The following is a 67,889-nucleotide window of genomic DNA, read 5'->3' as shown; positions in this document are numbered from 1 at the left end:
TGCATCCGCGATTAAAACCTTACGCGGACCCGCAACGGATTCATAAAAATCCTGGCTCATCTGGCCCGGATCCGTTTTGGACCCGTTTATCTAATTTTCAAAATCCCTTTTGTTCTTGCTTTAGGATAAAATAGGATAAAACTAAAACCATCACTAGGCCTAGGCTACTACAGCAATGTAGGCCTAAGCTTAAATCTGCATTGCCTTGTATTTTTAACCTAACAATATTGAAAATAGGCCTAACAGAAAAGGTTTAAGTCAAGACATCAATTTACTGTACAAAAGTAATCTCTACTCAATGGAAATATAAAATTGATATTTAAATTTATGGACAGTTATAGGTTATAGCCTATTCTGTTTTTGTTAAGTAGCCTACATTGGCGAGGCTACTCTACATTCATCAAAACCTAATTTAGTGCTTTATAGGCCTAGGTCGGTGCAAACATAAAATATTTTATCTATTAGGCTACAACTTCAATGAAATGTTGCATTATGCACAGCTAAAATATCAGAAAATGAATAACTGGTGAACGACAAGAAGTTCAATAAAAAGGTTTTTTATTGCTTATTTCTCGAATTACTCCGTTTGTGTGGATGCGTCTCCTCGAGGCGGGACACGTCTCCTCGTTGCCCGATCCGTCGCCAGGTTGACGTCAACACATCATTTGAGTAATGTGTAAATTAAAATACAGGTAAAATGCTAGTGAAAATTAATACAGAAAATTAGTAATTTCCTTGTGTGATATACGCAGTTTGCATCATGGTTACCGAAATGACGTCGACATCCATAATGTCATCACATCGTTTAACAATTTTTAGCAACAAACGGCCTGCCTTTACACAAGTTTATTTGCAACACGGCCTGCGCCGCCACCGGAGGCAGCCTCGCGCTGACTGCTACGAGAGCTGGAGGTCCGGCTACATACGGCACTGCGGCTGGAAGAACTGCGGTGAAAAGAAGAGCCGAGTGAGGTTTTGCTGCAGTGAGAACTGTGGTGCGGCCTAGGCTCGTTTGAGGCCTGCTGCTGCGACCCAAAGCTCTAGAAGAGTCGGGTCTTGTACGAGACGATGATGGGGAAGAGCGAGGCAAGATCGGGCTTTGCTTGATCTATTGGCCGCCTTTGCGCCAGGAGTGGATTTAGGAGGCTAATTTGCAGTGTAACGAATGGATCGCACGTATCCGCTTTGTTTACCCTCCATGAGAATGGTTTGTCGGATTAAATCAGTGTTTGCTTCAGGCTTAAATACGGTCCACTTCCGATCGGATGATATATTGGAATGGCCGAATGAGACGAGGATGTCGGTTGGGCGAGGTTAAGCCTCGGCATTGTGGAGAGCGTGTGGCTGGTCGAGCAGAGCACCGGCTGCGATGAAGCCTGGTGCTCGGCGGTGGTGACTGACGGAAAAGGAGTGAGCCTAGAGCTTGCAGATTGCGACGGAGGATATGAAAAATTCCCAGTCCAGGTTTTGTCGTTGTCCAGAAAAAGATGCGTATGTGATATGATAGCAAAGGAGCAAAACCAAGTGCTAGAAAACTGTCTTAGAACAGAGGTGAGTTGGCTGTATATATACACCTGATGTGCTTGTTAAGGTGATTAGCTGACGAGCTGCACCTGGGCCAGACTGATTATCTGACCGTGCTCCTCCCGAACCTTGTTAATAAAACATCATATATTGTAATGTTGAGATACATTTGATGGCAGTGACACAAAACAAAAGACGGGCAGCGTGCAAGGTAAGCAAGTCTGCTTGAGTTATATTTCCTGGCTGAATAGTTTTGTCAGAGGATTTGAGTGATTATGTCAGCCTTATTTATAACACACGTTTTACTTTGCCAACAGAATGAAAAGAAGATGTGCTGTCTTACACTGGTTAAGATGCAAGTTCTATGTGTTTCTTGTGTCATTGTTTGTTGTGCTGAAGCTGGTGTGCATCAAGATTTCAATGGACAACAGTATTTACATAGACCCCTATGGAGCTATACATAGATCACTCAGAGCTCAGCCTCTGAATGGCATTAACTGCACAGCCATTTATGAACTGGAACCGGTGGAAATTGGCAAGTCATTAGAGTTAAGACGCAAAAGCATTGTGGAAGTCAATGATGGGAGTATGGTTTCTTTCACTGCAGATTGCAAAAACTTCATCGAACAAAGGGGTTATAATGAGGTCATTGTAACAGATGAGGAATGCAGCTTTCCAATTGCATACTCTTTAGTGGTGCACAAGAACAGCGCTATGGTGGAAAGGATTCTTCGAGCCATCTACACACCTCACAATATTTACTGCATTCATTATGACCAAAAGTCCTCAAAAAAATTTATTGCAGCAATGAAGAACTTGGAAAAATGTTTTCCAAATGTCTTCATAGCCTCTAAAATTGAGTCCGTTCAGTATGCACATATTACCAGACTTAATGCAGATCTCAATTGCCTTTCAGACCTTCTAAGTTCAGAGGTCAAATGGAAGTATGTTATCAATTTGTGTGGCCAAGACTTTCCACTCAAATCCAATTATGAGCTGGTAGCTGAACTCAAGAAACTGAATGGTGCAAACATGCTCGAATCAAGCAGGCCCAGCGTAAGGAAAAAAAAGCGATTTCAGTTTCGGTATGAACTGAAAGACGTGTCATCTGAATATCATAAAATGCCAGTTAAGACAGACATTGCTAAAGACCCACCACCACATGACATTGAGATGTTTGTTGGGAGTGCTTACTTTCTCCTGACATGTGATTTCGTGTCATATATTATGAGCAATCAACTGGCAAAGGATTTTCTGCAGTGGACAGCTGACACATATTCTCCTGATGAGCACTTTTGGGCAACAATGGCCAGAGTGCCTGGAGTTCCTGGAGAGATCGGGAGATCTGAGCCTGATGTGACCGACCAGAAGAGTAGGACACGTTTGGTTAAATGGAACTATCTTGAAGGCCGTTTGTATCCACAGTGCACCGGCACACACAGACGCAGTGTCTGCATCTATGGTGCAGCGGAGCTCCGGTGGCTTCTGGAGGACGGCCACTGGTTTGCAAACAAGTTTGATCCCAAAGTTGACCCTGTCATTATTAAATGTCTTGAAGAGAAACTTGAGGAGAAGCAGCATCAACAATGCCTGAAAAAAGTGTCTTAAAAAGAAGGCCTTTCTTTTTGGGCCGTGTTTTGGTGTAAATATACATGTTCGCTCAAAGCACCAGCTAACTGAAAGGTTATATGGCTGTATTTCCAAGCCATTTAAATTTCAACATGTTGCCGTCCACTGTATGCTAGGTCCGTATGTTAAAGAGTTTGCCTTTTCGCTTCTGCTTTATAACTTGACCAAAGATGTATTCATAGGTGCTTAAGCTATGAAATATATTTAAATTTATTTAAACCAATCCTGTGAGATGCGTCTTTTTCATTCTATTTTTTACTGAATCAGTCTGTGTGGGAACTTTCTTAGGACTTCAGCTGTGAGTGTCAGCTGAAATTATAGTTTTAAATTTGTTGTTTTAAATAGTCATCTTAAAACAATGCCTGTATGGATGCCAGGGTTATGCTGTGTCATTTTAAAATGATTTATATAATAACCAACAATCTCTTTTGTACATTCAATATTGACTGTTTCAAATAAAGCTGTAGTACTTGAGTTTTTTCCTTCTCTTATTATAACAGTGAAACAGTCACAACTGCTTGCTCAAAAGTCACAATATATTTGCTGTTTGTCAGTGATTTAAGTATTAAACAATAGTTTGTGACGGTCTTCAAATTTCATTGACTGAGTGGTTGTCCATAGGTGTTGATAGAAGCTAAATTATACATTACATAAAATACTATTTATATTGCTGTAGCTTTATACAAGTTCCAGACAGACTGTCAGTGGGTTTTTAGTTGCTCTTTCTGCAGGCTTTTCTTAAGTTCAAGTAAGGTTAATTCAGGAATGAAGCAAATTGTTGAAACATTCACTCAGGGTTTGTTCAAAAATGCGGTTTCATTCAGGAATGCCACTATTGCATGCAACACAGGCGATTAATACGAGTTAATTACACTGCGGTTAGTTTTTAACTGGTTTGGTTGGTGGCCTGAAATAGGCAAAGTACCTGGAAATATTGTATTTAAAAATAGTAAGTATCTTGATATTTATTTATTGCTTATTGAACTGTTGTACAAATAGTTTCACACTTAAATGCATGCTCTTGGACTTTGTATTAAAATAAGACTCTTGTTTGTGTGATACAACAATCTTTAAATATTTATAGTTAAAGTAGGCTTATGAAATTACTTTATTTTGCACTGCTTAAGTCACTAAATTAAACTGGATATCTGCATTACTTTCAAAGCCCTCATTTAACTTTATCCCTAAAGCTATCTTTTTATTAATATTATTCTAATGTTTGCAGTGGGATTGTATTAAAATGTTCACTTTGTTGAATCCACAGTCTGTCAACTGAGATAAAGTTGGGCAAACTCATTGCAGTCTTTAAAGTGGAGATGCAAGAACAATAAGAAAGCCTTCATTTCTTGGCTCAACAAGTCGATGGCTGAACAAAAGCACCTAAACTTTCCCTGCAACAAGACACTCGAGCGTACACTCGAGCAACCTTTTTATAACTGATATGTCCCCTGAGACATTTTAAAAACAGCCATTTTTAAAGTTTGCTTGTGGAAGACAATAATTTTTTCTCGTTTGGCTCTCAGCGAAGGCGGACACTTTTTCTCTCCTCTCCTCCCCTTATCTTCCTTGCTTGCTCTCTCGTCTTGTCTATTGTCTAACACTGAGAGACTCTTTCTGCACTGCTCTCCAAACCGAAAAATCATGGATTTGATCAACTGGTCTCTCAACGCAATTGACACCATATTCTCTACAAGAGCCCTGGGTTCGGGGGAGCCCAATTGTCCGGATGGGACGTTCGCTACTGGCTACACGATGGACGCATGGGAGAGATAGCGGGTCGTGTGTCTGGCGGCTCTTTCCGTGGAGGACATTGAAGACATCTACCTATTCGGAACCATGATAACGGGTTTTCTGCTTGGATTTGGCTTTGCCCTGGGTTATCAGAGAATTCAGAAGACGGGAACAGCTGTCCAAAGCCTCACAAGGCTGCCCGTCATGATTGAAGCAGTGGGCAGAGCGGTCAGCACTGAGACTGAAACTATCAACCGCAATATGGATTCTATCACGGAGAAGCTCACGGCTGTGCTGAGAAAAATTGATGGATTTGGAGACCAGAATGGACAAAGAGAGTAGATGTGAAATTGGTATGCAGCTGCTCGCACCAAGACCAAACAACTGCAACCTTATCTTCTTTCGGCTTCCCTAAACAACCAGAACTGCCTCGGACAAGGTCATGCTGGAAACAACCCCCCCCGGAAGAGCACTGCAGTGAAGACGATCTTGCTTCCTGACCCCTCCCACAGACACCTCCCGGCCTGACAACCCCAACCTTTTCCATCCCATGGTCGGCGAGGCTTACCCGTCCGACCCCGTGAGTATTGACCTCCAGTCGGACGTTGGCGAGAGCCTCCCGACCACACAACTTTACCTTTCCGTCTTGCGTTCGGTGAGGCTTACCCATCCAACGCCGCGAGTATTGATCTCTCGTCGAATGCCGGCGAGAGCCTCCCGGTCGAGCAACCTTGCTTCTCCGGCCGACTGCCAGCTAAGCTTATCCATTCGATGCCGCGAGTATCAACCCCCCGTCGAACGCTTCATGTTGACAGAACATCAGTTCTCCACCCCCACTGTCGTCTCTCGTCTTGTCCTAATTAGTGAAGGTATGATCATGAGCTGCTGTAGTCAAACTAAGCTCGTTCGCGGGCATATCTTGAGTAATGCATTTTTCACTTTTGGCCCACTTAAGTTTTTTTTTTTTATCTTTAGAATCGGTTCAAGGCCGGTTGAATCGATCTTGGTGAGCACCACTAATTGTACTACCATTCACTGTACAGTTACAGTAGTAGCTTAACTAGTCTCTTTCTTTGAGAGAGATTTCACCTCAGATTGACCTGCAATATCGTACAGGACAGAACAGAAAGACATCTGTAACAAAACCGGTAGATTGCATTAGATCGCACATGATGAGGTCCTAATCAAATCTAAGCTTAAGCATTTCTAGGTGTATTATGTATGTGTTGAATTCTCTTTTATATTATTACAAGGAAACCCATGGCACCGTGGTTCAAAATAGACCGTGTTTTTTTTTGGACATGAAACAAATGTGCCTTCCAAGTGTAAAATAAGATAATAATAATAATTTGTTTTGCTCTATGTTTATCAGTGTTCAAGCTCGTATTATTGAGGATGAAAGTTCTTCAGAAAGGGAACACAGTGAAGGTAATCCAGTTGTGCACAGTCTGGAAAATAATCCTTTTAACTTTAAACAAGTTCCATAAGATCCACAAAAGCCTTTAGTGCCTCAACCAGATACATACAGTAGCTCTTCAAATGTTAACACCACCCTGTTTCATGGTTTTGGAGATTCAATAAGCAGTTCAGACTCCTGGGCCCGTATTCCTAAAGATTCTAAGAATCCTTTTACAGAGCTCCTAATTTAGCTTAAACATTTCTAGGAGTCTGAGGCTGCGTCTGAAACCGCCTACTTCTTTACTATATAGTAGGGGGAATGCAGTAGGTGAACGAATAAGTATGTCCGAATCCTTCAGATTCATAAAAGAGTAGGCAGGAATTACCTGGGTGACATACCAATTCATTTTACATTCAGGTCACTGCCTTCTAAAAGGAAGGAGAGTCCAAACACCAAAGAGTACAAAACACCTTTGCCTACACATGATAAACCAACATTAACCACTAAGCCTTACATTAGTCCAGGCAAGTGCTCAAACCTGACCACACAAATTAAGATTAGTGCAGTGTAGACAGATAACATTACAGCATGTGTTCTTGTTAATTTTGTACAGAATGATGAATCCATGCTAGAAATGAAACTTTCTTGATAAAAGCAGATGTGCACCTTTATGAGGTACACTTAGGTAACACAAACTCTGTTTGTTAGGTTTCAGTGGCCAAGGCATTACAGAACGAAAATCGGGGAAAGTCCTCCCACTCAAGTCCATCCAAAGACGGAATCATTTTGGAGAGACAAAGCTGCATTTAGCTTTGATATTTGACAAAGCTGCATTTAGCTATATCATAAAAAATCTAATTTTTCATTACCACCAATGCATTTTATTAGAGGACACTGCATATTTCACACTTTTATTCAAATCATCCCACAAGCCTCATATGGCACCCTAATTATAGACCGATGGTTGAAGTCAGCACACATGTCCCTCTAATGGCATTGTGGATCAACACTTCTGAACTTAAAGGTCTGTTCACTTTCAGGTTGGACTCCACTCCATGAGGAAGTGCAGAGAAACAAGTATGACATGACAGAGTTTACTTGAAGCTGGAGCCGAAGTAAACTGCAGAGGAGATAATGGAATTACACCTTTACATGATGCCATTCACTGTCATTATTACAAGGTGTGTAAATTGCATATAGTGATACTCAGATATATCTTCAATGAACACTAATTATTATTATTAAAATATGTGCATAAAAAATATGTTGAATTATAAATCATAAAAATATTATGTTGAATACTTATGGTTACAGATTATAGATCTACTTCTGAAGTATGGTGCTGATCCATTTTTAAAGAGGGACAGAGGGATGACTCCTATGGACATGACCACAGAGAGATCTATGAACATACTTGTGGAGAAATCTCTGCAAAAGACTAAAAGTGATCCAGGTCTAAACTTCTTGACATACACAAAACAAATTTAGGTCCCACTTTATATTAAGTGGCCTTAACTACTATGTACTTACATTTAAATTAATAATTTGGTACAATGCACTTATTGTGTACGTACATGTTTTTACATTGTACTTGTATCTAACAATACCTGCATGTAGTTACAGCTTTAATTAATTTCTGTAATTACATTTATAATTACACTGTTGACCCATCCCTTACACCTTAACCCACCCTTAAACCTACACATACCACCAAACCTGTCCCTAACCTTACCTGTATCCCACATCAATAGCAGCAAAAGTGTGTTGCAATACAATATGACCACAATAAGTATATTGTACTTATTTTATGATGTAAGTACATAGTACTTAAGGCCGCTTAATATAAAGTGGGACCCAAATTTAATATATAGGATTTGGACACAATAATGTGAACACCTGGGAAATAGGCAATATTTCATAATTAGGTGTTTTACCACTGTTTGCCTTGAATACAGCTTCCAAACTTAGTCTCCAGTTGAATGTTGCCTATCGGAACATCCTGCCAATTGCTCTTCCAGATGTTGGAAGAGGGAATCTTCTAATCTTCTCACCAAAAATATTCACTATAAAACTTTTAGTTTTTGGCTGCTAGTCTTTTTCGCTGATGAAGTCTTTCTATGCGTTGTGTACACAGTCATAATCATAAAGAATGTTGTACTTAAAAACAATTTGGCTGTTAAGGTAACAGATGCTCCTGTTATATGGGCTCTCATGATTTGTCCTTTTTTGGAAGTCTGACAGAGCCATTTCCCGGAGCATTTGTACTAACCACTGCTGAACACATCTTATACAACACTGATCCGCAAACTAGAGAAAATAGACAACGAAAATAACCCTATAAAAATGGGTGTTCACGTTATTTTATCCAACATGTGTATGTTTATATGTGCTCATATATATGTATCTTATCTCTTAGAATACAAAACATTAAGTATAAATAGTAAAAACTGGTTTGTTTCGCTGTATTTGGAAATAGATAAAAATACACCCAGCACCACTGATTCTGCAGTTAATCCAAGTATGAGCCAAAGAAACAACCAGAACTCCATCAAAGTAAGCCAGAATGAACCCATTCCTGGTCCAAGCAGTGGACAACTAAGCTGTGATCCTTCCATCCAGGCCTCTCTCCAAGGTTCTCCTCTACATTAGTCAAGTGTTGTGGGAACTAGATATGGCTCATGCAGTATTTAATAACAGTAAACGTGCACCCATCGACAGTCTCATAGTCACTGTAATGAACACACATTTACCCAACAGTGAAATACACATTCGTTAAAATTCAATTGATGTCGTATTGATCAAAGATATGGTCAGGTTAGCAAGTTAGCCAGCTTAAATTAGAACAAATATTGCTTTTAAGATATAAAATATAAAGTTCTTTAGAGGGTGTTAAGTGTAAAATTCATCCTCATGGAGTAACGCTAATTATTTTGAATGGGAAGGCTAATGAAATTTTTTGGTTGCAATAACATCTCATATAATGAAAAATCACATCTTATTTTAAAAGTTTATTTTGAAATAAAAGATTATTTTGATTGGTAGCTAAATCCACAATAATTTCTATCAAAACGAAAGTAGCTTTTATCAAGTGACAATATTCACCACAGCATCTCTTATATTCAGTAGGAAGTGTTAAAATGGCACATTAGCAAGTAATACAGTTATCAAATTGAGTCATGTTTTGCCCACAACTTTATTTGCTAAAATTAGTCCCTTATGTGCTTGGTCCATGTATATGAGAAAACAAAACAAATTAATAACAGCATATTCATTGTGAAGCATGCTGCACATGCAGACTATATTATTCTGTTTCTTACAGTAATTGCACTTTGCCACATCATTAACAATCTTTTTAATATAAAGTTGATGATTTTTTAGCAGTTTGGCTTTTATTAGAAAGCACGTCTAATGTTGGGCTCAGTGTGAATTGGGGTGTTGTGTGTCCTCATTTCCCAGTGGAACCATCACCTCAGACTAGCACCAATGTACTGTGGCCTGTGAGGAACCAAGAGCAGGACTTCTGTAGCCAGGGTCCCTCACTGGTTCAAGATCAGGAGAGTGAGGGATCAGACACCTCAAGCTGCCTAGACAGTGATGTTACAGTGGATTATATCGAAGATTATTCATCATCACCAGAACATTGGACTCTGTGTGCTACTCAAGATATCTCTGGTTCCTAGAGCAATAGGGATGTTTCAGCGGATTGTCAAATATCTGATAAGTTCATTCAGTTGAAGTCTGACACTTAAATTTCGGGTTATTTTATGTAACTTGGTACTCTTTTTTTTTCTATTTTCTTTTCCATTATTTGAGCTGCATACTATCTGATACAAATACAAAATATACGATGAAATGTATACATCTGGTTTATGTTCAAAATATTGTAGTTTTGCCACAATTTAAACTTGAAATTAATTACATTTGTTTGGTTATGTGAAGTAAGCAGTGTTATATTTAAATTAAATTTCATAATAGTGAATCTACTAATTTGCCTTTTTAAGGTTTTAATGCATGACACAATGTGGTTGTTCCTTTGAGTTTCCAGAATAAAGAAATTAGATTTAAACATTTGTCTCATGAAAATGATTTTCTCTGTAAACCAAATACAACCTTGAGGGTGACAAAAAAAATTTTCCTGTAGTTTTTATTCTATCTTTATTTGTTTGTATTTATTATTCTTAGGGGAGGCTGGTGAAACTCTGATGAATGATGGCAGTTCAGTAGCTGAGAAGACAAACTCACATTCTTTCCATGACCATAGCTATGCTGTGAGTGGCTTCCTTTACACCAAATAATGTCTGTCATGTGCATTGTAATCCAAACATTTTTATGCATTTTTATTTCACCGATTATTTCAGATGCCTGATAAGGGAGAGTCAATTCACAGCACAAGTGAAGATTCATATAAAGTTCCCTCAGCAAGAAAGAGGATATTGGAGAGCTGTGAACACAATTATGGGGCTGTAATTAGGGATGATAATGACTCTGCTATGGCTAAGAAAAGGCTCAAAAGAACAAAGCGTGACATTCAAAATGAAAAAGAGTTTTTGGAATACTTGCTCAACTTTGATACGAACCATGTCTTTGTTGATTCTGAGAGTAAAAAAGAAGTAGATGGCCCCTCACTTCAACAGAATGAAGATGCAAGAAAAGAACAACTGTCAGCTCTTGATGTTTACCAAAAGGTTACCTCTGAAACTGTGTGCTGTTAACCTGCAGTCCAGAGGATTCAGAAAAAGATGAACCATTAGAAGAATTAGACACAGCCAACAAACAACTGCCAGATACTAAAACATCAGAAGACCCACTTATGGCCCAGTCATTGTAGTGTGATCTTCAACAACTGCAGGGAACTTTGCCATCAACCAGACCTGCCACTGAGTCTCTCCATGTGGATAGTATCACTGGCTGTTCAGAAACCTGTATAAATACACCACATAATGACTCAACACAAATCAGCATTCAAGAATTGCAATCTCCTAAACACTGTCCCTAAAGAAGCCTCTAAATCAGGATGAAGAAACAGACATGATCACCATTCAAAACCAGCAGGAGGTGGTAGAGATAATAGAGACAGCACTGAGCACTAATCAGACAAAAATTAGTAAGAGCTACACTGAAGATGAGGGCATGGAATGTGAAAAGCTGGAATGTGACACATTGATTTTAAATGCGACAGATCTCATTGGTGGACCTGAAGCAGAACCACATTCTTCTTGCAGGGGGGTAGTTAATGAGCCAGTGAGTGACATTCTCAAAAACCATGCCAGTACATGTCCTGTTTCACCCACTTTTTTCTGTGCCCGAGTAGATGTTGAACAGCTTGAAAATTCTCATATGGCTGATTGTATTGTTGTCAAGAATCATATAGTTCAAGATTCAGCTGATTCTGACTGCACTGTTGTGAAATGGTCTAATGCTGCTGACATTCAGCATGGACTCTTTGGTTCTGAAGAAAAGCATAGTGAAAAGGAAGCAGAGAACACAGAGGGTACACCTGACACAGTGGTTTCAGGGAGTCTTTTAAGGCCGTTTTCACTTGAAAATTTGTGGACACAACCTTCACTGGATAACAATGAAGAAACAGCACATTTAAAACATGGTCCACAAATAGCTCTGGAAACCAAAAGGCTCCTAAACACTCAGAAAAAGAAAACTCTGAAAAAGAAATCGAAACAGAAGAAAAGGGCGCTTAGACAAGGACGAAATGTCGCAGATGAATTGAATACAGGTGATTCCTTGGGGTCAATCATAAATATTATCATCACTATTTAGAATATGTTAATTTATATATTGTCCTTTCTCAACAGGATCAAAGAAACTTTTGAAAATTACTCCGAAAAATCTACACAAGAGAAATAGTGTAGGCGAGACTCAGCTTCACCGGGCGTGCATCAGAGGAGACCTGCAAAGGGCCAAATTCTTGATAGAAGCTGGAAGCAATGTTAATGTATCAGATCACGCAGGTGGGGAAATCCCTGCCCTGGTATATGTACATTATTTCCTTTGATCTATTTAATGTTTTCATGATGTCTTGGGTGGACAGGATGGACCGCCCTTCATGAGGCCTGTTCCAGAGGTTTTGTAGATGTGGCAGAGCAGCTCTTGGAAGCAGGGGCCGATGTCACCAGCAGAGGGCTAAATGGATGTAACCCGCTGCATGATGCTGTTGAATCGGGCTCATATGAGGTTGCCTCTGTATTTCTGTTATGATCTGTCCCAATTTTAAATGCCAGATTCCCTCACTTGTTAGTGTACTTGTAAAAGGGCCATTAACCCTAAAAATGTTAATTTAAATAATTATTTACTCAACTACATGTCATTGCACTCAGAGGCTGTCAATCTCCAAAAAGGACAAAAAATACCATAAACGTAGCTCAAGCAACTCATGCATTATATTATTTTGATGCCAGACTACTTGTGTTATAGCCAGAATTATGTAATTGCAGCTAATGCTCTATTATTTCAATTTGAATGGAAAACAAGTGTAAGAGCAGAGTAATATTTCTATAGGTTTCAATCTGATTCCCAGCATTTCACCAGCTCATTCACACTAACACTCTGTACTTAAATGTAAATGCACTTTCAAAAGCAGTTAAAGTTCTGATCTTGATGTTGTATGCATAGATTGTGAGGCTTCTCCTTCAGTTTGGCTCCAGCCCTCATGACAAGAATATCCTGGGACGGAGTGCAGTAGACCTCGCAGTACATGAAAGCATCAAAGAGCTGCTTTTGACATTTAAAGGACCTTTTCGTAAACCTGCCCGGACAACTGACACTTACAAACAGGGATCTCAGCTTTTGGCTGCAGAGCACATGCCACCAGGTTAAAAAAAAAACAAAAAAACATCTGCATGGAAGACCTTGAAAAACAGGAAAAAATTCTCTCATCATTTACTCATTCCAAAACTGACTTTCTTTCTTTAGTACAACACAAAAAGTGTGTGTGTGCGTGTGTATGTGTTCATGGATATGTTTAATGTATGTTTATTGAGTTTATTTATTTACGGATATTCTCAACAGATCAGTGTTTTCAATCAGCAGGAACAAGGATCGATTTTAGTGGCAATAGCAAATTCAACTGCCGTATTAGAGATGGAAACATTCAACATGAGGATGATAATTTAGAAAAGACACTTAAGGTAATTTATAAATCATTTGTCAGATGCTGATCAAGACAAGTTAGCTTGCTGTTTTTCATAAGGTTTTTAAAGCTCTATTAAAATTTAGGGATGTAGCTACGAGGCCTCTCTTTTGGAAAATGGATCTATCAGTGATGCCAGTGGCAGAGTCTTCCTCCTTCCAGAACAATGTTTTGAATCAGTCCTGAAGAGTCAGTCCTCAGGTCCTGTCACCTCTGATTTTGCCTTTAAAAAGGTACAAGACAACTATGTGGAATGTTAAGATGATATCTGCTGTTAATTCTGATGCATGGCTAAAACTGTAAAGTAATCAGACAAAAATACTGACATGTAAGTTCAGTACTTTTATGGGTTTAGTAGTGACCTTGAAACCACTTTATTTTTTTTATTTTACATTCTTATCCTGGCAGGTCTTATATCAATCCAAGTCAAGTTGTTTAAATACGGAGAAAACACCTCTGGGATCAGTACATCCCCATTCCTGCACATTCAACAACAGTCCATCAAAACCTGCTACAAAAGGTTTGTCAACTTAATAACTAGATATAGGATGAACCTTACTACTCCTAGTTCCATAATGGTATGACAAATTTTATAAGGACTTAAGATCAGATTTTCAGTTTCATAAATCCCAATCTCTTGTAAAAGCAGATATGCATGACACTTAAACAGAAGGTAAACTAATGTTACAAAAACCACTATCAGCAGGATCTGTGGCATGCTTTCTGTTGTGTTGAAATCTGCTTACAATGAAAGCATGCAAGGTGTCCTTTGTACTGAAAAGAACAAATGGAAGTTATGTTGCACGGTAGACATTTTCTAAACTTGAAATAATTTTGTATCTAGTTAATACTATTTTGTTTAATAATTCATTCATGTATTCATTTTGTTCAATAGAGCCGTCCAAAAATGGCGTTTTTATGAACATCAGATCAATTCGCTTGGTCAGCGATGAGGAGTTTTTTCCAAGCCATGTGATGAACAGATACTGGGATTTCTGCTCCCAGAGTGAGGAGTGGACCTTTGAAACTTAATAAAATTGCTCATGTAGCTTAAAAGTGCCTGTTAGAGCATCAATGAAAACTGTTTCAGTGTTAAAAAGCTTTAATGTGGAAGCGTGTTATATTCTCATTGTTGGTTTGAAAGTACGAATAGCCTATATTTGAAACGTTTTTGTACAACTATTGACTACACTTGATATTAAAGTGCAAGTCAACACATGACTCGTTCCATTGATTTATTTTACCTAGCCTAAGTAATAACCGTATGGATCCCAGCCGTTATCAGCGCGTTTCTGGATGAGTTTGTGTGTTTGAACACTCGCTTGTGATGCTAGGAAACGATAGAAACAAAGTTAACGAGGTTTTAATTCAAAGCTCGGGTAGAGTGGGCGTTCACGCCTCATACAGCTGCTCTTGAGTCAGACTCCACAAAGTGAAGTCATCAGTCTACTTCCCCATCTTGAGCGGGCTGACGGGACGACTCCACGCAATCTTACAAGAAGTATCTTGAACTCGGTAGATTATTTAGAGATAGGCAAGACATTAATTAGTATCTCCATCGCATGTTTGTTACAGAGAGCTCAAATCAGTTGTCCAGTTACTCTTTTCTTAATTCTATACTACGTTGTTCATACATTATTTGAATAGAGTTTCGAACATATAACCAAAGTGTTTTCTTGGGTTTCGGCGTTCGGCGTTTCGGAGTTTTTCTAGTACTGTGCGCACATCTTTGTTTAATCTCCGTGGCTCTCCGGTCTTCAAACTGTGCGGCAACTTCAGCAATATTAGCTAATTACTTCCTTTCGGAACCGAAGGTCTGTTATTCTTCATCTGTCGCAAAGACATAATGTTGAGATACATTTGATGGTAGTGACACAAAACAAAAGACGGGCAGCGTGCAAGGTAAGCAAGTCTGCTTGAGTTATATTTCCTGGCTGAATAGTTTTGTCAGAGGATTTGAGTGATTATGTCAGCCTTATTTATAACACACGTTTTACTTTGCCAACAGAATGAAAAGAAGATGTGCTGTCTTACACTGGTTAAGATGCAAGTTCTATGTGTTTCTTGTGTCATTGTTTGTTGTGCTGAAGCTGGTGTGCATCAAGATTTCAATGGACAACAGTATTTACATAGAGCCCTATGGAGCTATACCACTCAGAGCTCAGCCTCTGAATGGCATTAACTGCACAGCCATTTATGAACTGGAACCGGTGGAAATTGGCAAGTCATTAGAGTTAAGACGCAAAAGCATTGTGGAAGTCAATGATGGGAGTATTGTTTCTTTCACTGCAGATTGCAAAAACTTCATCGAACAAAGGGGTTACAATGAGATCATTGTAACAGATGAGGAATGCAGCTTTCCAATTGCATACTCTTTAGTGGTGCACAAGAACAGCGCTATGGTGGAAAGGATTCTTCGAGCCATCTACACACCTCACAATATTTACTGCATTCATTATGACCAAAAGTCCTCAAAAAAATTTATTGCAGCAATGAAGAACTTGGAAAAATGTTTTCCAAATGTCTTAATAGCCTCTAAAATTGAGTCCGTTCAGTATGCACATATTACCAGACTTAATGCAGATCTCAATTGCCTTTCAGACCTTCTAGGTTCAGAGGTCAAATGGAAGTATGTTATCAATTTGTGTGGCCAAGACTTTCCACTCAAATCCAATTATGAGCTGGTAGCTGAACTCAAGAAACTGAATGGTGCAAACATGCTCGAATCAAGCAGGCCCAGCGAAATGAAAAAAAAGCGATTTCAGTTTCGGTATGAACTGAAAGACGTGTCATCTGAATATCATAAAATGCCAGTTAAGACAGACATTGCTAAAGACCCACCACCACATGACATTGAGATGTTTGTTGGGAGTGCTTACTTTGTTCTGACACGTGATTTCGTGTCATATATTATGAGCAATCAACTGGCAAAGGATTTTCTGCAGTGGACAGCTGACACATATTCTCCCGATGAGCACTTTTGGGCAACAATGGCCAGAGTGCCTGGAGTTCCTGGAGAGATCGGGAGATCTGAGCCTGATGTGACCGACCAGAAGAGTTGGACACGTTTGGTTAAATGGAACTATCTTGAAGGCCGTTTGTATCCACAGTGCACCGGCACACACAGACGCAGTGTCTGCATCTATGGTGCAGCGGAGCTCCGGTGGCTTCTGGAGGACGGCCACTGGTTTGCAAACAAGTTTGATCCCAAAGTTGACCCTGTCATTATTAAATGTCTTGAAGAGAAACTTGAGGAGAAGCAGCATCAACAATGCCTGAAAAAAGTGTCTTAAAAAGAAGGCCTTTCTTTTTGGGCCGTGTTTTGGTGTAAATATATATGTTCGTTCAAAGCACCAGCTAACTGAAAGGTTATATGGCTGTATTTCCAAGCCATTTAAATTTCAACATGTTGCCGTCCACTGTATGCTAGGTCCGTATGTTAAAGAGTTTGCCTTTTCGCTTCTGCTTTATAACTTGACCAAAGATGTATTCATAGGTGCTTAAGCTATGAAATATATTTAAATTTATTTAAACCAATCCTGTGAGATGAGTCTTTTTCATTCTATTTTTTACTGAATCAGTCTGTGTGGGAACTTTCTTAGGACTTCAGCTGTGAGTGTCAGCTGAAATGATAGTTTTAAATTTGTTGTTTTAAATAGTCATCTTAAAACAATGCCTGTATCGATGCCAGGGTTATGCTGTGTCACTTTAAAATGATTTATATAATAACCAACAATCTCTTTTGTACATTCAATATTGACTGTTTCAAATAAAGCTGTAGTACTTGAGTTTTTTTCCTTCTCTTATTATAACAGTGAAACAGTCACAACTGCTTGCTCAAAAGTCACAATATATTTGCTGTTTGTCAGTGATTTAAATATTAAACAATAGTTTGTGACGGTCTTCAAATTTCATTGACTGAGTGGTTGTCCATAGGTGTTGATAGAAGCTAAATTATACATTACATAAAATACTATTTATATTGCTGTAGCTTTATACAAGTTCCAGACAGACTGTCAGTGGGTTTTTAGTTGCTCTTTCTGCAGGCTTTTCTTAAGTTCAAGTAAGGTTAATTCAGGAATGAAGCAAATTGTTGAAACATTCACTCAGAGGATTTGTTCAAAAATGCGGTTTCATTCAGGAATGCCACTATTGCATGCAACACAGGCGATTAATACGAGTTAATTACACTGCGGTTAGTTTTTAACTGGTTTGGTTGGTGGCCTGAAATAGGCAAAGTACCTGGAAATATTGTATTTAAAAATAGTAAGTATCTTGATATTTACTTCTTGCTTATTGAACTGTTGTACAAATAGTTTCACACTTAAATTCATGCTCTTGGACTTTGTATTAAAATAAGACTCTTGTTTGTGTGATACAACATAATCTTTAAATATTTATAGTTAAAGTAGGCTTATGAAATTACTTTGTTTACTTTGCACTGCTTAAGTCACTAAATTAAACTGGATATCTGCATTACTTTCAAAGCCCTCATTTAACTTTAACCCTAAAGCTATCTTTTTATTAATATTATTCTAATGTTTGCAGTAAGATGGTATTAAAATGTTCACTTTGAATCCATAGTCTGTCAACTGAGATAAAGTTGGGCAAACTCATTGCAGTCTTTAAAGTGGAGATGCAAGAACAATAAGAAAGCCTTCATTTCTTGGCTCAACAAGTCGATGGCTGAACAAAAGCACCTAAACTTTCCCTGCAACAAGACACTCGAGCGTACACTCGAGCAACCTTTTTATAACTGATATGTCCCCTGAGACATTTTAAAAACAGCCATTTTTCAAGTTTGCTTGTGGAAGACAAACATTTCACTATTTTGGAAACTGAATGAAAAAGTTTGATTCTGAATGTTAATTTTTATTTTAAGCTAAGTAGGTAGTGCCAATGTCCTGAGTTTGCCCTGTGCCAGTCTGTGTCTGTTCGTTACCAGAGGGCTGGAAACAGAGATCTTGGACCGACTTTTCTGAAAGGTTTTCACTCTAAAGATGTAATTGTACAGCATGTTTGACCACTGAGGTAGCCAGCAGGACTCAGTTTTCTTAATCTAAATGCAGTTTGACCAGCACATGCAGCTCTGTCGTAGTGTTGACAGAGGAAGTTAACGCAGCCTGGAATGTAGACGCCTGCCATTAAAACCTCTTTGGCCCTCTCATTTTTTCTTATGTCTCAGACTCCACATTGATGCACGTAGAGCCCTCTGTGTAAGTTTTATTTACTTAATATATATTACTGCTCTACAATCAACAGTTTGAACCTAACTAGCTCATGGCTAACCAGTTCATGGATCATGTGAGTACAGAAAAATGTACATCTTAATCCCGGGGTCCATGACAGATGAGCAGAGCCATGCTGACCGCAAGAGCTAGCAAGACAAGCCCCGTCACTCAGCATCGTGCCCAGAGTCAGCCAGGCGAACCGACCAAACTGCAACAAAGAGCCTTTTTATTCTTCTTTCTTGTTCGCAGCACTCACCAGCCCTCCAGGCTAAGATTGTGTGCCCTAAGGACATGGCAAAAAAGCAGAAATTAGCAGACTCATCAAAATCCAAGTATGCCTCTTTGCAGTCCTCAGTTTTTACCTGTAAATACGCTACCAGACTAGCGTCTAGATGTTGAGCGGGTCCTTGTTGTAATATTCAAGCTGATGTAGTAATATGTTAGACAGAATTAAAATGTCTGAAACTAAGCTTGAGTAAATATTGATGCATTAGGCAATATTGACCTCTCTACTGTACATGCATTATGAGTCAATGACGTCTTCATTAGGCCAAAGCTGGGAGTGTATTAACAGTGACTCTGGAAATTCAAGTGTTACCAGCGTTGTTCAAACATTTTATGCAAGTCAAAATATGTTAATCCCCAGTAACAGATTTACTTAAGTAAGCTTGGGTAAATATCGACGCCTTTGATTGTTCTAACTTAGGCCTATAATGTATCTATGCATGTGAGTCAGTAATGACGTCTTCATTTGTCAGTCCCTGGGAGAGTTTCACGACTTCGCCCTGCCCATTCAGTCCTGCGAGATAATGGTAAACGAACTTGGCTTGCTCTCCTCGAAGGAGGCTCGAACCAGAGCCCTGATTGTTCGGTGTGAAAGAAAAAGGAAGGAAATGAAGCAGAGGGGTGGCGGAGGAATGCCAGAAGAATTGTCGCTGGGACGGCGCTGTAACGGGGCGAACAAGACGTGAGGCGTGCGGATCCATGTGCAAGCTTTTATTTATAAGCATAGTCAATAAACAGGCAGGGTCAAACAACGGCAAACAGATATGGTATGGGCAAGACACAAGAGAGATCCTAGGGCAAGCGTGGGTCGACGATCGGCGAACAATATCCAACAGGGCAAGGCAGAGAGATAATACAGGTACACGAGCAATGATCCAAACGAGGGGCAAACAGAGCCTGAAGGGCAAGGCAAAGGGTTAATCCAGGAAACACGGGCAAGAATCGAAACACTAGAAAACACACAAGGCAAGGCTATCATAACTGAGATGGCTCCGTAGAGTAGCTATCGCTAGGATATACGCTAAACAATACTCGGCGATCACAGAGAGAAAGTCCAAGGCTTATAAAGAGTGTGTGATTGTGAGATAGTTCTCAGCTGTGAGCATGATTATTGTAATCAGCTGTGTGTGTGTCGTCCGTGCAATGGATGATGGGAAATGCAGTCTGAGGTGAAGTGCCAGTAGTATAGTGTAGTGCAAGAGTCCATGCAGAGAGCGAGTGACCTCTGGTGGTGAGCGGCCAGGATTCGTGACAGGCACAATGACTGCTGCTTTAATATCCGCTCAGCGATTATTGACAGGACTGAATGATTAGGCTCCTCCCGAACCTAAGTTTGGAACTTAATTTTCATCTGTGACTTAAAATTCAAGCGTTACCAGTATTGTTCAAACATTTTTATGTTAAACATAAATAGAATTAATTAAGTAAGCTTGAGTGCGTATTCATACGCAGTATGCTACATATGCAGTCAATGACGTCTTCATTTGGTGACATCTGGGAGCGTGTGAATCATCTGGAAATCTGGAAATTCAAGTGTTACCAGTATTGTTCAAAGATTTGTTTATGCAAGTCATTCCTGTATGGAATGCGGATCCTGTCTTGTGTAGGATATGTCCAGAAAGTAGTCAGTCTAACTAACATAATATCTCTCATGTCCAGTGTTGGGAAGGTTACTTTGGAAATGTAATAATTACTTTATTAAAGTAATGTAACTGATTACATTTGATTACTTTTTGATTACTTTTCTAAATTTCTAATGTTCTCAACTGTTAATAATTTTCAAACATGTAAACCTGGCAGGGTTAACCTTACAGTAGTACTCAACACTGATAACTTTCAGACTTCAAAATCCTTCATCACTTAAATTAAGATTATATTTTAATTTTAAAGGACACATTGGATGCAAAATATCTTGATTTGCATATAAATGTGTCTTAACAGTCACTTTTTTTTTTAATCCCCAAAAACCTAAACAGTCTCAATTATCAAGCCATTTTGATTTTGGAGTGAATACCAGCACTCTCCTCCACCTTCAATACCATGATTGAGGTGAGACCCTTGAGCAAGGCACCAAACCCCCAACTGTTCAAATATGGCACCAAACCCCGCCACAGCAAATATGGCTGCCGACTGCTCCGGGTATGTGTTTACGGTGTGTGTGTGTGTGTGTGTGTTCACTGCTGTGTTTGTGCACTTGGATGGGTTAAAAGTAGAGCACAAATTCCGAATATGGGTCACTATACTTGGCCGGGCGTCACTGTGCCGTGTGGCCAAGTGACCCATACTCGGAATTTGTGCTCTGCATTTAACCCATTTAACACATTCAAGTGCCCACACACAGCAGTGAGCAGTGAACAAACACACACACACACACACACACAAGGTAAAAAGGGTGTTGTTTTACACGACCACTGAGGCCATTTAAAAAAAAACCTAAAGAATCAGACCACCTTTTGGAAAATGTGCATCCGATGTCCCCTTTGAAGCACAGCCACCACAAAATCAGACTTACTTTAATTAATCATTCTGAGGTTAAATACAGATTTAAAATCATAACAAAAAATATTTTAATAGCTATGAACTGTTTTTGAAATCAAATCTTTGCATAGCTATAATAGGAAACACTGGAATCTAACAATGCCTTAAACAAAACATAACATAAACAAAAACAAAGCATATACATAAACCCTATAGGAAATGTAAAAGTTATCGGATAAGCATGTTATAAACTTCTGAAACATTGGTGTTTCATATTTTAGAGCAGTCACTACAATTTCTGAAATAACTGAATTAAATATGTATGTGGGATTGTGTGTTAAAAAATTAGATGTAACCCTCTTTGTAATCATTATCATAAGTAACTGTAATTTAATTACACATTTTTTCTTAGTAACTGTAACTGATTACAATTACTTGTATTTTGGGTAACACTTTATTTTAAGGTGTCCATAATACAGAGTAATTACCAAGTACTACTTAGTACTAGCCATTATACGTACATGAAACAAAGTGTACTTACCATGTAACTAAGTTATGGAACAGTCTGTACTTACAGTTTGTAATTATGTAGATGTAATAGGCAGCTACTGTTACACATATGTAACAGATCGAGTCTGTTACACAGCTACTTATGAAACCAAAAGATTGTTACATATGTGTTGCAGACTTTATACAACGTAATTATAAATGTAAGTACACAGACATAAGGCACTTAAATAGTGTATCAAGAGTGTACTTCATGTGTATCTATACTGTACACCACATCCAGCTGCACCTTAGTTTGATTTAACCCACCAGTACTCTAAAATACTAAAGTACAGCTAAAATATATGTAATACATTTTTAATTACATTACAACTACATAATATTACACAGGCATAAGCTACTTAAAAAAATAAATAAATAAATGTACTTAAGTGTACAAGTAGCTGCAACAGACTCGGTCTGTTACATATGTGTAACAGCTGCCTATTACATCTACATAATTACAAACGTCTCGGTTACGTACGTAACCCTCGTTCCCTGATGGAGGGAACGGAGACGTTATGTCGTGACGACATTAGGGGATTTACTTGAGAGCCCCGACTGCCTCTGATAAGAGAAAACGCCAATGAAATTTGGCTAGTGGATTTTGCATACCTGAGCCACTCCCCGTGCATACGGGTATAAAAGGGCGACAGGTGCATCCACTCATCAGGTTTTCCGCTGAGGAGCCGAGAACGTGTCCCTGGCAACCAGCGATGGTTCAAGATTGTGGCATGGGGACATAACGTCTCCGTTCCCTCCATCAGGGAACGAGGGTTACGTACGTAACCGAGACGTTCCCTATCTGTCGGTCACTACGAGTTATGTCGTGACGACATTAGGGGTCTATGGAAAGCGCTGAACCCCGTCACGACCTTGTGGCATACAGATGTTGACAAGCTAGCACGTGACAGACAAATGCGATGCGAAGGTCGCAACCTTCCCGTCGCCCCAGCGCAAATTCGCTAACCTTGGCGCCCGCAGGGACCACTGAGTACATTGCTGTTGGAGATAGCCAAGCCGCTGTTCCTTTCCCCAGAAATCGGAAGGGATTTCGACCTTCTATGAAAGACTGCTTCAAGTCTTTCCTGTTTGTTGTTACAGCCCGGCAGCAGAGGTGGGTAGAGTAGCCAAAAACTGTACTCAAGTAAAAGTAAAAGTACTTCTAGAAATATTTACTCAAGTAAAAGTAAAAGTAATAGTCTGAATAGTTACTTGAGTAAGAGTAAAAAAGTATCGGATAAAAAAACTACTCAAGTAGTTAGTTACTAGTTACTTTGGATCATATACTGAATATAGTCTATTTTTATTTAGATGTATAGATATTTAGATAAAATTTATATACACACACACACACACACACACACACACACACACAACTGCCGTTCAAAATATGTTTTTTTAATGTAATTTATTTCAGTGATTCAAATGAATTTTTATCAGCCTTTAAGCCAGTCTTCAGTGTGACATAATCCTTCAGAAATCATTCCAATATCTTGATTTATAATCAATGCTGTTTTTTTCAGCTTTCTATTCATAAAAGAATTGTGAACAAAATGTCACAGGTTCCAAAAAAAGCAGCAAAACCCTGTTGAAAAAAACTGCATATGCTGTATGTTTTGAAGCATGGGATGCTGGTTTGGGCTGGTTTAAGCTGGTCCTAAAATGGTCTGACCAGCACATGACCAGCTAAGGACCAGCATAAACCAGCAAAAGACCAGCATAAACCAGCATCACAGCTTCAAAACATACCAAACTAGCATATGCTGTTTTTTTCAACAACACTGATAATAAATCAATATATTAGAATGATTGCTGAAGGATCATATGACTCTGAAAACTGGAGTAACAGCTGATAAAGATTCAGATTTGCATCACTGAATTAAACTATATTTTAAAGTATATTAATTGTTATTAATGAATTATTAATTATATATTATTTATATATGTATATAACCTCTGACACAGAGAAGAACTCTCCTCACAAGACCGCTACAGAACATCTGAACATAACGAAATAAATGCATATGACGGATCCTCTTCCGTCTGTTCCGCAAAATGTAAACAAATGTAGCTTTAATTTCTGCAAGCGTAAATATTGTGAAAATATCAATATTAATTGTGTCTAAGCAAAGGCATTCCTCCTGGAATTAACGCGGGTTTGGCGGGTGTTCATTTCATACTCTGTGACAGCTTATTTAATGAGTTAATTCTGGATTGTATTTAATGTATAAGGTACATTTACAAAAAAAATGGTAATGTCATAGTGGTTCGTGTAAGTTGTAAACGAATCTATACCTGTGGAACCGACAGCACACGCGGTGTTCATCCAATGAAGATCTTCATAGCTAGCAAACCATAGCATTTGCAGATTTGCTTTCAACTGACTGTAGATCCAAAGTCATGTCTTCAGCGCTCTTGATGTTCTTAAACTCTCTGTTATCTGAGAGAGAACCGCTTCAGAGACTCAGCGCGTGCGGCAGGGAACTGAACGAATCATTCAAACTGATTCGCGAACCGATTCACTGGTTTGCCAACTGGTTTGATAAAGCCTTTAAACAGAATTGACTCAAAAGAATGAATCATTCGCGAACGGACATCGCTCGTTGCCCAGAGAAAGGTAGATGGCGCGTTTGGAATAAACTGAAGCATTTTTGTCTTTATTATTACGTATTGCATTAAGATAAAGTAACGAGAGGAGCGTCGCCCACAGTAACGAAGTAAAAGTACCGTTTTTTCACTAAAAATGTACTTGAGTAAGAGTAAAAGTACCCAATTTTAAATATACTCTAAAAGTATTAGTTACTCAAACAATTTACTCAAGTAAATGTAACGAAGTAAATGTAACTCGTTACTACCCACCTCTGCCCGGCAGTAACGACGGGGAAGCGAGCCTTCCGGAGAAGGGCGCTACGGAGGCCACACCCTGCCCGAAGGGAGGTAACGTGTGGAGACACTGGTATGGACTGGCCCAAGCCTGGGGCAGTGCTACATACGCCTGGACCCCGGGGCAGATCCTACCTAGGAGAAGGGAGGAGGGCTGCCAGCGGGGTCTGACAGAGCTCTGTCAAAGGGAAGACACGGGTTTACCGTAAGGGAAACCGTACCGTGGATGAATACACGTGTGGGATCGCCCGAAGGGAATCAGGCCACACGGGCACCTAGCCGAGTACAGGGGCTGACCGGAGACCCGGGCAAGCTAACACCGGTACTGGGCCTGGCGTCAGACTGCTCCGCCCAGCCTGACTGCCGGGGGTGCTGGAGGAACTCCGCCAGGGTTCGCCGTCCGGGGAACTAACTGGAGGAGAGAATAGGCGCTCGTATCCCCGGGTAAGGGGGAATGGCGCAGCAAGCGTGACACCGGCCAACTCTTCCCGCCACTTACCTGTTACCCAACACACGGGAAGAGACTGGCTCAACGCGGAGACTGTAAAATCTCGCGAAGGTGTTCGGTGTCGCCCAGCCCACAGCTCTACAGATGTCTGGCAAAGAGGCGCCGTGCACCAGCGCATAGGAGGAGGCAACACTCCGTGTGGAGTGAGCCCTCACCCCGAGGGGGCACGGCTCGCCTTGGGATTGGTACGTCAAGGCGATGGCATCCACTATCCAGTGGGCCAACCTGTGCTTGGAGACAGCCTTCCCTTTCTGCTGACCTCCGAGGCAGACAAAGAGCTGCTCAGAGCTTCTGAAGCTCCGGGTGCGGTCCACGTATATGCGCAGCGCTCTTACGGGACACAGCAACGCCAAGGCTGGGTCTGCCTCCTCCGAGGGCAGTGCTTGCAGGTTCACCACCTGATCGCGGAAAGGCGTGGTGGGAACCTTAGGCACGTATCCAGGCCGGGGTCTCAGGACAACGTGAGAGTAGGCCGGCCCAAACACAAGGCACTCTTCGCTTACCGAAAATGCTTGAAGGTCCCCGACCCTCTTGATGGAAGTGAGCGTGGTCAGGAGCGCTGTCTTAGCCGACAGGAATTTCAGCTCGACTGAGTCCAGCGGCTCAAAGGGACCCCTCTGAAGTCTAGTCAGGACAATAGAGAGATCCCAGGAGGGCATCAGGGGTGGCCTAGGAGGATTTAACCTTCTGGCACCCCTCAGGAACCTCACGATGAGATCGTGCTTCCCCAGGGACCGGCCGTCCACTGCATCGTGATGGGCCGCAATAGGAGCCACGTACACTTTCAAGGTGGAGGGCGACAGCCTGCGCTCCAACCTCTCTTGCAGGAAAGAAAGCACCACTCCAATCGTGCATCTTCGGGGGTCCTCCCGACGAGAAGAACACCAGTCCGCGAACAGACTCCACTTCAGCCTGTGGCAGGCCACTCAAGTCTGCCGCGTCCCATCCAGGAGCCACACATGGAGGTTCCACAGATCTGGACGCGGGTGCCATATGGTGCCGAGCCCCTGAGAAAGAAGGTCCTTCCTCAGAGGGATGCGCCAGGGAGGGGCTGTCGCGAGGAGGGTGAGTTCCGGAAACCAGGTCCGGGTGGGCCAATATGGCGCAACCAACAAGACCTGCTCCTCGTCCTCCCTGACCTTGCACAGTGTCTGTGCGATCAGGCTCACTGGGGGAAACGCATACTTGCGCAGAGCCCGAGGTCAGCTGTGTGCCAGTGCATCCGTGCCGAGGGGGGGCTCGGCCAGGGAGAATACAGCTGGCAGTGGGAGGACTCGCGGGAAGCAAACAGGTCTACCTGAGCTTCCCTGAATCGACTCCAAATCAGCCGGATCGTCTCGGGATGGAGTCGCCATTCTCCGGGGAACGTGAGCTGTCGTGAGAGCGCGTCGGCTGCACGATTGAGCTCCCCCGGAATGTGGACGGCGCGCAGCGATTTGAGCTGTGACTGACTCCAGAGGAGGAGATGGCGGGCGAGCTGTGACATGCGGCGTGATCGTAGACCTCCCTGCCGGTTGATGTACGAGACAGCCGCAGTGTTGTCTGTGCGGACTAACACGTGCTGGCCTAGGAGCAGTGGCCGGAACTGCTTTAAGGCCAGATGCACTGCCAACAGCTCTAGGCAGTTGATGTACCAAAGCAGTCGAGGCCCCGTTCAGAGCCCCGAGGCTGCCTGCCCGTTGCATGTAGCGCCCCAGCCCATGCTGGAGGCATCTGTTGTGACAACAACATGCCGGGACACTTGTCCTAAGGGCACCCCGGCCCGTAGGAAGGCAAGGTCCGACCAGGGGCTGAAAGAGCGGCGACACGATTGTGTGATGGTCACACGACGTGTCCCGCGGCGCCATGCCCATCTCGGGACCCGTGAGTGTAACCAGTGCTGAAGTGGTCTCATATGAAGCAACCCGAGCGGCGTGACTGCGGCTACGGATGCCATATGCCCCAGGAGCTGCTGAAACTGTTTCAGCGGAACCACTGTCCTGCCTCTGAAGGAACTCAGGCAGCTCAGCACTGATTGGGCACGCTCGTCCGTGAGGCGTGCCGTCATACTCACAGAGTCTAACTCCACACCGAGAAAAGAGATTCTCTGCACAGGGGAGAGCTTGCTCTTTTCCCAGTTGACCCGAAGCCCCAACTGGCTGAGGTGCCGGAGCACCAGGTCCCTGTGACCACACAACTGTTCTCGCGACCGGGCCAGGATGAGCCAATCGTCGAGTTAGTTGAGGATCCTGACGCCCACTTCCCGTAACGGGGCAAGGGCGCCCTCCGCCACCTTCGTGAAGGCACGGGGAGACAGGGAGAGCCCGAAGGGGAGGACCCTGTACTGCCATGCCCGCCCCTCGAACGCAAACCGTAGGAACGGCCTGTGTCGAGGGAGAATCGAGACATGAAAGTAAGCGTCCTTCAGGTCGATCGCTGCAAACCAATCCGCGGACTGAACGCATTTGACGATGCGCTTCTGTGTCAACATCTTGAACGGGAGCTTGTGTAGGGCCCGATTCAAGACTCGCAGGTCCAGGATTGGCCGGAGGCCACCGCCTTTCTTGGGCACGATGAAGTAGGGGCTGTAAAACCCCTGCCTCATCTCGGCTGGAGGGACCGGCTCGATTGCACCCTTTGCCAGAAGGACAGCAATCTCCTCGCGCAGGACAGGTGCATCTCGGACTGCCACCGAAGTCTCGAGGATGCCGCTGAACCTGGGCGGCCGCCTGGCGAACTGAATCGCATAGCCGAGTCGAACTGTGCGAATGAGCCAGCGAGACGGGCTAGGTAGCGCAAGCCACACCCCCAGATACCGTGCAAGCGGCACCAAAGGCCCAATCGACGTGCCCGCAGTGGTGCAGCGAGGGGGAGTAAGGTTGGATGGAACAGAAGGCAGTGCGTTCTGACTCATCCCCACAAAACTCCCTAAGTCCCCGGGGGGACTGGCTAGAGGTGCGCGGGGAGGCATCGCGTCCCCAGACCGCACTCTCTTGGCCACTGGCAATATGGGTCTCGGGTGAGAGTGAGCAGGCATTGCGTCGCACACTGTCAGCCCGCAGACCTGGGAACCCGGAGGAAAGGGAAATTGCTCTTTCTTTGACCATGTGGGTACCACTGGCCCTTGAGCCAGTGGCGGAACAGAAACAAAAGAAAACACAGGATTCTCCACCCGGCCCTCCTCCGGGGGAAGGAGCGACGCTAGCCTCGTCGTCTCCTGGGAAAGAGCAAATTCCTCCATCTCCGGGTTGTGCGCGTCAGGGCCGCCTTGTCGTCTTCCTGGAGGACTTGGCGGCCGGCTGAGGCGCAGGGGGCGCCGCACTCCTGCGAGAGGCTCGACGCACCGGCCTAGGTGACGACTCAGCACGGGGCGGAGCAGCTCTGGAGGACGCAGGAGGGCGCCCACGGCGACCAGCAGACTGGGGTCTGGCCCTTGGGCCAGCGGTGGCAGCTGGAGCATCCCGCCGTTTAGGGAGGATGTGCTGAATTGCCTCCGTCTGCTTTTGTACTGCCGAGAATTGCTGGGCAAAACCCTCGACAGTGTCGCCAAATAGCCCCGTCTGGGAGATGGAGGCGTCGAGAAAGCGTACTTTGTCGACGTCCTTCATCTCGGCCAGATTGAGCCAGAGATGGCGCTCTTGGACCACTAACGTGGACATCGCCTTCCCGAGGGACCGCGCCGTGACTTTCGTCGCCCGGAGAGCGAAGTCAGTCGCCGTGCGCAGCTCCTGCATCAACCCCAGGTCGGGACTTCCCTCGTGCATTTGTTTCAGTGCCTTGGCCTGGTGAACTTGCAGGATGGCCATGGCATGCAGGGCAGAGGCGGCCTGGCCCGCAGCGCTGTAAGCCTTGGCGGCAAGTGCGGCCGTCAGCTTACAGGCTTTGGACGGGAGACGCGGACGATTCCTCCAGGTGGCGGCGTTTTGCGGGCACAGGTGCACCGCAACCGCTCTCTCCACCTGGGGAATATCCACGTACCCCCTGGCCGCCCCGCCATCGAGGGTAGTGAGGACGGAGGAGGGAGACGAGCGGCTTCTGGCCGAGAAAGGGGCCGTCCACGACTTCGTCAGCTCCTCATGCACCTCCGGGAAGAAAGGCACCGGGGCAAAGTGCGGCCGCTGGTCGCGTTTTGCGCCGATGAATCAATCATCCAGCCGCGAAGGCTCGGGACTGGGCGGTCTGTTGAGGTAATGGCCGTCAGCTCTGGGTCCGGATCGGCAGTGGCGACAACACCCGAGGGGGGCCGCCCCGCCGATCGTTCATCCTCAGAGGACGAAAGCCCATCCCCCGATGCCGCGATCGACATCTGATCCTCGGGCGGCGCACCGAATGAAATGCTGGCGGCCCCGTGAGGCGAACCAGCGAAATCACTCGGGAACCGGACGGAACAAGCGCTGCGGGAGGAGTAAGAGGTCCGCGGGGACGTGCCCGGCGGAGAAGCTCTTACTGTCACCCTCAGATCTCCCAGAGCGCCAGCCGGCGGTCCTCTGCTCGAGCCAGAGAGACCGGGACGGGTGGCGACAGAGGGTGCCAATCCTTTCAGAAAGGAAAGGCGAGATCGCAGCGTTGCCATGTTCATACGCCCACAACAGGCGCATGACTCATCCACAAACGCATCTTCAGCGTGCTGGATGCCCAGACACTGAAGACAGCGCTCGTGACCGTCATCCGAGGACAGGAAGCGACCGCAACCAAGAGAACACGGACGGAACGGCATCTTTAAAAAGACGCGAACCGCCCAGTGTTTTAGAAATTTGCTCTTTCAGGTGAAGTGCCCAGGGGAATCGCTGCTGCAGGGACACCGCTGTCTGCACCGTAACGCCACCCAGGAACAAACTTCGAGGCAGACGGCTTTGTGGAGATCTGATCTGTTGAAGATTTCTCATCCACTCGGCTCCGAAGCAAAAATCTGATGAGTGGATGCACCTGTCGCCCTTTTATACCCGTATGCACGGGGAGTGGCTCAGGTATGCAAAATCCACTAGCCAAATTTCATTGGCGTTTTCTCTTATCAGAGGCAGTCGGGGCTCTCAAGTAAATCCCCTAATGTCGTCACGACATAACTCGTAGTGACCGACAGATAGGGAACTGTAATTACAGGCTGTTCCATAACTTAGTTACTAAGTACATTTTGTTTCACGTAAGTGCAACGGCTACTACTAAGTACTTAATTAGGTAATTACTCTGTATTATGACACCTTAAAATAAAGTGTTACCTTATTTTGTAATTAAATTACGTAATTGGTAATTAAAAACTAGTTACTCCTCAACACTGCTCATGTCCTATTATTTTGTCTGATATCAAACCAGACCAGAATGCAGTCCAACTCACACGGTTTTTGCCAAACCAGTTTGCATTAAAGAGAATCCTATCTGTCATTTTATTAGATTGTATGGCTGAATTCAGCTAAATCTAAGTCCACTGAAAATACCTTGTTAAAAATGCTATGCTGACAGCTAACTGAAACAATGAAGACTGGCTTGTAAACTTTTTTGTTTGTGCCCCTTTTTCTTTGAAACTTCAGGAAATGCCTATTCTCAGTTTGAAATATACACAATGTGATGTCCTCAGTGAATTGTCCACAGCACTTGATCAAAACGGTACAGATTCTTGAAATTCCTGCGATGGATTCACTAGAAGCACCTCACAGTTATTGCGGCATGACAGTTTGTGAAGGTCTATTGTTTGAGCAATGCCAATAAGCTTCAAAGAAATGTGCCCTATCATGATCAACATGAGGGCACTAATGTAACCCAACACCTAACTCTCCGTCTTAGCCACACAAAGATACAATTGTTGACGCAGCGGATCATTTTCTGGCCTCCCATAATGGCTTCCTCTGCACTCTATAGGGTGGGAGTGCAGGTGGCCGAGTAATTAAGGAATATTGCAAGGTGGGCTTATCAATAAATTAAAACAAGGGGGCAGAGTTTCTTTCAATTATTGATATGAAGTCTTGTGTATCCTCACTCTTCTTCTGCCCAGGTGGTTACAGGTCACTGACTCCACAGAGGGTGATAGTCAGTGGGGGAGAAGAACAGGCAGATAACCTGCAGTGTGAGGGCCACCGTGGCTTCCTGCACTTCTCGGTTAGTTATGAGAAGTGTATAAAGAGAGAAAGGAGAGGTAATGGAGAGGAAGTAGGTGAATGAAGACATTAAAGTAGGGTGGGGTTTAATAAATAAGCATTTACACTCCCATGTTCAGGTGTTTTGCTTTGATCAAAGTATAGTCCAATCATGGTTTTGCTGAATAAAAGGCATCTATGATCTCAGCACAAGAGTAATTTCTCATAAGTGTCAAGTTGGGTAAATTTATAGGTATATTTACAGTACATTTACAGAAAATACATAACTGAGGCCTGAATTCAGGGAAAGCAGTAATGTGTTGATATAATATAAATTAATGTTCCATATTTTCACCGGTTTTTTACATATATATTTTTTATCAGTATTTTGAATTAAGCATTGCCTCATGTTCAGTATATATATATATAGTAGCAAATTTTAGCTCAAAAGGGAATTGTATATAAATAATTACAATTAATTATGATTAATTACAATTATTTATATCGGCTGACAGTAATATCTCTAGCAGAATTAAATTGCCATCAACTGATCCAGCGAACATTCAGTGCAAGTTCATATCAACTCTAAGAAAGAATATTTCCTTGGCCACAGAAAATACTTTCCTATTAATGCATTAGAGCATGTAGCGAGTGTCAAAATCGTAAAGAGACATTTAATTTGCAAGGCAGAACCAGAAACTCATGTAATTTGTGCACACAACTTTTATTAACTAAACACTAACGCAAACTAGTCTAACAAACAAACAAACAAACATTCAATCACTCATACATGGGGAAAGGGCAAATGAGAGTTGATGGATGAAACCATCAGGAAACCAGAGAAGGAAGCTATGAAAATAGTCAGTTAACCACCTGAATAAAACCATCAGCGCCATTCATAACGGGGTCTATAGCTTATACTAAACCTCTGTTTCGTTTAGTTAAATGCAAGGTACTTGCAATGCCTTTGGTCGTTGAACAAGTGTCCAGATGCAGTCTTGGATGAAAGTTCAGATGGTTTGAAGGTTTGGTGGTGTTGGAGTTCTTCAAGTTCTTCCAGGTTTGAAGGGTGATGAACTCCAAAAGATGTTATTCTGTTATTCTGGGGTGTCAAAGAGCCAATGGTGTCCTGAATTTTTGGAGGGAAAGTTTTACGACTCTTTGTCTCTGAACATGGTAATTTGCATAGGTAATTCGCCTGGGTTAATGCACACACTACTAAAGATTCTTAGGACACTAATATGTTGCAACATGTAATGTTCACTCTTAATTAGATCATCCAAAGACGAATTGATAAAGACTAAACATGGTACAGTTAAAGTGATATTAACTAGTGATCTATCGTAAGCATGCATAATACATTATACAATACACAAAAACATATACAAGATGGCGCCGCTGTGTTCGGACGCCGTGAGGTTCGCTCCACTGAGAATTTGCTTCTACCTTCCTTTTTACTTAGTTTTACTTTCTCTTTTTACACATCTCACGTCGGCACTGATCACCTACAACATAGAAACACTTTTGGACATTGGAAACCGCTACACCAACCTGTTTCAGGACACTTTATCCACGAATCCAGCGTGGCCTCTGGAGATTCTTCGGAACGCGGAGATAAACAACACCCCCCCGAGGCGACGGATCAAGAAACACCGCGGGAAGCGCGCTGGAATTCGAGTCAGACTCAGGAAAAGGGCTCACAGTCCTCCTCTCCCAAGCATTCTCCTCGCTAATGTCCAATCCTTGGAGAATAAGATGGACGATCTTAGAGCCAGGATTAGTTTCCAACGGGACATTAGGGACTGTAACATCCTTTGTTTGTCAGAAACGTGGCTTTCGTCCTCGGTCCCGGACACTGCTGTAATGCCGAGTGATAACTTCTCTGTCTTTCGGACGGACAGAACAGCAGAGGCCGGTAAATCCAGGGGTGGAGGAGTATGTTTCATGATCAACAAGAAATGGTGTGACCCCAGGAATATCTCCATTCTGTCGCGTTCCTGCTCGCCTCATCTGGAACATCTTTCCATTATCTGCCGCCCATTTTATCTGCCCCGGGAGTTTTCATCGATCATTGTTACTGCTGTGTACATTCCACCACAGGCGGACACTGGCTTGGCTTTGTCTAAACTTCACGATGTGCTCAGCGGCCACATTAACAAACATCCTGACGCTGCCTTCATCATCGCGGGGGACTTTAACAAAGCCAACCTCAAGCAGGTCATGCCGAACTTTTACCAACATGTATCCTGTCCAACTAGAGGACCAAACACACTGGATCATTGCTACACTCAGTTCAAGGATGCCTACAAAGCCCGCTCACTACCGGCTTTTGGCAAATCGGACCATGCCGCCATCTTTCTAACACCGAGATACAAACAAAGGCTCGTTCAGGAACCTCCGGTGCAGAGAGTAGTGACGCGCTGGTCCTCCCACTCAGAGACTATGCTGCAGGCGGCGCTTGATGACGTCGACTGGGACATGTTCCGGGCGAGTTCTTCTGACGTCAGCGAGTTCACGGATGTAGCATTAAGCTTCGTAAACACGCTAACCGAGCAAGCTACAGAAACAATAACGATAAGGACATTCTCCAATCAGAAACCGTGGGTGGACAGAACAATCCGTGCCGCGGTTAACACACGCACCGCCGCTTACAATGAGGCTCTTCTGTCTGGGAATACGAGCGAGTACAAAGCATCGTGCTATGCTCTCCGACGCGCAGTAAGAGCCGCCAAACACAGATACAGAGAGAGAATTGAGTCTCATTTCCAGCTCAACGACTCTCGACGGATGTGGCAGGGACTGAGGACCATCTGTGACTTCGGAAACAAATCCTCCGCGGAGGTGAGAGCAGATCCGTTGCTGGCCGACGAGTTAAACATCTTCTACGGCCGCTTCGATGGCAACGGCGGTGGCGCGTTTCTGCCGACCAGCGCGTCTGGAAGCAGCAGGCAGAGCAGCGATGATCCTGTAATCACCGTGTCGGAGGATGAGGTTCGGAGGGCGCTAAAGAGAGTGAACGTCAGGAAAGCAGCCGGACCTGATGGGATAACCGGCCGTGTTCTGAGGTCCTGCGCCGATCAGCTCGCTGGTTTGTTCACTTCTATCTTTAATGAGTCCCTTGCTACCGCCGTGGTTCCCACCTCATTCAAAAAATCCATCATTATCCCTGTGCCAAAGAACAATAAACCCTCTTGCCTGAATGACTATCGCCCAGTTGCCCTCACATCTATAGTCATGAAGGTTTTTGAGAGACTTGTAAAGAGCCACATTTGCTCCTCCATCCCTGATACTCTGGACCCTCTTCAGTTTGCCTATCGCCCAAACAGATCCACGGACGATGCCATTTCTCACGTTCTCCACTCTTCCCTCACACACTTGGATAGCAACAATGGAAATTATGTAAGGCTGCTATTCATTGACTATAGCTCAGCTTTCAACACTATAGTCCCCATCAAGCTGGCATCTAAACTCACAGACCTCGGCCTAAACTCCTCACTCTGTGACTGGATTCAAGACTTCCTCACCGGCAGACCTCAAGTGGTGAAAGTTGGCCAGTTCACCTCAAACTCCATCACTCTGAACATAGGAGCCCCACAGGGCTGTGTCCTGAGTCCCCTGCTCTACTCTCTCTACACGCATGACTGCGTGTCCTCTCACAGCTCCACATCTATTGTCAAATTCGCTGATGATACTGTGGTTCTGGGCCTCATCTCCAACAACGATGAGACCGCATACTTGGACGAGGTAGAGAGACTCACATCATGGTGCCAGGACAACTGTCTCTCTCTGAATGTGAGCAAAACTAAAGAGCTGATCATGGACTTCAGGAAGAGACAGCAGCAGCCCTACACACCTCTTATGATCAGTGGGACCCCTGTGGAGAGGGTGAGTAGCTTCAAGTACCTCGGTGTAAACATCTCCGAGAACCTGACTTGGACTACACACATCCAAACTCAGGTAAAGAAAGCCAGGCAAAGACTGTACCATCTGCGACAGCTGAGGAAATTCAGGGTCTCACCAGCAATCCTGAAAACTTTCTATTCAGGGACCATAGAAAGTGTATTGACTCAGTGCATCTCAGTGTGGTATGGAAACAGCTCCAATCAGGACTGCAAAGCACTACAGAGAGTTGTGCGCTTAGCTGAGCGCATCTCAGGGTCTGCTCTCCCCTCTCTGCAGGACATCTACCTCAAACGCTGCAAAAATAGAGCTGTCAAAATAATCAAGGACTCAAATCACCCTGGTAACCAGCTATTCGCTTTGCTTCCTTCTGGTAAGCGCTTCCGTAGCCTGATGGCAAAAACTGAGAGACTTAGGAGGAGCTTCTTCCCCCAGGCCATCAGGCTCCTAAACTCTAACTCTGTGTCATAACATCACTTGACTCCATGTAAATATCACCATATCAATAAGCTATTCATAATTTTTCTCTACCTCATATTGCTGCTATTATATACCCTGTACAACTTTTTTGCACATTATTTTGCACATTCCTCTTAGTACTATTTAAGTCAACAACATACTGACCTGCACATTTATATTTATATTTTTTATCTATCTTTTTATTTTATTCTTTTTATTTTATTTTATTTTTTTCTACTTTTCTTCTCTTAATATTTGTATACTTTATAATTGCACTGTCCTTGGAGCGGACCTGACCTACATTTCACTGCTGGTTATACTCTGTATAATTGTGTATGTGACGAATAAAACTCTTGAATCTTGAATCTTGAAGAACAGTAATATTATACACAATGTAATACACAATCCATAGCAGACAAGGAGCTGCTCAGAGCTTCTAACGCTCCGGGTGCGATCCACATACAGTATATGCGCAGCGCTCTTACGGGACACAGCAATGCCAAGGTTTGGCCTGCCTCCTCCGAGGGCAGTGCTCGCATTTTACCTTCATATATTTTGCCAGAATTTCTTTGTCGCAACTGTGATGGCGTAGTATTTCATTAGGCTTCAAGTTTGAGGGGATGATCTTAAGTCCATGGGTTATTGGGGCATAGACTTGTCATACATCAGGCAATTTAGCCTGGTCAGACTTTATGTTCGCTCAAAAAGGGATGGCATATTTATTTTTCTAATTTAAGTTTGTGGGGGTGACTGAGCCTATAAGGCTTAGCTACGATATGACGTTTTTTATTTTTTTCAACTGTTTGTCAAAACATGCGACTATAGCCTATGCCTACATTAAGATATTTATTTTAATATTTTTTTTACTGCCTGTTGTTTCTTTTGGCATATAAAATAGGCATTGTCTGATAGAGATATCAATAAAGGTTCATCTGTGTCGCAGAATTGGTGTTGTTTCCGATTTCTACAAGCTCAATAACATCCACAGCAAAAAATAAAAAATAAATAAATAAAAAAATAGTCGAAAAACTGTGCCAATTAATTAGATGTGCAAGGCAAGCAGGTAAGTTTTTGGGGTTGCTATGGACAACTACAAATGTGAACATTATTAGGCTATAATGTAAATGACTTATTTTATTCGAACTTTCTATCTATTTGCTAAAAAATAAAGTGAAATGAGCATTTAGTAGTAGGCTAAATAGCAGCATGTTGAAATGATGTGCCAAAATGCGTTTTCTATAGGCTACAATAAAAAAAAATTGTACAGTACAGTGCGTTTAATTTAGGCTATTTATTTATTTTTGTCCCTGTGCGCTGATCGGAGACGGAGTTCACTGCTGATATTCTGAGAGCTTTATAGGGTGCTTCTCATTTCTTATTTGTGCATCCTCGTTTCCTTTCCTTGCTTCCTTTATTCGTGTCTTAGCTCCACCCCTCCAGGATGCGAGGGAAGGATGCAAGGAAAAGACGCTAGGACCGAGGAATCGAATCAAGTGAAAAGACACATCTTCGTATCCTTTAGCGTCACTTCAAAGCGTCGTCAATTAATGCTGGATTTGGCTTGCACGTTTGGATTAACTACATGTCTACATTAAAGTCATTCTCTATTCTCTAATAATCAATAAAGAAACATTAATTTAATAATAAAAATTCAAAATAAGAATAAGCCATTCAAATAAAGAGCCCAATCAGCAGATGGCGTGCGGGTGCGGTTTTAAAAATTGGTCAAAAACGTTGGTGCGGATGGATGGCGGACGGATGATGAGTTTTGTGATGCGGTTGCGGATGAAATAATAGCCCATCCGCGCATCTCTAGTGGGAACCTTGGGCACGTATGCAGGCCGGGGTCTCAGAGTAGTCCAGCCTGAGCATAAGGCACTCTTCGCTCACCGAAATGCTTGGAGGTCCCTTGATGGAAGTGAGCACGGTGAGGAGCGCTGTCCTAGCAGACAGGAACTTCAGCTCGACTGAAACCAGCAGCTCAAAGGGACCTCTCTGAAGTCCAGCCAGGATGATAGAGAGATCCCAGGAGGGCACCAGGGGTGGCCTAGGAGGATTTAATCTTCTGGCTCCCCTCAGGAACCTGATGATGAGATCGTGCTTTCCCAGGGACCGGCCGTCCACTGCAACGTGACGTGCTGCGATAGCAGCCACATACGCATTCAAGGTGGAGGGTGACAGCCTACGCTCCAACCTTTCCTGCAGGTCCAGTCGTGCATCTTCAGGGGTCTTCTCTGCGTTTCTCTGCACGGGGGAGAGCTTGCTCTTTTCCCAGTTGACCCGAAGCCCCAACTGGCTGAGGTGCCGGAGCACCAGGTCCCTGTAATCGCACAACTGTTCTCGCGCGCGGGCCATGCTCGAGTCAGTTGAGGATCCTGATGCCCACTTCCCGTAACGTGGCAAGGGCGCCCTTCGTGACTTTTGCAAAGACGCGAGGGGACAGGGAGAGCCTGAAGGGGAGGACCCTGTACTGCCATGCCCGACCCTCGAATGCAACCCGTAGGAACGGCCTGTGTCGAGAGCGAATCGAGACATGAAAGTAAGCATCCTTCAGGTCGACCACTGCAAACCAATCCTGGGGTTGGATGCATCTGATGATGAGCTTCTGCGTCTACATCTTGAATGGGAGCTTGAGAAGGGCTCGATTCAAGATTCGCAGATCCACCGCCTTTCTTAGATACGATGAAGTAAGGGCTGTAAAACCCCTGCCTCATCTCGGTTGGAGGGACCGGCTCGATTGCATCCTTTGCCAAGGGGATAGCAATCTCCTCGCACAAGACAAGTGCATCTCGGATGGCCACTGAAGTCTCGAGAGCGCCGCTGAGCTTGGGAGGTCACCTGGCGAACTGAATTGCATAGCCGAGTCGGACTGTGCGAATGAGCCAGCAGGACGGGTTGGGCAGCGCAAGCCACGCCCCCAAACTCCGTGCAAGTGGCACCAAAGGGACAATCAACATACCCGTGGTGGTGCAGTGGAGAGGAGCAGAGCTGAATGGTACAGAAGGTGTTGCGTTCTGACACATCCCCACCGAACTCCCCAGGTCCCCGTTGGGACTGGCCAGAGATGCGTGGAGTGGCATCGCGTCTCCCAACCGCAATGTCTTGGCTGCTGGCAAGAGGGGGCGTCGCAGGCAAGAGTGAGGAGACTGTCACACTGTCAGCCCACGAGCCTGAGAACCTAGAGGAAAGGGAATTTCTCTTCCTTTGACAATGTGGTTACCGCTGGCTCGGAACAGAAATAAATGATTCTTGGGGGAAGGAGCGGCGCTGTCCTCGCCATCTCCTGAGATCGAGCAGCTTCCCACATCTCCTGGTTGCCTGTGTCAGGGCCGCTTTATCGCCTCCCTGGATGGCATCGGGGCCAGCTGGAACACGGGGGGCGCCGTGCTCCCGTGAGAGGCTCGACGCACCGGCCTAGGTGACAATTCAGCATGGGGCGGAGCAGCTCTGGAGGACACAGCAGGGCGACGAGCAGACCGGGGCTTGCCCTGAGGCGGAGTGTTGGCAGATGGTGCATCACGCAAGATGTGTTGGATGGCCTCTGTCTGTTTCTGTACTGCTGAGAACTGCTGGCCACAGTCCTCGACAGTGTCGCCGAACAGTCCAGCCTGGGAGACGAGAGCGTCGAGAAAGTGCACTTTGTCAACATCGCTCCTCTCAGCAAGGCTGAACCATAGATGGCGCTCTTGGACAACAAGTGCGGACATCGCCTTCCCGAGGAGGTCAGTCATCGAGCGCAGTTCCTGCTTCAACCTCGGGTTGGTACTACCCTCATGTATTTTAATGCCTTGACTTGGTGTACTCACAGGATAGCCATGGCATGCAGAGATGTAAGCTTTGGCCGCGAGAGCCACCCCGCCATCGAGGGAAGCGAGGATGGGGGAGGCAGACAAGCCACTTCTGGCCATGAAAAGGGGCCATCCACGATTTCATCAGCTCCTCGTGCACTTCCGGGAAGAAAGGAACCAGGGCAAAGCGTGGTCGTGAGCCATGGCCTGTGCCGAGGAGCCAATCATCTCGCCACGAGGGCTCGGGACTGGGAGGTGTGCATGCTTCCAGCCCGATGCTCACGTCGGCCCGGGAAACCCGACACCCGAGGGGGGCAGCCCCGCCGAATCTTCATCCTGAGAGGACGATTGCCCATCCTCCGATGCTGCGATCGACATCTAATCGGCGCACTGAATGAAACGCTGGGTACGCCGTAAGATGGCACAGCAGAATCACCGGAGAGCCGCACAGAACAGCTGCTGCGGGAGGAGTGAAAGGTCCGTGGGGACTGGTCCGATGGAAAGCTCTCACTGTCACCCTCAGATCGCCCGGAACACTAGCCGATGGTTCTCTGCTCGTGGCAGAGAAGCCAGCACGGGTAGTGACAGAGGGGGCCCATCCCCGTGAGGAGAGAGAGGCGCGATCTCAGCGCTGCCATGGTTACACACTCAAAACGAACGCATAACCATCCACAAACGCAGCTTCAGCGTGTTGGATGCCCAGACACTGAAAACAACGATCGTGGCTGTCGACGGAGGATAGGAAACGACCGCAACCAAGAGGACACGGCCAGAACGGCGTCTTTAAAAAGATGTGAACTGACCGTGATTTGCTCTTTTAGGAAATCTGCTCTTTTAGTTGAAGTGCCCAGGGGAATCGCCGCAGACAGGGACACCGCTCTTCGCCCCGTGACGCCAACCAGAACAGCTTCTAGACAGATGATGAATGGCTTTGTGGAGATCAACACGTTCACCCACTCGGCTCTGAAGCAAAAATCTGATGAGTGGATGCACCTGTCGCCTATTTATACCCGTATGCACGGAGAGTGGCTCAGGTATGCAAAATCCACTAGCCAATATTCATTGGCGTTTTCTCTTAAAGTCAGAGATGACTGGGGCTCCCAAGTGAATCCCCTAATGTCGTCACGACGTAACTCGTAGTGACCGACAGATAGGGAACCGGCTTTACTCACGAAATGCTCATGACAATCACATGCGATTTATCGTGCAGCCCTAATTTTTGTTTGTTTGTTGATCACAAAGTACAAAGTAGATGAGGCCCTGTTGTTCCTGATGCGTCCAGTAGGGGGAGGCTGCACAGTATATGAGCCATCAGAACTGAATCAAACCAAAATGAAATCTAGAAGCAAGACGAAAAAGAAGTTTGTTTGCCAACCGCCATAAAAAGCAAGAAGAAGAAGAAGACGAAAAAGTTAAAGTTATTGTTGTTCTATACTTATAAGCGATTAGCAAAAAGTTGCAATCAATTTGTTTCAATATGTTAAGAGACATCTTTATTTATATGCAAAGACAATATTGACGGTCAGGTTGATGGTTTGTCTGGCTCAATTTTAGCTAACCACGTGTAAGTTTAGCTGCCTCATATTTTATGTAGGCCTACTCGCTCTGTCTCTCTTATTTAATTGTCTTTTTAATTTTTTGTTTTCTGTCTCTAGCTTGCATGAGATGGCCATTTCTGGTAAGATATTGTTCTAACCGTTTATTCTTTTCACACTCCATGTGGATTTTGCAGAAACATTAGAGTACATGTTGGATATGAATATCAGGTGTGGTCTGAATTGTAGGACAAATCTACACTACCATTGTGTATATTGTTCTTCAATTTTATTCCGACATGACTTTGTGGTCCACCTCAAAGGATGTAAGAAGTGCACCCTTGACCGCCATTACATCAACAACCATTCCTGATGTGCCACCCTTGACCGCCACTACATCAACAACCATTCCTGATGTGCCACACTTGACCGCCACTACATCAACAACCATTCCTGATGTGCCACCCTTGACCGCCACTACATCAACAACCATTCCTGATGTGCCACCCTTGACCGCCACTACATCAACAACCATTCCTGATGTGCCACACTTGACCGCCACTACATCAACAACCATTCCTGATGTGCCACCCTTGACCGCCACTACATCAACAACCATTCCTGATGTGCCACCCTTGACCGCCACTACATCAACAACCATTCCTGATGTGCCACCCTTGACCACCAGTAGGTCCTCCGTGCAGCTACGAAACAGTGCAGCTATTAAGATAAAATGCCCTCATTGGCACATTACCATTCAAAAAAAAAAAATTAAGAAAACATCTGGAGCGGAAACACAAAATATAGGGACAACATTACAACAAGCCATCACCTTTAATCTGACTGCATAGACCAAGCTAATTGTGTCTATGCTGTCCAGAAATTTTTTATTTCTTCAAGTGTTCCAGTCCATGTTCCAGCCTGTAACAGGCTTGGATATGGATCAAGCAATTGCACTAACTATTAACTTTTGTTTTTACTAAGTATTAACTAATTGTTACTAACTAAAACATTTCCCATTGCAATTCATTTTCTGTGACAGATTGTTTCATTTTATTCTCATAGTAACCTCTGCAGATGTGACCATGGAGGAAGAGGATGAGCTTATGATTGTGGAGAATGCATATAAGTATTCAGCTCAACCTTGGAAGAAGCCCCATAATCCTGTACAAGACAAATTTGTAGTTGTTCATGTATTCACCATCAGTGCTAAAACATACTGTCCACAGTAGCCTGAATTGTAACATCCACAATTTGTGCCAAAACTGAAACATCCATTTTATCAGTACATGTTGCCTGTCTAATTTAAATCTGAAGGATTTTAATAAGTGAGCCCTTTCCTCCTTTGCAGCTTAGATACATCCTGGACACGGGGCGGCTGGCCGATGAGGTTATGGTGAAGGAGGGAGCAACATGCCTCACAAGAGCAGATTTTTGGACTTTAGGTAAGGGAAATGGAGTCTGATGTAAGTAGTAACATTTGTATGTAGGTTTTGATGCACTAAAAAAATAATCAGTAGGTGCAATGTATGCTCTGTTTTTGCTTTTTTTATTTTGATTTATTTATTTATTTATTTTGGACCTTTGAGTATGAGCTGTTTTAATTAAATTTTTTTATTTTTTCTTCCAGATTGGAAATGCCTGCATGAGACTTATCTACAAAGAGGCTCGAGCACATGTATTAATCTTTTTCACATGATTTTATATCAGCTATTTGTCGTTTCTACTTTCTAGAAACTTTTCTTCTACTTTCTACTTTCTTGGAGAGATTCTTCATTTCATATAATATTTGTAGTTTCTAACTCTCTTAGAGACTTTCTTCATTTCATATAATATGAATGCCAAGTGGTAGTCTGAATCAATTCCTTTTGCTTTCACAGGCCAAAGACATATACTTTGCCGACATGTATATCGTTGCCACACGGAAAAGCGGTAAAGATCCTCTAGCCTATTTTCCAGTAAGTATGGAACAATAAATCATAGTATTTGACATCAACCTTAAGTCAGAAGTAAAATAAAAAGTGTGTTCTTTGCTGGTATGTTTTTTAGGAAAATGCTAACATGAAGCATGGACACAAGCCACAGGCCCAGATCATTATCTGTTGTGTGTAAGTGTTTTATTGTTTGTTTGTTTTTGGTCATGGTTTGGCTCATAAGAACAATTTATGTGTATCACATTTTATACAGCTTTGACAACTTTGTGGTTTGGAGGGATTGTTCTTTTATGCTGGTATTAGAGTGGGTTGTTTTAGCCCAGTGTCACGAGGCAAAGGTAATGCAAACATGAAATGTATTGTCCTAACACTTTCTATACTCCCTGGCCACAACCATTGCTTATGTATCCCTATAGGTACTGAAGACACTCTTAAGAGAGATCCTCCTACTAGATTCCCTTTATATTAATCATGAGTCTGGTTTTGGATATGACCAGTACAGAGAACTCTTTAGGTCCACAGCTAAGAGATAATTGCCATATAATGTTCACATGCGGTTGCATTGTTCCAGTGGTCTATTTGTTTAGTTGAGAGTATGTGGTTATAATATTGAATACAGTTGCCACGTTCCCATGGCATATAATGTAGACATGCCCTTGCATTTTGACTTTTAATTAAGAGTTAGTGGTTGTCATATTAACGGTTTGCTCTTCCCACTAATGGGCATAATGTGAATATGACAACTTGTTTAATAAGTAAACGTTTGGTCTTGATAAATTAAACCAGCAAAGCAAAATCTTGGATCTTTGTGGATGAGGATGTCCATGTTCTATGGGAGAAAGTAGACTGAAATGGGTGTGAGCAGAGGAGGAAACATGCTGGTTTAATTTATGGCCATATGCTGTTATGCTGTTGCATAAGCTTCGTAACATAGGACTCCCTATGGCTCTTTGTTAATTTGTGTTGTTTACCCTAATCTTAGGAGTATTGCACATCGTCTCGACCCCGGACAGTGGACAGAAGCCACATTACATATTTTTCAGCTCTGTGTATTAATTATTTTTATTTCAAATACTTATCTTTATATCCTAGGTCCTTCCTCAACAGACCAACAGCAATGATTGTGGTGTCTTCGTGCTCATGGTAAGAAAATGGTAAAAGTTTTATTTTTTTATTTATTTATTTTTACTGGAAATTAATCTTTACTGTGTTTCAGTATGCCCTCAACACTGTGTTAGACATTCCATTCAACTTCTCTCAGGTGAGATTTTTTTTTTTTTCTTTGAAGATTGCTATGAAATTGTAAAAAAGAAAGTTTTATTGCTGTTCATTGGATTCTAACAATAAAACTTGAATACTAATTAGATTAGATTAGATTAGATTCAACTTTATTGTCATTTATGCAGAGTACAAGTACAGAGCTAATGAAATGCAGTTAGCATCTAACCAGAAGTGCAAGAATATAGTGTTTTATATACATATAAGTGCAGAGTAAATGAAGATATGATTTACAGAATGTACAGTGGAATTGCTATATACAGTATTGAGCAGAGTATATACAGAATATAAATAGGAATGCAATGTAGGGATTGTATGTACATTATGAACAGAGCAATGTAGGATTATATATACACATTATGAACAGCAGAAACGTGAGAACAGTGGTAATAAATAAATACAGCTGGATGAGTGTGCAAAATATTGATAGAACAATGTATTCTATGCAAAATAGCAGTAGTGCAATATTTTATAGAAATAGTTTACTGTGCTTTGTATAGTAACAACTTTATACAGTTTATAGTGTAATAACTTTAACAATGTGCAGTCTGTGCAAAATATGAGTAGTGCAAATGCATGTGTGTAAAGTACTGTGACCAGTGCAGTAATAAGCAGGTGCAGGTTAAATTGGTGGTGTGGCGTTCAGAAGTGTCACAGCTTCGGGGAAGAAGCTCTTCCTGAGCCTACTAGTGCGAGAGCGTAGGCACCTGTAACGCCTGCCGGATGGAAGGAGGGTGAAAAGTCCATGGTTAGGGTGAGAGGCATCCTTGATGATGTTTCTTGCCCTGCCCAGACAGCGCTTATGATAAATGTTCTCAATGGAAGTTAACTGGGTGCCGGTGATCCGTTGAGCAGTTTTCACCACCCGCTGGAGTGCTTTGCGGTCACATGCGGAGCAATTGCTGTACCATACTGAGATGCAGTTCGTGAGTATGCTCTCAATGGTACAGCGGTAGAATTCCACAAGGATCCTGGGATTCAGGTGAACTTTCTTAAGGCTCCTTAAGAAGTAAAGGCGCTGCTGTGCCTTTTTGACCAGAGTGGAGGTGTTATGGGACCAGGTGAGGTCATCAGAGATGTGGATGCCAAGGAACTTGAAACTCGACACACGCTCCACTACAGCTCCGTTGATGTAGATGGGTGTGTGTGCATGACTCCTAGTCCGCCTGAAGTCCACAATGATCTCCTTTGTCTTCTGGGTGTTTAGTTGTAGATTATTGGTGGCACACGACACAGCCAGGTGCTGCACCTCATCCCTGTAGGCTGATTCATCGTCATCCTTGATCAGACCTACCACCGTGGTGTCATCTGCAAATTTAATTATGGTGTTGGAGCCATAAACAGGAACACAGTCATGGGTGAAGAGGGAGTACAGGAGAGGGCTCAGTACGCAGCCCTGTGGCACGCCGGTGTTCAGGGTGATGATGGAGGAGGAGAGGTTATCTAACTTAACGGACTGAGGTCTGTTAGTCAGAAAATCTAGAATCCAATTGCAGATGGGTGTGCTGATTCCAAGCTGGCTGAGCTTGGAGATCAGCTTGGAGGGGATTACTGTATTAAATGCAGAACTGAAGTCTATGAACAGCATTCTCACATGTGTGTTTTGACTGTCCAGGTGGGTGAGGGCAGAGTGAAGTGCTGTTGAGATGGCGTCCTCTGTTGACCTATTGTGGCGATAGGCAAATTGGAATGGGTCTAGTGTAGCAGGGAGACAGGATTTTAAGTGGGATGCAACCAGTTTCTCAAAACACTTGGCAATGATGGGGGTGAGTGCAACAGGACGGAAGTCGTTAGGGACCGAGGCAGTGGAGTGTTTCGGTACTGGTACGATGGTGGAGGTTTTGAAGATAGTGGGGACAGTTGTTTGGGCCAGGGACAGATTGAAAATGTCTGTGAAGACCTCAGCTAGCTGCTCCGCACAGGCTTTAAGCACACGACCAGGTATTCCGTCAGGGCCAGCTGCCTAATCTAGTTAACATTTCATTTTCTGTTAGCTTGACATGCCTGCAATCAGGGAGTGGTGGTGTCTACGTCTAATTGAGCGGTTTGAGACAGAGGGGTGAGTTTGGACTCCACAAATCCAGAGTCATACAGATTGTGTACAAATGGAGGAAAATCAAGACCATTGTTACCTTCCCGAGAAGTGGTCGACTAACAAAGATCACTCCTAAGCAGAACGTGTTATAGTCTGTGAGGTTGCAAACGTTCCCAGGGTAACTTCTAAGCAACTAAAGGCCTTTTTCACATTGGCTAATGTTAATGTTCATGAGCCCACCCTCAGGAGAACACTGAGCAACCATGGTGTGCATGGCAGAGTTGGAAGAAGGAAGCCACTGTTCTCCAAAAAAAAAATAGCTTGCTAAAGATCATGTGGACAAGCCAGAGGACTATTGGAGAAAGGTTTAATGGATGAATGAAACCAAAATAGAACTTGTTGGTTTAAATGAGAAGCTATTTGGAGAAAAGGACACACTGCATTCCAGCTTAAGAATCTCATCCCAACTGTGAAACGGTTTGGACCTGTTTTTCTGCCATCATTGATGGAACACCGTGAACATACACCCGGAGCAGTGGGCAGCCATTTATGCTGCAGCGCCCAGGGAGCAGTTGGGGGTTCGGTGCCTTGCTCAAGGGCACCTCAGTCATGGTATAGAGGGTGGAGAGAGCACTGGACATTCACTCCCCCCACCTACAATTCCTGCCGGCCGGAGACTCGAACCCGCAACCTTTGGATTACAAGGCCGACTCTCTAACCATTAGGCCACGACTTCCCCATTAAAATGTGGAAGCAAGCAGTTCATAGGAAGAAACCCACCAACATCACAGAGTTTTAGTGGTTCTGCACTAAGGAATGGGCTAAAACTCCTACATGTTATTGTGCAGGACTGATCAGCATTTAAAAGAAACTTTACCTTCAGTTACTGCAGCAAAAGGGGGTCACACCAGATACTGAAAGAATAGATTCACATACTTTTGCAACACACAGATATGTCATACTGGATAATTTTTCTCAATAAATAAATGACAGAAAATATTTTTCTCTCACTTGTTTGATTCGGTTCTCTTTGTCTACTTTCAGGACTTATATGAAGTGAAGTGAAGTGACGTGACATACGGCCAAGTATGGTGACCCATACTCGGAATTTGTGCTCTGCAATTAACCCATCCAAAGTGCACACACACTGCAGTGAACACACACACACACACTGTGAATACACACCCGGAGCAGTGGGCAGCCATTTACGCTCTGGCACAGGGGGAGCAGTTGGGGGTTGCTCAAGATGTATTGAGTCATGGTATTGAGGATGGAGAGAGCGCTGTACATTCGTCCGACTCTCTAACCATTAGGCCAAGACTTCCCAAGATATGAAAATCTGATGATGTTTTGGGTCTTATTTATGCAGAAATATAGAAAATTGTAAAGGGTTCACAAACTTTAAAGCAGCACTGTGTATGTATATATACTGAAAGAAAATATCTGTATTTTTCTTACCGTGTGATTAAACAGTGTGAATTTTTCCCCCATGTTTACAGTTTTAAACAGGTTCAGCAGTGGTCCATCAATCCAGTCATTTATTATAAGCATATAGGGGTCATTGGGGCTTGGGGTAATTTGTCTGTAACTATAAGGTTTTCACAATTTAAAAAAAAGGCTAAAGCTGTTAAACAGCTGGACACAGTAAAGCCAGACTGGCATATAACTGAAAGGCTGACCTATGGTCTCTGGACAAAGTGTATATTTTAAAAAAATGTCAGCTCGGGGCATGTTGAGGGTTTTATTATGTTTAAATCATAAATGTATGAATTTTTTATTACTTTTTGATTATTTGTATATCTATTTTGTTGTTGATGTTGTTTTTATACAGAAAAATTCCTTTAAAAATGAATTACTCTTCCCTGACATTTTCCAGTCTGCAGATTGAATAAAGGTAATTCAGCTCTACTTGAAACTCGTCACACTGTAATCTAAAACCGTCTAAAACGAATATTGCACGCCACCTAGTGACCATAAAAAGTACAGCGCAATAACGCTATGAAATGTATAATTTCTTACAATAAATCTAAAACAGACAGAGATATGTAATTTCAAGAAAACGGATTTTGTTCAATGACAAAATGTAATCAAGAAACAACTTTAAACACTTATAAATTACATTGATAAATTACATAAAACATATTTTAAGTCAAATAAAAACTTCCACAATCTCTTTTCATAAAAACCTGGCCTCACAGGTTTATAGGAAGTTATTTGACAAAATATTATGCATATGGCACAGATAAGGTTATTATAATACAACTTATCCAAACAAACAAACAAAAAACCAAACTTTTATAGAGACTATTTAGACAATTTTACAGACTATTGGGTTGCACTCTATTTTACAGTATCGTGTACTTACAGTGTACCTAGAAAGTAGGCTACAGGTAATATAAGGTAAGTGCATGGGGTAGGGTTAGGTTTAGCGGTAGGTTCAGGGTTAGTAGTTATTACCTAGTTATTGTAATTATAATAAGTACATACTATGTACATGAGTAACATGACTTTAAAACAAAGTGCTACTGACTATTGTTCTCTGAGATCAATCATATTAGTGAAAAGGGTGTGGGGCAGGAAAACTGTATATAGCTCAAAGGCTGATCCTTCATAACAGATTCTTTCTCTATAAAATAGACACATATAAGACCCTGTAATAATAACAACACAATAGACCTTAATCAGAGTAATGCAATATTTAATTTTTGACAGGAATGTAAACAAGGCTGTGAGGGATAAAAGTGCAGTGTGTTTAAAGGATATTTAATTTTCATGATATATAACAACATGCTAATTGTTTAGCTGATTATCTTTTTTCCAAAAAACTTTTAATAACAAAAAAATCCATAAAACAATTTTGAAAATTGTGAGTTGTAAAAATTACATCAAGGATCTGTACAAAATGTTTACAATTGTAATACTGCAAGTGCCATCTCAGCTTTATTTTCATCTGTTTTAAATTCATTGTGGAGTTTAACTTCATTGTTGACATGTTAAAGTATAGATCTATGAAATGTAGTGAGTTTTGGACATGGGTGGTTGATGAATATTACTGTTGAAACTCTGAATTATGATGCATACTTTCTTGTCAAATCTGAACCCAGAGTTGAGGTGCCATAATAATGCCAGTATCAAAAGAGAGTTCCACCCATCTACATCTTGGATGACCTGAGGGTGAGTAATTGTTCAGTGATTTTCATTTTTGGGTGAAATATTCCTTCAGTTGAAAATCACCTTTGTTTTGCTGTCATGAAACATTGTAAATGTTATGATTTTTTTTGTCATGCTATAGGTTTTATTTGTCTGTAACTTTTAACACTTTTGGCTATCCATAGGGTCTTGTTTCTGGTTTAACCAATTCTGCTGAATTTCCGTCTTTTAGCTTTGTTCATGCGAGTCCTTGTTACATGTAAAAGAGATTTGTTTGTTTGTGATTTCTCTTTCCTATGGGTATTTTATTTTTAGACAGCAACAAAAACCCTAAAACACACTATTACCCATGAATTAAAACTGTTCAACATTAATTCATTAACTTCAGAAATGTCATAAATATAACAGAAACTTACAAGATGTATATCTGAATGTTCCTTTATAAGCATTATTTAAACTGTAACACACCCCAAAAGTAAGATTCAATGAAACATTTATATTTTATTTAATCATAAAATGGTAAATACAGCAACAAAAGTGACCACTAATTTCATCAACACGAGTTGCTACAGTATGTAGGTGTCACACTGCTGGAACGAGGAGATTGCCATAATCACAAAACTTTAATGACCAGAACATCAAGAAACCACATGTAGTACAGGGGTTAGACAAACAAGACCAGACATGGGAGACAGGGAGACACCGGGCTTAAGAACACTAGGAAATCAAACGAGGAAGAACAGAAACAGGTGAGGAGTAATTAAACACAGAAGGAGACTAATGAACTAATAATGACACCAAACGAGGAAAGGAACAGGAAGACCAAATAAGGGCATGAGGAAACAAGAGGGATGAAAAACACAGGACACAGGGACACAAGTCTGACAGTACTACTGCAGAAATCCAGGGGTCAGCTGCATAAACTTAGCTTCTATAGCCTATCAAGATTGTGTTCTGAGAACTAGTTTGACCAACTAGCATAACAAAGGGGGGATCAAATTCTCTGATTCAACTTAGACTTATTTACATTTTTATGTAACTACCTTTAAAAAGTTATTACCAGTATTAAAGAAAAAAAAAAAAGAATAGCTTGTAAGACATTTTATGCAACCAGCCCCAGATCCTTCATTTACATTTTACATTACAAATTTGAGGTAATGGGATTTAATAACTTTCCAAAACAATGTTCTGTCAAATTAAATGATAACATGTGTACAAACTATTTGTATGCATTCTCTACTGTCTGTCTACTGATCCTCTAGAACAGATTTCAAGGCAGATTCTTCATTTGTGACTAGTAGGCCTATGCAAGATTGTTTTCCCTATAATTGTGATTAGGCCTATAATAGGCTACTCCTTACGATTTAGTTGATTATTTCTACTAATAACACATTTGTGTTTATTCTATTTCAAATACGTTTGTTTTGAATATCAAACGTGTTCCAGATTTAGCATGTATGTTTTAGGCAGTGTGAATGTGATTGCATAACGCGATTGTGCGCTCATCTCCAGTTGGCTGCTCGTGCGCTTCTCAAAGTGGAGTGAAAGAGGGAGGGGGCTCCAGCTCGCGCTTACATACACAAGTAACAGCCACGTAATATTAATCTACGGGGGTTTACGGGAATAAATAATTATTATAATCGACGGAGTTTTTAAAAATCAGGTAAGTCCCGTTTTCTTTCTATGAAAAAGGCTCTGTCGTTATTCTTCTTCAAATCAGTACAATGTAATGGCGCGACGTGCCAAGTACGCATCAGTGCACTGGATTAGTGTTTGTTTACTAAGCTTCTCTCTCCTGCTCCAGTTCACCAGATCCACTCTTTATGAAGAATGAATCATGCAAATTTATTGAAATACTTCACTTTTGCCAAAGTCTGGCCATTTGTATGTCGACAATCATTTACAAAAACACTGTTTTAACAAAACACAGTCTTTGCTGCAGAATTGCAGAACAGAGCACATCCAGAATGTTTAATTAAGTTCATTATTAAAGACACATGTGCGCTGTCTGTTATGCAACTGCAAGCTTTTTGGGGCTGCATGCTTTATCAGCGTTTTACTTGACGAATCCTGCCCGGTCCAGCTCAAGTGTGAGCTTTAAATCGCTCGACAGGCCCACATTCCTCAAACGTAGATGTTTAAACACAAAAAGATCATTTTCTGCACATACGCGCGCGCACTGCACAGTTTTTACTTGAAAAACCTCTCGAAACACGCATTCAAGAAAGTTCTGAGCGAATATTTTCATATAGATGTTTTTAAATGGTTTCCCGATAAATGTCTCTAGTTGAGATGGAGGAACACGTGTAAGAATTAGTATGTTTTGGATGGTTGTTTTGGTTCGTGGGACTTCAAATGCAGGGATTGCTCCTGCAGCGTGGTGGGACGCACACACCCACTCTGCTTTAGCACGCTTTAAGTACACAGTGTTCAGGGCTTTTGTTAGGGGCCCCAAGTACTTCACTGTTGACAATGAAAACTTCAGATACCTTTGCTTGTTTTCTGTTTTAGATAAAGCATTTTCTTTGCACGATTTTCATCTGGAATTCAAGTTTTAAAAAAATTATCTTTGTGTGTCCTTTGATTTCTTTCTTCATTAAGATTTTTAAAAATAGTATGTCTATAGTAACATTTTATTGCAAAGTTTAGTTATTCTGCATAAATTAATACATATTATTATTATAAATATAATATTAATATTATTATAAATATAAATATTTTGTCATTAATTGATTAATTATATATATTTTTATATATATTAATTATAATATATTTTTATGGACACTGGAGATAAACATTATACCAAAGCTTTATCCCAACCTTTAGTGATGCTAAAATTGTTTCTGAATGTGTTTATTTCAAGAATATTTATTGGTCGCTAAAGTATTTATTTGTTAGTTAATTAACTTAATATGTGACCCTGGACCAGTTTTGCCAAGTCCATGGTTTTCCCGTGGAATTGGGCTACTTTATCACTGTTGCCACGGGTTGTTTTTCATGCCCACGAGTTGAAGCGACCCCAATATCATAGTATTTAGCCCCTAAAATGCGAATTTTACCAGGACAACCCCACCAAAAAAAGTGTATTTTTTTACCGGGGGACCCCCCCTCGAAACGCGCTTGGCCTGTTTTTGGGCTAGTTTTGAGTAGCAATTGGGTGGGATTTGTTGTGAAAACCTGGCAACCCTGCCCTGGACCACAAAACCAGTCATAAAATAAATTTTCTGAAATTGAGATTTATACATAACCTGAAAGCTGAAAAAATACGCTTTCCATTGATGTATGGTTTGTTAAGATAGGAAAATATTTGGCCGAGATACAACTATTTATTAAATCTATTAAATCTGAGAGTGCAGAAAAATCGAAATATTGAGAAAATCGCCTTTAAAGTTGTCCAAATTAAGTCCTTAACAGTGCATATTACTAATCAAAAATGAAGTTTTGATATATTTACAGTAGAAAATTTACAAAATATCTTCATGGATCATGATCTTTACTTAATATCCTAATGATTTTTGGCATAAAAGAAAAATCTATTATTTTGACCCATACGATGTATTGTTGGCTATTGCTACAAATATACCCGTGTAGCTTATGGCTGGATTTGTGGTCCAGGATCACATATTTTAGTGCATGCTGCAGATAAATGTTAAGACAAGTCCATTAGCACATGCACTGATGTAGAATTTCTGCATGACTTGTTTTCATGTTGGCCTACAATGTCACATGTAAATGCCATTTGCAAAACACCTCCTGTTTTACATGAATGTGGGGAATGTTGTATTAAATTTGTTCTGTACAATACATTTCATAAAAGTTTGCTGCTCTTCTAGAGAATAAATTAATGTAATACGTTTTTGAAATTTGGAGAGCAACTTTTGAATCTGGTAAATTTGGTACCTTTGAATGAATTGTTCGTATGAATCCACACGACTGGCTTGCTAAAGACAGAGTTCATTTGAAGTTGACATAGACTTGTCATCAGTGTCATTTATCAAGCACATCATGACAGTCTATAAGTACGTTGTGAAGCTATAGGTAGCTACTGTTATGTTTGCTATCTTCCAGTTAACCATATTGCACGCTGGTTGTGCAGTTGTAGATCACAACGAGCATGTTTCTGCAAAGAGCCAATATGCATATCCAGTTGCCCTGCAGGTGTGTACGTGAGTAAGGTGTTCATCTGGTTCTCAGCAAACTCAAACACACAGACACGCACAAAGCTTGCTTTTCTGCCTCACTGGTAATGTTCCCTGACAGAAGGTCCATTGACTAATTCATAAGGCAGCCCTTAACTGTTTTTCCTATCAAATATATTCACTGTAGAGGCACAAACATGAACAAACCCACTTTGTTATGAGGCTTACTAACAAACACATTCTTGTATTGACTGGTTCAGACACAAGCTAACATTCAGTCTGTGCACTAAAGGCATAATTCATTACATATTGTCTCATTCTTGTAGCTCCTAGAGTGTATGCTTTGTATTGAATGTTTTATGTTTACTGTCATTTCTCAGTGGGATTTGCACTTTCAAAGGTGGTATATAGAGACCGTGAAGAGACAGTTGATACATACAACAAGTAGCCTATGTAATTACACGTGATCTTTAAGGCATCTATACTGTATAAGCATTAAACAAATGTGCTTAGCCAGAAAAGAGGCCCACAGCACAAACAGCTTTGTTTTGTGTGTATGTTACATACATTGCTCCTACTTATGCTCTTCAACTCCAGGACTCCTTCTGTGTTTCTGCTGAGCTACTTGATATAAAATGTGAGAACTACTAATGTTTATGTGGTTGAGTTGAGCTGGAGGTGTGGCACACCAGAATACCTTAAGCTATCCATGATATTTGTTTCTATCTACACTGCAATAATTTTCTAGAGCGGCTGTCAGTTCTATCACTCAAGGGCAATTCTAAGCCTTATGTCGCAAGCAGTATTTACCACATTCTTAAAAAGCCACAGTTAAAGCGGTAGATACATTTAAACAGTTATGAAGCACCTTGCTTTGTACTGTCAAAGTCTAAGTTAGAGGCCATTGTGCCATTTGTGATAAGGAGATCTACAGTGAACAAAGGATTTCAGAACTTTTTTTGGTTTGTGAATCCATTTTTCCGATAGTTTTTTTTAAATGCATATTTTGCCATTCAAACAAAGCGATGTTTCACCATGCTGATCAGGAATGCTACAACTACATTATTTGTCACACATACATGATTTGTTTCAAGACCGAGTTCTGTTCTATTGAGAATTTGGGAAATTGTCTGTTTGTTTTGATTTTTTGGCATTTTTTTATTTAATTTTTTATTTTGATAGGACAGATCAAAGTTGACAGGAAGCGAAGTGGGAGAGAGAGAGAGAGGGGGGGGGGGGGGGTTGGGAAAGGTCTGCGAGCCAGATTCGAACTGAGGCTACTAGCGCAGACGGGAAATTGTCTGTTACAATCTTTAGTTCTTTCGAGGTCTCAAGGTTTCCATAAAAACATTAAGAAGCACAACTGTTTTTAACAATAATAATAAGAAGAAATGTTTCTTGGGCACCAAATCAGCATATTAGTATGATTTCTGAACGATTATGTGACACAGAAGACTGGAGTAATGGCTGTTGAAAATTCAGCTTTACCATCACAGGAAAAAAAAAAGCATTTTAAAATATATTCAAATAGAAAATTAAATTGAAATGAAATTTGATTTGAATTTTAAAGTTAAATGAAAATAAAGTTTACTGCATTTTTATTAAATGCAGTCTTGGTGACCATGTTTTATCTACCAGTAAATGTTGGTCCAAAATCTATGATACATGGGTTATAAGCAGTCATTATCATTCGGGACTTACATACAGTAAATGTACATACATTTTTAGATATTATATGAGGTTGTTTTTTTTTTTAAAGAAATGTTTTCTTCCATAGGATGGCATTTCCTGTAGATGTTCTGACAAATGTGGATCATGAGACCTTAGAGCGAACAGCTGAGGAATACATGTCTCAGCTCCCCTACAGAAACACAGAGTACTTCAGCCTCTCTGATTCCAAACAGGTAAGGTGAACAAGTATATTGTCTGCAAATTTCCCCTTCAAAATGTATATCTATAATTTTCAGGGAAAAGTATAAAAAAATTGTTCCCTTTAAATAAGTAAATACTTTAGTATTCAAAATAAAGAATTAAGGACAAATTATGTTTTCGGAGTATTGACTTTGTGTGTTTTTTCAAAGAATCCTATTTTTTTAAACAATGTGTTGAATACATTTGCACAATGTGACTTTAAAACATTTTGTTATGACAAACATTTTCACATTTTCAATTCTGTTCCCTCGGTGACAGATAGAAATTGGACTCTGCAATGTGAGTTTTGTCCCTCTTTATGGAACAGATACTGAAAAAAAGCTCCTTGCGTTATTCTCATCTGATGACCCTAACTCAGGTAATATGATGAAAACCAGAACAATTTTTAACATGTTGTGATGCTAACACTGTATATTTTAACAGATTTATTGCATTGTATCTGCAGTTGTAGGTCTATATTTGCTGGATCAGTGGTGGCGGGTTGAAGATGTTCTCAAAACAGCAGAGCCCTCAAGAACAGGCCTGATCAAGGTCAGTGTTTTATATTTTTACGCAAGGCCAGTAATGCTTCAATCAATGAACTAACGAGTTATCATTAGCAAATTGGTTTCTTTTGCAAATACGTATAAGTAAATGATAATAACTAGTGCCATATTTTTCCTAGGTCAGCACCCTTGGGGAAAGGATAGTCCTATATGTTCTGAACAGAATTGTGTTGAGAAATGAGAAGAGCAGTGAAGATGTTTTCTTTCTTTGTCATTGTGAGCATGAAGCTGCAAAAATACTATGGAAGGATGGAGAGGCCATTGGCTTTTACTCATTCAAACCCAAAGGCAATGACAGTTCCTTCAAAGCCTCATGTACAATTTCATACCTTACTTATTGGTTACTTCATATTTCTCTTCACTTACAGGTATCTTACATAGAAACTTCGTGGCCCAATGCTATCAACTTCCTGTAATGGACACAGTATTTGTCAGGAAGTGTCACCGGGGACAGGGTCACGCCATTAAGATACTGGAAGACTTTGTTGGTAGCTTCAGAAATGAGTACATAGGGTTAAAATTTCCTCTTTCAGAAGCTATGTATAAAGGTATAGAAGCAGACCTACAGTCCGGTCAAATGTCACATTTTCTCATATAACAGCTATTATTCTTGATTTCTACACTTGACATCTAACTCTTTCTTTACAGTTTGTGAAAAATACTTCAGTATATATCCAGCAGACAAGGAGTTTCTGTGGGAAGTAGAGAAAATAGGAAGCCCTTTCCAGAGAACTCTAATAGCCAACAGGCTACAGAAGTTGAAGCTAAAAGGTAAGACAAATATCTGTATTTTTAGCTTCAGTGATTTGGAAATATTGATATTTGTAATTATTTTTGATGATGAATGTAATGAATTAATTGGCATATCATGTAATTAATCTGATTGAAAATTTTAAGGGATTTACAGTCCTAATAATGTGATACTTCATTAACAGAGAAGGACCAGGTTGTGAGCAAACTGAATTTTGATGAAGATGATGCCACTGCTCCAATGGAAACTGAGATCACAAAGATTCAGGAAACCACTGAATATACAGTGGAGATTGTGGTACTCTAATTTCTGTATTAATTAACTTTGTTTTGACAGAATATTTATTCATTTAGCTTTCCTATTTGATTCAAAATCGATTTGGGAAATTCAGACCATTTCAAATAGAATAGGAATACAACAGAGAATGCAAAACTAACAAACAGTGTTTGTGAGTGACCAGAGATGCATATTACTTAGAAAAAAATAAATCAGTAACTTTAATCCAAATATCACAACACGAAATTATCATAATCTCACTACAAATTACTTTTAGATTATCTCAAGACTACATGTGTAAATAAGTACAAGAGAATACAAATATCATGCAGTTGTGCCCACATAATTAGTTTTGATTATTATATACAGTAGAGTAAATGTCAAGATCGATGCATGTGATTTTTCAGCCAATGCATCAAGGCAATGGCTGAATGGTTAAACTCATATTAACTGACTGCTAGTTTAGATAATAAATTGATATACAGTAATATTACAAAGTGAATCTTATATCTAACATTGATATCAACTTTCCAATTCTAGGAGGAGACCATCATAGACAACACCAAAGGCAAGTATAAATTGGTGGTTGAACAATAATTTGCTCAAAAAAGTCTCTCCAGCCGAATCTAGCTGATGTTCTTCACTGTTACAGAAGTTGATGACATACCTGTCACAAGGCGTGGCAGAGGTAGCAACCTGAAACGAAGAGCTATCAGAGAACATTCAGAGGAGAGGCTTTCAGAGAACATAATCAGGTAACATTATTTGTCAGCAGAATACCACATAACAATATTGATTAATACACTATGTATATAAATAACTATGTCTCACAAAGGGTGGAAGACATTGAGGCAGGAGTTGAAAGTTCAGTCAAGGTGGCAGCCGTGGAAAATCTTAACACTTTTTCTGTAAAAGAATCAGAAACGGTACTCAGGGTATGTATTCAACTGAATAAACATCATGTTTGCTTCAGTAATAATAGCTTGAACATTATTATTATGCACTTTGTTTTCTTAAAATGGCCTTTTTTAATTTTCACACTTTCAGTTCATTAATTAACATCTCTCTTCTTTAATTTGGCAGAGCTCAGTAGACACAGTAACTGCAACTGTGACAAACTTTGCAGAGTTTAGAGGATCACAAAAAGAGGAGACCCATGAAATTGAAAAAGACATTGTCACAGCAACATCAGAGGGGAGTCCAGTCACCCACCTCACCAAAGCTGGGGAAATAAAGAACCAAAGAGGTAGTAAAGAGGAATGTGAAATGGTTATTAAGGAGTACACTATAGATATACAAGGAGCCACTATAGGGTCTATTGATCAAAGCCAACTTCAGTCTGTGGTGGATGTAGAAATTGTTAAGATGAGTACAGGAACCGAAGAGGAAATTTTTTTAGGAAAGAACAAAGAGGTTGAGGAAGATGAACCTGTGTGTGAGGCAGAGATGGAGGAAATAACACAAATGCCAGATGAACCGAAAGAGGAAAAAACCGCGAGTGAGCCTGAGGTGGCCGAGCAATCAGAGACTCATGCTAAATCAATAGAAAAAGTACAAGCACACTGGGATGTGGAAATAACAGAGAATAAAGAAAGAGCAGAAGAAGAGGTTATGGCAGAAAGTGTAAAGGACCTAATTGAGGAAAACAGAGATGACAACACAGGCCAAGAGAAAAGTGAGCCAAAGGATAAAGACACAGTTCTGCAACAGTCTGTGGAAGTTAAAGACCAGATAGAGATGGAGGCAGATTCTGTGAGAGAGGTCCTTACTACTGAGGAGGAGGTCTTATGTGACCAGCCCAAACAAAATGAGGCTGAAACAGAAGTCTCTGAACCAAACAAAACAATGACAAACAAGGATACACTAATTGAAAAAGCAAGCAAAAATAAATTAGGCCATGATGAGGCAGAACAGGTCTTCAACAAGAGCAAATTACCTCAAAAGAGAACATCACGTTTAACCCCTTCAAGGAGGTCCAAAAGACTCAGGCATCAGCCTGCCGAAAAAGATCTTAAAACTACAAAGTCTGCGAAAACAGGCCAACAAAGATCCAAAACTCACAGCAAAGTAATGATGCAAGACGAAGATATTGAACAATCAACAGATGAACATGATGTTTCTGAGGTTGTGGAAAAGATACAAGAAGCTCAAATTGAAAATAAGGCAGAGTCTGAGGTTGAGGAATACAAAGAAAAAGACGTGCTTACAGTGGAAACTGTATCTACTATGGATGTTGAAATTGCACAGGTTGAGGAAACTGTATTTCCTGAAGTTTCTGAATTGGTGGAAAGAGAAGAAACAGATCAAGAAGAAGCACCACTACAGTCATCTGTAGAGCCTCCTGAGATACAGGAATCAAAAACAACACATGAAGAGGATGAGGAGACAGTGCAGAATAGCACTGTGATGTTGACACTGAGTGAAGCCAAAGTTGTGCTTGTAGATCTGCATAAACTTTCTCCTAAGGAGGCAGGTGATAATCATGGAGAGATCGGTATTCCCGAACAAGAGGAAATGAAACTCACCATGTCATCTGAGCAACAAGCAACTGAAGAAAATATGAGAAAAGAAGAACAAGATGGTACATTAGACACCAAATCTATGGAAGAACCAGCCTGTACTACTACAACAGAAGGATATGATGTAGCAGCTGATGCCAGCAGAACTCCAGAACAATCAACTGCATACAAAGATCAAGAGTATGAGCCAGAATCAGAAGCCACAGAGGTTGTTCTTCTAAGCCAAGTTGAAAAACCAGAAAAAACAGACTTTGAACAAGATAAAGAGGATAAGCAAGATTTGTATGAGGCAGACAAGTTTCCCAATCAAGGAACTCAAACTCAAAAGAAAGGCTCTATTGACATCTCAAGTAAATCCGCAAGACTTAAAGATCAGCCTGTTGACCCTGTTAGGAGATCTACACGTAGCAAAGCAGTGATTCAACAGGTGGAAAATGTTGAGGCTCAAGTTGAAGCAAAACTCAGGACTGATGAAAACCCTGAGAGGGAAAAACTTGCGGAGGATGTAAGTCCAGAGGAGAATGAAATAGCAAACACGAATGCTGATGAAACTGCAAGTGTTGAATGTGGAAGTTCTGAACTCCTTAGAGCTGCAGAAATAGATGATGAAGAGAAAGAACATCAGATAACAAAGATTACTTGGGAAATCCCACTTATAGAAACAGAAGCTGAGGAGGATGTATTAGAAAATAGAGTTGAAGAAATAAAAAAGAAGGAGAACAAGGAAGCAAATTTAGCTGGACAAATGGATAGTGACACAGAGATGAGCAGTCTTGCTCAGGAAGTACATGTCCAGAAAGAAGAGGTGCCAATCAGCACAGAAAGACATCTCAGACGTAGAACAATAAGAGTCCAGACTCCACTGATAAGGAAATCTAGATGTGTACAGAAACAAAAAGCTGAAGCAGCTGTTGAACATCAGGAAAGACACATAGTGGTGAGCAAGAATAAAACTGATACAATATTGATGACAAGAGAGAGAGAGGAAATGGATCAATATGTCAACAAGATGGAGAACAAAGAAGAACATTTTGCTGAGTTGGAGCCAGTGGAAGAACCAAACATGAGTAGAAATGAATATGAAAAAACATCAGCAATAACAGAAGAGACTGTGGATGTCTGTATACCAATTATTACAACTGAGGCCAGTTTGGAAAGTCTTGAAGAAATGGTAAACACGAATACTGAGGAAACTGCAGTTCTAGAGAGCTCCGAACTACCTTTGGGTGTAGAAATAGATTATCAAGAGAAAGAATTTCAGATTGTTGATGGTCCTGAAGAGAAGGTCTCATTTGTAGAACCTGACAAGGAGGTAGAGAATGATAATGGTACTCCAGTAATAAAATTACAAAGAGCAACAGTAGTCCTTGTGGATTTGAGCAAATGTTCCCAAAATACAGAAGGAGAGGGTGAGGCTTCAGAAGACCTGACACATTTCCAAACGGAGGAAAAACTGGAACTGTATGAACCAGATAAAAGTGAACAAGAACTGTCTAATCTTGCATTAGAAGAGGAGGAACAACATGAAGAATTACAAACACAGGAAGACACTGAAAAGACCCCTGAGGAAGAGAAAATGGAGGAAGAAAACACAGTTGAAGAGCACAACAAACTCGATAAACAAGACGTGACATTTGAAGAGCAAAAGCCAACTGAAGATTTGGCCACAATGCCAGCTGAGGGTACCCTGGTCGAAAGCAATAAAATTGAAAATAAACAGAATGAGGATGAAGGGGTGAGCGGTCTTGCCCAGGAGAATGCTGTTCAAGAAAATTTAGAAGAGGAGGCACCAGTCAGCACACAGCAAAGTCTTAGACGAAGAACAATAAAAGTTCAGTCTCCACCAAGAAGAAAATCTAGACGTATACAAAAACAAGGGGCTGAAGTTTTTGAAGATAAAACTGAAATAGACCTAATAACAGGAAAGGAAGCTGATGGGGTTGACCAGGGTTTAGAAATAGTGCCTCAAACATCAATTATAGAGAGTACTGAGAAGGAGATCCCACTCGTAGAAGCAGAACCTGAAGATAACGTAGTAGAAAAAGGAGTTGAAGAAATCAACAAGTTGGAGAACAAGGAAACAAATGTAGCTGTGACAAGAGACACAGGTGAGGAGACATCTGAGGTGGGAGAAGAAGCCACTTTAGAGCAACAGCAAAATGAGCCATTGGATAAAAATGACAAAGAAACAGCTGAGACAGAAATATCCATGGAGTTTGCCCCAGTGGTTGGCAAAAAGCAAACATACATGGTAGGGGGGACCACCATCCAAATAGAGGAGAAAGTATCACAGGTCTCACTGGCAGAAGCAGAACCTGATGAGGAGGGAGGAAAAGTTGAAGAGGAAAAGCTGGAACAGGATAAACCAGATAATAGTGAATATCAACTATGTAATCTGACACCAGAAGAGGAAGAACAGCTAGAACAATTACAAAAAGAGGAAGATACTGAAAAGACCCCTGAGAAAGACAAAATGGAGGATGAAAACACAGTTGAAGAACAGAATGAACCCGATAAACAAGACATGACATTTGAGGAGCAAAGACCAACAGAAGATTTGGCAGAACAAAATGACTTAAAAGTAACAGAGATCGTAGAAGTTTATAGAGCTGTAGATGAGGATGTGGAAGAAGCGGTAAAATCTGGAGAGCATCCTGAAAAAACAACAGCAATGGCAGATGAAACAAATATAATTCAGAAGGCAGAAAAAGATCACAATATTACTTTAAAAGAAAAACAAAGAGACAGTGACATAGAAATGAGTAGTCTTGGTCAGGAGGCACCAGAAACTGACCAAGAAGTCTTAGAAGAGGAGGCATCAGTCAGCACAGAGAGAAGTCTCAGGCGTAGAATAATAAAAATTCAGTCTCCACCTAGAAGAAAATCAAGACGTTTACAAAAACAAGAGGCTGTAGCTTTTGAAGATAAAACTAGAAACATCCCAATAAGAGGAAAGGTAGTTGATGAAATGCTGGAAACGCTTAAGAAATCAACTGTAGAGACTACTGAGGTCATCCCATTTGTAGAATCAGAATCAGAACCTGAAGATAATGTAGTAGAAAAAGGAGTTGAAGAAATCAATAAGATGGAGGACAAGGAAACAAATTTAGCTGTGACTAGAGACACAGGTGTGGAGACATCTGAGGTGGAAGAAGAAGCCATTTTAGAGCAACAGCAAAATGAGCCATTGGTTAAAAATGACAAAGAAACAACGGAGACAGAAAAATCCATAGAGTTTGTCCCAGTGGTTGGCAAAGAGCAAACATTCATTGTAGGGGGGACCACCATCCAAATAGAGGAGAAAGTCTCACAGGTCTCACTTGTAGAAGCAGAACCTGATGAGGAGGGAGAAAAAGATGATGGTGCTCCAGTAATACAACTGCAGATTGGCCCTGTGGTTAGCAAGGAGCAAGCACACGTTGTAGGGGGGACCTCCATTCAAATAGAGGAGAAATTCTCACTGGGGGAAAGCACTGAAACCGATCAAAGTGACTATGAAAGGATCACAAGGAGAAGTCTCAGGCTCAGTGCGAAATCAGTCACAGCTATACAGAAAACAAGAAAATCTACACGTCCTCAAGAAACCTCAGCAAAAACAGAAGAGACTGTGAATGTGTGTATGCCAATAATTACAGTAGAGAGCAACATGGTAAGTCTTGATGAAATGACAAACACAAATGTTGAAGAAACTACAGCTGTTGCACCTGAGACTTCTGAACTGCTGATGGGTGAAGAAATAAATGATAAAGAGGAGGCATCTCAGATTGTAGAAGAGGACAAACCTACAGTAACAGAACCTCATGAAGAGACAGACAAAGATGATGGTAATCCAGTAATACTGCAAAAAGACACACAAATACTTGTAGACTTAAACAAACTTTCTCAAAATACAGAAGAACAGACTGACACTCCAGACGCCTTAACACATTTTCACACAGAGGAACAACTGGAACTGTGTGAACCAGATGATAGTGAATATCACCTATGTAACCTGACATCAGAAGAGGACAAACAAGACATGACAGTTGAGGGGCAAAAGCCAACAGATGATTTGGTAGGACAGAATGATGGAAAGGAGAGAGAGAAAGTAGAGGAATATAAGGTGGTTATAGATGAGGATATGGAAGAAAGTGTATCAACTGGAGAGCATCCAAAAGCAACAACAATGGAAGACAAAACAAATATGATTCAGGAGACAGAAAATAATCAAGATATTTCTTTAAAAGAGAAACAAATGGATAGTGACATAGAGATGAGAAGTCTTGGCCAGGAGGCACCAGAAGCTGTCCAGGAAATCTTAGAAGAGGAGGCATCAGTCAGCACAGAGAGAATTCTCAGGCGTAGAACAATAAACATTCAGTCTCCTCCAATAAAGAAATCTAGACGAGTTAAAAGACAAGAGGCTGACGTTTTTGAAGATAAAACTGGAACAGGCCAACTAACAGGAAAAGGAGATGAAGAGGAAACACTTCAAAAAACAACAGTTGAAGCTACTGAGAACATTGTCTCACTTAAAGAAGTAGAACCTGATGAGAATGTAATAGAAAAAGGATTTGAAGAAATTAACAACATGGAGAACAAGGAAACAAATTTAGGGAATGAGGCAACTACTGAGATGGAAAGAGACAAAGTCAATTTAGAGCAACAGGAAAATGAGCTATCTGTTGAAAATGAGAAAGAAACAGCCGAAAACCCCATGGGGATGGATGAAGTTTCAGTGGTTAACAAGGAGCAAACATACATTTTAGAGGAGACCACCATTCAAGCAGAGGACGAGATCTTGCAGATAGAAAGCTCTGAAACCAATGAAAATAAAAATGAAAGGACCACAAGGAGAAGTCTAAGGATCAGTTCACAATCAGTCACATCTACACAGAAGACTAGAAAATCTGCACGTCTCCACAAAGCAGAATTGGAACCAGTAAAAGAAGCAAAGATGAGTAGAAATAAAGAAACTTCTTCAATGACAGCAAAAACGGTAAATGTCTCTGTACCAGTCACCATTGAGACCGCTGTGGAAAATCTTGATGAAGATGGAGATGTAAGTAAAAGGGTGGAAACTACTGCAGATGAGCAAGATATAGACATATCAAATGATAAGGGAAGGGTGGATGAAGCTTTGCCTGAAATATCTACAGATGTTGAAGAAGATGAGACTATGACCTCAATTAAAATAACTGAAAATGAAATTCTGGTGGAAATGGATAAAACACAAAAAGATGTAGAGGGGGGAGTTCAGGAAGAAGAAAAAGCAGAGCCTTCACAGGAAAACACAGAGCAGGAACAAGAAGAAGCAGTGTCACTGGGTGAAAATATGGGGGAAACCGATCTGACAAATGAATTTAAGACAACAGCTGAGGAGGAAAAGATTGCTTTAGAAAACTCAGAGCAAGAAGCAACTTTCATTACAAGAAGTCTCAGATATGGAACAGTAACAGTCCAATCTTCACCAAGAAGTAAATCAAAACGCCTCCACAGACAAGAGCTGTCATCAGAAAGAGAAACTGATCATTTAAATGTCCCTATAGGGAAGGAGAATGAAGCATTAATTGCTGAGGACAGTACTGCTGAATTTGAAAATTTGGATACAAAAGAGGGAGAGGGCATAATTCAGACAAATACAGATGGAAAGTCTGAAAAATCAGAGACAAAAGATGATACTAAGGAGGTAGGTAATGAAATTCAGTTTGAAATAATGGAAAGTAACAGTGGCAGCCAGGTAAACACTGAACAGAACAAATCTCAAGAAGAAAATTTTGAGAGAGAAGATATGCCGGTGCCTAATGAACAGGAGGATGAGGTTTCTAGTGTACAGAAGGACGCAAAACCACTTCAAGAAAGAGAAAACGAGGGAGCCACAGAAGGTGCGGAAGGAAGTAGTGCTGATTTGGAGGAAACAGCAGTGGAAAGGAGATCCCTGAGAAAAAGAATGACTGTTGAAACAGCTGCTCCAAGAAAATCCAAACGTCTTCGTAAACAAGAGCATGAGGACGATAGTGAGCAAGTCAATGAGGCAGTTATGGGACAAACTGACTCAGTAGAAGTGACTTTTACAGAAGACAGTATAGAGTTGAGGTCAGATGCGACTGGAGTAGTTTTTGAGGGCAGTAATTTGGGTGAAGAAATACTACAGAAAATCCAGAAAAATGTACAAGGGGCTAAATCAGATGGAGACTGTAATGTGCATAAAGACACAGAGCCAGATGCAGGTGAATCTCAAGAGGAGCAAAAACAGAGCAGAATAAATAAAACCCAGGCAGATGAGGACCAAGAAGAGGTTATGACAGATGAAATAGTAGAGGAGGTGATAGAGCAACGTGTAGATCTTGAGTCCAGTACAAATGAGGGCTTCACGTTAGTGTTGGAGGTCGAGAAACCTTCTGATCAAGAAGAAAACATAGCAGATGAGGAGAGCAGAGTGGTGATGGAGGCTCCAAAAGAGATATTCACATCTGCAGCAAAATATGAGAAAGGTGAAGAAAATATATTTGATGACGATGAGAAAGGTCTTGCCGTTGGAAAGCATGTTGTTCAGAGTAGCTCAACTACTGCTTCAACCAGACGAAAATCAATGAGGCTACAAATGCATGAATCCAAAACTAAGGAAGATGAATCAAATTCTGAATTAGAAGTAGAACGAACAGCAAAACAGACACATCAGAGGAAAAGAAAAGCCATTACTGACTCAACATCAGCACGCAGATCAAAACGCCATGTTAGGGCAAGTATTGTTTAGCAGATTAGTGATTTGTGGCTCTTTAGTACAAGCCTCCTATGCATTGCTTAAGGGACCAACCAATTATTTCATAATGTGAAATTTTCTATTACATTTTCATATGCAAATGAATGAAAACTATATTCAACAACTATATTTTATATTTTTTCTGAAGTATTTGGGATTTTATAAAACAGGTGCTTCTTGGATTAGGATTTACTGAAATAATCATGTTTATTTGATAAATGTCTAACTATAATATCTTTAGTTTAGTTCTTTTTTTGTTTCTATATTATGCATTGCAAATTCAACATAGAGGTAGTTTTTAATGTATAGCACTATTTTTATATTCAATTGAATGAAAATGCTAGTCCACTGCATTCAGTTTGGTTCTGGATTGGATGCTACATTTATCTAATTTGTTCCTCATTTTCAGAGTACACAGGTGCTCACACAGCATAGGTGTTTTGTGTGAAACATTTTTCCAATGTGCATTATGTGCTTCCATTACATACCATATACCTTTCAAATGTGAGTTTGTGACACGTTTTGTGATTGCATTTTTCCAAATTATAGAGTATCTGCCACAACTGCCCTTGTTTGTATTGCCAAGAAAATTCTTTCTATGAATTATAAGTCTTCTTTGAATCTCACAGCAATGTATTTTGTTACTGCAACCTTTTTAGCATTATTTTAATATATTTTAAGTAGCAAATGTTTGTGAATGTGTAATGCTTATGGGTTTGTTGTTTATTTTACACTCAGAAATCAGAGCAGTTCATGCAGCTTCACGTTTCATCAATGTTGAAATGCAAAAAAGAATGACTTTTTTTTTTGTTTGAACTCTGTGATTGTCCTGTGAAAATATTTCCCTGAACTGTGATTTGTCAGTTGTTGTTTTTTCTTAAATGTTTAAATAAAGTCATGAATTATCAAGGTCATTTGAACTTATTTGTGTCAGTTGTATGTTGGGATAGGCTTCAGCATCCCCATGACTCCTACAGCACATAAAAACAAGTGATTTGAAAAAAGGATGGATCAATGGATGTGACAGTTGTTTCACACACTTACAGTATTTGTTTGATTTATTTTTACTTTTTCTCTCACAACCATCATTCATAGTAAAGTAGCTCACATAATAAAAGTATAACTTTAAAATGCATTAATAATAATAAAAGTGATAAACAAATGATGCAAGACCTTTATTCTGATTCTTCTTAATTTTTCAGTTATTTTTTAAATATTTACAATTACTTTGATCACATTCATTTTTAGTGGATGTATAAAGTCAGTTCTCCATGTTGTATCTTATCTCTTGCAAAAATATTTCTATAACAGATAGCCTAGTTTATTATTTTAGTTATTTTTCTTTCAAATAAATGCCACTTGATATTTTTAGTATTTGATTTACGTGCCCAAATACTTTTGTGTGTCATTGTATAACAAGGGATTCATCTAAGTGCAGGAATGTTTGAACTTTGGAAATTAAATAACAAATTGCTTGAAAATGAATTTTTTATGGAAA

At 41.4% G+C, this 67,889-nt stretch overlaps 3 protein-coding genes and 1 pseudogene across 6 annotated transcripts; all 4 read left to right on the top strand.

Moving 5' to 3' along the window:
• Positions 1-1,842: 1,842 nt before the first annotated feature.
• LOC306870368 (beta-1,3-galactosyl-O-glycosyl-glycoprotein beta-1,6-N-acetylglucosaminyltransferase 4-like) lies at positions 1,843-3,132 on the top strand (the record flags this gene model as incomplete). The annotated part of the gene is made up of 1 exon (XM_079417601.1): positions 1,843-3,132. One exon carries the CDS (start codon positions 1,843-1,845, stop codon positions 3,130-3,132), a length of 1,290 nt encoding a protein of 429 aa, XP_079273727.1.
• An 11,751-nt stretch (positions 3,133-14,883) lies between these two features.
• Positions 14,884-17,214, top strand: LOC306869322 (beta-1,3-galactosyl-O-glycosyl-glycoprotein beta-1,6-N-acetylglucosaminyltransferase 4-like). The gene is made up of 2 exons (XM_079416028.1): positions 14,884-15,329; positions 15,436-17,214. The coding sequence occupies exon 2, from the start codon at positions 15,437-15,439 to the stop codon at positions 16,718-16,720; it is 1,284 nt and encodes a 427-aa protein (XP_079272154.1). The 5' UTR covers positions 14,884-15,329; position 15,436; the 3' UTR covers positions 16,721-17,214.
• A 24,961-nt stretch (positions 17,215-42,175) lies between these two features.
• LOC306869461 lies at positions 42,176-51,032 on the top strand (annotated as a pseudogene). Its single transcript has 7 exons — positions 42,176-42,256; positions 42,442-42,556; positions 42,721-42,768; positions 42,971-43,048; positions 44,117-44,167; positions 44,241-44,285; positions 51,000-51,032. The product of its transcript is annotated as an uncharacterized misc_RNA (transcript).
• Positions 50,973-67,298, top strand: LOC306870287 (uncharacterized protein). Of its 3 annotated transcripts, none has more exons than XM_079417461.1 (13): positions 51,027-51,150; positions 53,584-53,645; positions 55,404-55,530; positions 55,817-55,916; positions 56,004-56,089; positions 56,223-56,391; positions 56,472-56,651; positions 56,752-56,874; positions 57,039-57,151; positions 57,671-57,698; positions 57,783-57,885; positions 57,966-58,065; positions 58,214-67,298. In XM_079417461.1, the coding sequence occupies exons 2-13, from the start codon at positions 53,602-53,604 to the stop codon at positions 66,383-66,385; spliced, it is 9,345 nt and encodes a 3,114-aa protein (XP_079273587.1). In that variant the 5' UTR covers positions 51,027-51,150; positions 53,584-53,601; the 3' UTR covers positions 66,386-67,298. The 3 variants fall into 3 exon arrangements, with proteins under 3 accessions (XP_079273588.1, XP_079273587.1, XP_079273586.1); XM_079417460.1 differs by having other exon boundaries at positions 51,034-51,150; positions 53,556-53,645; XM_079417462.1 differs by lacking the exon at positions 53,584-53,645 and having other exon boundaries at positions 50,973-51,150.
• The last annotated feature ends 591 nt before the right edge of the window (positions 67,299-67,889 follow it).

Source organism: Barbus barbus (assembly GCF_936440315.1).
Source record: "Barbus barbus genome assembly, chromosome: 5".
NCBI classification, from domain to species: Eukaryota; Metazoa; Chordata; class Actinopteri; order Cypriniformes; family Cyprinidae; genus Barbus; species Barbus barbus.
Note: the sequence above shows the minus strand (reverse complement) of the source record. Positions and strands in the feature narration are given on the sequence as shown.

Bases quoted from the DNA above. Each gene is read 5' to 3' on its own strand.
- LOC306869322 (XM_079416028.1), top strand. From the start codon at position 15,437: ATGAAAAGAAGATGTGCTGTCTTACACTGGTTAAGATGCAAGTTCTAT.
- LOC306870287 (XM_079417461.1), top strand. From the start codon at position 53,602: ATGTTTCTGCAAAGAGCCAATATGCATATCCAGTTGCCCTGCAG. The intron at 57,699-57,782 runs GCAAGTATAAAT...TCACTGTTACAG, and splicing joins CATCATAGACAACACCAAAG to AAGTTGATGACATACCTGTC. The intron at 58,066-58,213 runs GTATGTATTCAA...TTAATTTGGCAG, and splicing joins AATCAGAAACGGTACTCAGG to AGCTCAGTAGACACAGTAAC.